The 72,089-nt window shown below is 36.6% G+C and overlaps 5 protein-coding genes across 7 annotated transcripts; 4 read left to right on the top strand and 1 right to left on the bottom strand.

The window, feature by feature from the left end:
• The first annotated feature begins 32,894 nt into the window (after positions 1–32,894).
• Positions 32,895–35,329, top strand: LOC306861683 (uncharacterized protein). Its single transcript, XM_079404086.1, has 2 exons — positions 32,895–32,977; positions 33,212–35,329. The coding sequence occupies exon 2, from the start codon at positions 33,217–33,219 to the stop codon at positions 35,068–35,070; it is 1,854 nt and encodes a 617-aa protein (XP_079260212.1). The 5' UTR covers positions 32,895–32,977; positions 33,212–33,216; the 3' UTR covers positions 35,071–35,329.
• Positions 35,330–36,382: 1,053 nt separating this feature from the next.
• Positions 36,383–39,396, top strand: LOC306868955 (uncharacterized protein). 2 transcript variants are annotated; one of them, XM_079415444.1, is made up of 6 exons: positions 36,383–36,624; positions 37,245–37,340; positions 37,740–37,928; positions 38,006–38,096; positions 38,184–38,319; positions 38,871–39,396. In XM_079415444.1, exons 1-6 carry the CDS (start codon positions 36,556–36,558, stop codon positions 39,103–39,105), a joined length of 816 nt encoding a protein of 271 aa, XP_079271570.1. In that variant the 5' UTR covers positions 36,383–36,555; the 3' UTR covers positions 39,106–39,396. The 2 variants fall into 2 exon arrangements, with proteins under 2 accessions (XP_079271570.1, XP_079271571.1); XM_079415445.1 differs by having other exon boundaries at positions 36,431–36,624; positions 37,791–37,928; positions 38,871–39,218.
• Positions 39,397–39,399: 3 nt separating this feature from the next.
• LOC306868954 (dynein axonemal assembly factor 8-like) lies at positions 39,400–40,795 on the top strand (the record flags this gene model as incomplete). The annotated part of the gene is made up of 5 exons (XM_079415443.1): positions 39,400–39,627; positions 39,701–39,824; positions 39,918–40,103; positions 40,205–40,357; positions 40,559–40,795. Exons 1-5 carry the CDS (start codon positions 39,407–39,409, stop codon positions 40,793–40,795), a joined length of 921 nt encoding a protein of 306 aa, XP_079271569.1. The 5' UTR covers positions 39,400–39,406.
• Positions 40,796–40,828: 33 nt separating this feature from the next.
• Positions 40,829–46,979, top strand: LOC306868952 (dynein axonemal assembly factor 8). Its single transcript, XM_079415440.1, has 18 exons — positions 40,829–40,947; positions 41,026–41,170; positions 41,245–41,515; positions 41,956–42,038; positions 42,138–42,292; positions 42,413–42,539; positions 42,643–42,768; positions 42,852–43,019; positions 43,282–43,575; positions 43,659–43,715; positions 43,797–43,835; positions 43,921–44,090; positions 44,786–44,978; positions 45,054–45,148; positions 45,226–45,328; positions 45,477–45,765; positions 45,851–45,920; positions 46,158–46,979. The coding sequence occupies exons 1-18, from the start codon at positions 40,855–40,857 to the stop codon at positions 46,227–46,229; spliced, it is 2,550 nt and encodes an 849-aa protein (XP_079271566.1). The 5' UTR covers positions 40,829–40,854; the 3' UTR covers positions 46,230–46,979.
• Positions 46,980–48,446: 1,467 nt separating this feature from the next.
• LOC306868953 (putative E3 ubiquitin-protein ligase UNKL) lies at positions 48,447–68,761 on the bottom strand. Of its 2 annotated transcripts, XM_079415441.1 has the most exons (16): positions 68,626–68,761; positions 67,549–67,758; positions 64,504–64,680; positions 62,755–62,888; positions 62,481–62,616; positions 61,924–62,041; positions 61,734–61,818; positions 60,433–60,599; positions 59,853–60,041; positions 59,254–59,316; positions 57,617–57,794; positions 56,778–56,870; positions 56,445–56,678; positions 56,167–56,363; positions 51,916–52,173; positions 48,447–51,709 (listed from the first exon to the last, which is right to left on the bottom strand). In XM_079415441.1, exons 1-16 carry the CDS (start codon positions 68,688–68,690, stop codon positions 51,554–51,556), a joined length of 2,460 nt encoding a protein of 819 aa, XP_079271567.1. In that variant the 5' UTR covers positions 68,691–68,761; the 3' UTR covers positions 48,447–51,553. The 2 variants fall into 2 exon arrangements, with proteins under 2 accessions (XP_079271567.1, XP_079271568.1); XM_079415442.1 differs by lacking the exon at positions 59,853–60,041.
• Positions 68,762–72,089: the final 3,328 nt, after the last annotated feature.

Below are 72,089 nucleotides of genomic sequence, written 5' to 3'. Positions count from 1 at the left end.
AGGCCACACAGATACAACAGAGTTTGGCTTCTTTTAGCTGTGTTTTTGGTTTCACTCTGTCTTTTCCATCATTTAAGGGAATGTACCTTCTCCCCAGGTGGCTCTTCATCTCCAGACTGATGAAATGCTTGACCACATGATAAATATTTAATCCACGTTCGAGATCAGCGGCCACACTTTTGAAACAATCCTGGCAGAGGTCCTCAGTGGCTAATTGTCACAACTATGGCATGCCAATGAGGTTACAGCGGGCAAAAATCAATGTCGTCCCATCAGCCCCAAGGCACAGCTGAGACCCAGTCTGATGCTGATGAAAAATGACAAATGTAAGTAATGTAATAACCCGCAATGGGGAGTGATCTATATTATTCTAAATCATTACAGCTGTGTTCATCACATGAAACTATTAATCTAGAGTAATCGGATAATCTGTTATATATTTAAAAAAGAGACATAAAACTGGGCAAACTGAGAGTTTATTTTTATTTATTTATTTGGTCAATGTAACAATGGGAATATATAACTAAATACAGCTCCCTTTAAACCACATTTTAGCTGAGGTCTTTCAAGGACATTCTTCAGGTACTTTGTAGTTCAGATATTTGCATGTCAGTCACCCTGACATTTATCTGGTTACAATGCATTTCATTTTGTCTTTAATTCTAGAAAATGTAAGGCAACAGGGTGTTTTTTTTTTAAGTTTCATCATAATTAACCTACTTAATTATAGTAAGTCTTGAATAACCTTAAAATGTCAAGTTGTCAATCTACCATCTTAATAACAATGAACTGAATTGTATCATTAAAAAAAAAAAAACTATAGAAACTTTAATATCTATTCTGAAAGTTACAGTATGAGAACTTTGGAAATAATACAGTCTAAACAGATACTGTACAGTATGTCATACTATTCTATTCTATTCTATTCTATTCTATTCTATTATATTATATTCCGCTGCCGATGCGCAGTGTAACTTAGTGAGACTCTGAGAAAAACCCTTCCAAAAAATCCAATGTCTGCCACACGGCTATTTATAATATCTTTTGTTGGCTGGCTGAAACACACAGAAGAGACCCAAATTTCAACTCTGAGAAACGGATGCTTGTTAATAAAACCAGACGCAATTCTGTCAAAGAAACAATAGGAAATACAGTGCACAGTGCAAAGACAGTTATTAAAAGTGTGACATAAATGTAGAGCAAGGAAGTTGCTGACAGCATCTGTAAAAATATAGGTGCCAAATATGCATGAAGCTGTGAAAATAAATCGTAAAGCTCCAAGAGAGTCTGTTGTCCTGTCCGAGAAGATTCATCTATGTTTACAAGTAGAAAGATCGCACTAATACAACTGTATTCAAACTGACTTTGGGGGGCAATTTATTCATCAAACACTTCCAGCCACGTTTTAAGCTTTAGAAAAGTGTTCCAAAGGCCCCTTTCATCACAGATGAAAATATAAGGGTGCACTATGTAATCTTAAATCAGGCAAAAGTAGATTTAGTCTTAGTACTGCTAATCTACCAAAGCAAAATGTTTTGTTTTAATTTCTCTCTTTTCAAAAATGTATGAGTACAACCGAGAGTTCAGCTGAATGACCAGCAGCTGTGCGCTGGAGTGCACTGACGTCAATCAAACACAAGCTACCTGCCTTTAGCAATCAATGAACCAGGACACCTGTGTGGTGGGACAGAAATACTGAGTGGCCTATTCATACTAAAGTTACAACATACAGTAAGAGTGTCCACAATAATAAAATGGGAAAATCTTTTAAAAAGGTATAGTTTAAACATGCCAAGTTCCTAGAAATGCACTATTTGTGCAGTATTCATGTTGGTTTCATATGATCAAGGAATACATTTTATGATTTCTACAAAATTTCATGCGGTGTGAACAAGTAAAAATTGATAGAATATTTTCCTCACGCTGTAACACAAGCAATTGTACACATCTTAAGCCATTATTTGAAAAAAAATTTTGATAAAATAATAAAATAGTTTTGATAAAATATATATAAAATAAATAATTATGTATATAATTTTTTTTCCCCAAAGTAAAAGAAACATACCAAAACAATCATGGTTCTTAATATATTTTTTGTGTAAATCACGTTTCACTTTTTCAGAACACTGATGAATAGAAAGTTCAAAAAGATTATAAGTTAACAGAAATCTTTTGCAACATTATAAAAGTATTTTCTTTTTTTCTTTACTTTGATCAATTTATTGCATCTTTGCTACGGGTGTTCATTTCTTGGAAAAAAAAAATTAAACCCCAAAATTTTGAACAGTGGTCTATGTAAATTCATAAATTATTAATTCATAAATATAATTTACTCTTTGGGGGTCACACCATGTGACAATTTACAACTTGAAGTAACCTGCGTTGTCATAAAAAGATTGAAATGTCTTATATTTTAAGAGTTCTGAGGGTCTGCTGTGTCCTCAGTATGATATTATTACCATTTTTTCTTCATTAATACTTATGCTGAACTTAACTAACTTATGTAAAGGTTTTCTTTTCAAGAATGTCTTTTTAATGCCTCTCAATATTATTTAACTATAGCTGTTTCATCATACTTTTGTCGGTATGTCCCCCACACAAAAAATATCTAAATTTTCATTTCGAAATTAAAAACATACTAATAATAGAAGAGGACCTATTCAAGCATTCATATCTATGAAATGCATTTGTAATATATATTTATTAAATAAATTAACAGCAAACAAATAAGCACCTGCAGAAAATGCTGTCCAACTCCAAACCATGAGGCCACACACAACAGAACAAAATGCCAGAAGCAGCACATCATTTGTCAAATATTCCACTAGTTTCCTGAATAAGTCAGTCAGTTTCCTGAGCTGCATATATCTAATGAAACTAGCTGACACTTCCTATCTAGGATAGCAGGGGGGGGGGCACGGACCAGGAGCTCTGAGAATGAAGAAGTTAATTCCTGAGTAAAGACGGCATGGAGTTGCTTTTAAGAATGCACTTTTAAGTGAGAGGGAGGACATCTCGCATCGCATTTATTTCACATAGCCAAAGGTGCAGCAAAAAAACTACAATGTCTCATAATTTTCCACTTTCCACTTTCTGAAAGTCAGAAACAAACAAGTTTCAGGGTAGAAACGCAGAAGAGGCTGACTGGGTTCTGATCAAAGCTACAGATGAAAAGGGTAGAGGGGGTGGACGTGGGGTCCCTGGAGAGCGGTAACCATCTGAGAGCAGATTAAAGTCCTATTCATTGATAATGAGGAGGGAACTATGAAAAATCCCCATAGTGAAAACGTGAAATAGGTCTGACCTGTGATCCATCTCTGTTGGGAACACGTGTTCGTGGTGTAGTTCGATAAATGCAGGTGATACAAGGAAGAGAGAGCTCTTCTTTTCATGTTCATTTTAAATTCACCAATTCACCATTGTACAGTTTTCCTGAAACAGGTCTGAAACTATGCAAGACTGAGTTTGGTAGGTATTTAAATGGTAGATCTTCTGAGACAGTCCTAGCTGCAGCTAAAAGAGGTGTCTGAAAGGTCATTGTGTGGCATTCATCCCTCTAGCCAATAGCATTTGCCATTCTCAGTTATCTGGAATGATGTGGACCTGTAAATGGTGCTTGTTACTCAAATGGGTCACAAATTTGAAGTACTGACTGCTCATTAAATTAGCATTACTTTTCCTATAAACAAAAGACTTCCTGCAATTGTACAGCTATTTATTCCTGTAGCATTGAATGTTTCAGCCTCCAGGCCATCGGCAATGTCAAATCACCCCCGTGGTCATTAAAAATCTCAAAACAACTAAATTTCAAGCCTTGCTCTCCCTATTCCGGCTACCTAATGATACTCAAATGTCAGACTGATATATTTGTAATCTCACTGTAGTACGACGGATGAGTTGGTCAGAGCAGTGGCACATTCTAGCTGCTGTCCCATTATCTGGCAGCTGCTATATGCGACTGTATTTGTGGCTGATAACTTGACTTGTATTGGCTTCTTTTTCATGAAGCCCACTGGAAGGCAGGTGCTATACACGTGAAGCACTGCAGTTATCAGGGAACATTATCGTATCGTGAAAATGGGGCATTTTGTTAATATTCGCTGTGTGAGATCTGATAGGAAACATCATATAAACTGATTGCAATGCTGTTTCAGTATCTTTAGTTTAGATAAAACTAATGCGAAATTATTCTCATAAATCGTTTGAATGCTAGTAATAAATCACTGTGGATATTAGGCTTATACCACAACAAATCGTTTTAACAAGTATGTTGTCCTTGTACTTGAAATAGTATAAATAGATAGTATAAATTATCCTATACCCCATTTATTTTTACATGTGTACCTCATTATAGACTCCTTGGAAAAACGTGCCTTTATATCTAATAAAAAAAAAATGCAAAATTCCATACAGGTATATGCAATTCATTACAGTATCCAGCTGAAATGAACATGGCAGTAAAACACCAACAACTTTTGTTCCTTTTTCACACAATGATTACAGGGGCAGAATATCAATAAACAATTATATAAATTACTCATAGCTCCAAATGTATGGCTTTTGAGATATTGTAAACTTGCTCAGAAGCTCACCTGGTAATGCAATGCTTTTGCAGGTCTGGTATGAGTCCCTTGAAACAGGTCGCATGATAAATACATACATACATACATACATACATATATACATATATATTAAGGATTTGTAGAAACAAGTTAAAATGGCATGGTTGCTTTTGTTAACACTATTGGTTAGATTTAGGCAGGCTATAGTATTGGGGGTATGAACATTTTTAAGTGCGATAGAGCATTTTAATTCACTGGAACCATTCACTGGACATTTCTGAACTACCGTGACCAAGTACAACAACTAACACAATAAAACATCCAAGATTCATCTGTTTCAGACAAAACTGCACATCCTTTTAGCTCCACTTACTGGACATTTTACTGTGAAAGTGTTGAGCAACGTGCAGGAAGAAACGAAATATCATTTGCCGAAATGTTGCAACATTTTTAATGATTCTTGTTTGCAATTTAAGCACAAAATGTTGTGCTATGTAGGCCTATGCTTTAAAACATGAAAACTTTTATCAGTGGTGGTTAGAAAAATAAACTTAATTCAAAACATTCTGTGGAAACAAGTTCAAATAAATGCATTTGAAGAATTTTTACTCAAAATGTTTAAATGTTAAAATGTTTTACTAAACATTTTGTCAGAAGGGAACCAACTCTTAGTGACGATGATCTGCCAGATGATCTGCCAGAGAAATACATTTAAGCACAGCTGTATTTACAGATGTGAGGTTAAAAAAAATCCTACTGCCATATATATATATATATAAATTACATCCATCTGATGGAGCCAAAAGCAATGGTACACCCTTCTGAGTAATGGATTTATTAAAGCACATACTGTATACATTGCCCAGAGGAAGAACAAATGTGAAAGGTCTGAAAACATTACATGGAAAAACAAACAAACACATTCCTAAGAAAAAAAAAAAATTAGGAGAATCCTTAGAATTAGACACTGAAAGAGGAGAGCCTAAGTGAACACAAACATACAGAACCCTAAAACATTATGGAAAGAGCGTTGGAGTTAAAATAAAATGTTCAGTGTTTCTGTCTATTTCCCACTCAGACCTCAGAGTGAGCATTGTGACCCATTTAGTCATCTGTGTTTTTAGCCCGGTTTCTCTGCGCTCATCCCCAAACAGATGGGTACTGAAGAAAGCAGGCGGAGTTTTGGCTCCAGTATTAAATCATGACACCTGCCGCCATGCTGGCACATACACCTCACACCACAGGCTGCCATGGCCTCCTACCACCCAAAAAGCAGGCTGGTCTGTTCCTCTGTTCCTCTGTATGACATGCACATACATTCCTCTGTATCATATTATTGGCAAAACAAGAGTATGAGCAAATCACATCATTTGGTTACAGGCAAACCTTTTAAGGTAGCACAAACAATAAGATCACCTCTATTGTGACGTCTATCTAATAAAATGGCATTTAACCATTTATTTTTTAAATGAAAAGTGTATGTAACCTAATCCTTGGTATGTCTGGGTAAAGCTAGAAATACTTCAACAAGTACAGTGAAAAAAATAAATATATAGGCAGAATTAAGATTCTAGCAAGTGTACACTTTAAGATCTATTACGCAAAAGGTGAACTGACCTTCTGGATGATTTAAGGTGCTATGCAAGCTTTAAGTGCAAATGTCTGACCCTAAGCAGCATATTCACTGATTCATGCTTGTTTTGGACTATGGATATCTTTAATGTATAAGCTTCATGAATGGTAGGATATATTGTCCCCTGATTAACCACAGCCATGGACATTGGTGCTATTCATAGACACTGTTACTCCACAGATGTCTGTGCTCCTGCTTCCAGCGGGGATGTGACAGTTTCAAGCCTCAAATGTAGATTGATTAATGACTCACAGCTCCCCCAGAAACTTCTCTCTATTTCCATTATCAAGCATGGATCGTTTAACCCTGTTCTGTCAAGATGGACTTAATTTTTTATCTTTAGGGTCACACAAATGATGTCTTTGTAAAAATAACTACAGACATTTTGAAATCATCCTGTTCTTTTCCTTGTTAGCTGATAACCCCATTAATAATACAGTGCTGTATTAAAATGTATATTCATGCTTTTCTTTCAAAAAATCAAATGTCCCTTCTAGTGACACTCTTTCTGTTTGGATTTAATTTGACCCCAGCAAATAACACATTGCAGAAAAACACATTAAAACAAAACAAAATAGACTGTCAGGGGAAACTCTACGATATGTATAGGCCTACCAGTCAGAATATTTAAGCATGTGAAAATGCAATGCATTTATTCATGTTTTATATGTGGGGCCTCTGAGGCTCCAAACGAAAGACAATTTGTTGAAGGACGCTTCTTGTGTATACAGTCAGTTCTTATAAGATTAGCAAAAGTAATAAAACAAAAATGTAATCATTCAATGTTAAAGTTATAATTCACCCAAAATCAGCATTTACTCACCCTTGTGTTGCTCCAAACCTGTGTGACTTTCTATATAAAATAGAAAAGAAAGAGCACACAGCCTCAAACAGCCCCAAACATAAGTTGCATGTAAAGTACTTAGGTAATAATAATTTTAGTTAAAGTTAAAGTATTTTAAAATACTAAATGCATTGTTACAAACAAGCAACTGGAAATATATTTAAATGCATCACATACAATTTTCAATTAAAAAATGCACTGAACTATATTTTAGTTTACTATAAAAGCTTATACTTTCAGCAATAATAAAAAAATGCAAATTAAATATAAAAAAATATTATGTTTCCACTTAAGTATATTATTTTAAAGCATATGTTATTTCAGTAATATCTTTTTTAAATAATCCTAAAATGTGCTAAAGAGATAGTTTACCCAAAAATTTCACTCACTCTCATACTGTTTCAAACTCATTTGACTCTCTTTCTGCCACAGAAAACAAAAGGAGATATTTAACAGAATGTCCAAGCTGCTCTTGTCCATACAATGACAGTAAATAGGGACCAAGGACAGCCGTGATCATCATTCACTTTTATTGAAACAGAATTTACATTTTTAGGTGACGGAGCAGTTTAATTATGTGACACCTAATCCCAGAATTCCACAGCACACATTTGCGGTTCTTCCTCTAGCAGATCTGTTTTCTCCCTAATCTGCCCTAACGTGACAACTGCAGGGAAACTGATTAGCAGAGAGTATACAACAGCAGAACAAATGCTGCAAATGTTTACTCCCTGCAAATATTTACTCGCTCTGTTAATTACAACTCTGTTAAATCATTTCCCCACCTGTTCTTTTAATCTGTCTCTTTAACAAAGAAGCTAAATTAAATCAAACCATGAGTCACAATAATTATAGACTTTATCTCTAGTTGCTGCTGTACACCAATGTCACGGTTGACTCAAGACAGATTTTTATAGATTTGCAATAGCGTCGCCTCAGGCAGGCTTTGCAGTGATTCATGCTCACTGTAAAATATATGTATCAGGCTGATTCTGTACAGCTTGGAATTCTTGGACTTCGGTTGCTGCATTTGAATGCATTGTGGACATCTGCAGTAGACATCTGCTCAGCGGATGACATACGAAATCTCTGCCATGTTCAATGTATTGTAGAGCTCACAATGGCTGACACATATGCTAAAGCAATGGAGCCGTTCTGTCAATAGGCAAAATACAGCCAGCACGTCCCAAAGGGACCCTAACGTGTAATTCCTTGTGAACAAAGCCAACGTGGCAGACAGTTTAAACAAAAGTCTATTTGACCAGACTTGGTTTCATATTTTGTGTTAAAAATTCAATACTTTCTGACGGCTGAGGCATAGTAATCACGTTTTGGTCTCTAATATGCAGTGAGTCATGATTACACTGGTAGAACAAGTCCATGTCAAAATCTTGTCAAAAGAGCAGCTAGTTAAATGAGGTTTCTGTCAGAAAACTGCCTGTCATGCTTTAAACAATCTATTTAATTTGTCACTCAAACAGCTTCGGTTTCACTGGATAATATAGGTGAGAGAGAAATATTTAGAGCAGCTAATAGAATATGAAAGACTGAATAACCTCATTTATTTCTGAAAATAAAGCTGTAGGGGAAAAGAACAAAACTAACCGTTTTGAACAGCTGGCTTCTGAGATCAAAGAGAACGGATCATTTTTATAGCACTGCCAATGAAAATGGAGACTATTACATGTGTTTCTGCAGCCCGAGGACTTAATATCTACACATTAGCAATATGGAAATGAGAAGGGGAAACTGCCTGGGATCCACCGAGGGCAGTGCAGACCCATCACTACAGCTAAATGTTCACTTTTGACCTGGAACTGGAGTCACGTTATCCCAATGACGAAGAGTCCTACATTAAGGCAGGTGCTTATGAATATTCATAAGCAGTCAAACGCTACCTGTTCACATCAAATTCCAACACCCATTTGCGAATGCCAAACAGGAATATTCATGCCAACATACTCATTTTCTGTTCTCGGCAGGTATCTTTGATGATGTAAGGGAAAATAAGAGCGAATCCATATACTCAAGAACTTCTGAGAACAGTTTCCAAGATTGGCTTTCATGTGCTGGAGAACAAAAAGAGCTCAAATTGTTCCAGACAGACACCCTGAATGACAATACAAAGTAAACCACAACATCTTCACCAAATCTCTTGCACCCATACATTTCCCCCATAAAACTAATACAACTGGTTCAACCCTCCCCAATCTCCAAGAACTGTACTTATCCAGAGTGAGAAAAAGGAATGGTAAAATCACTCTGGACCCCTCACATCCAGCACACTCCCCGAACACAGAAACAGTTTCTTCCCTCAGGCAATCCATCTCATGAACACTTGACATTAAACGTGGAACACACAACTCTATTATAAACATTATTTATTCACCACACATACTTATTTTTTCATTTCAAATTTGCACATATCAGACCTGTACACACATAATTGTCTATATTGTTTATTGTATTTTTGCTGTTTTGTACATTGCCTATTTGTATATTATTCTTTTATTATCTGTGTCCTGTCCTGTTGCTGTCTTTCTGTTGCACTGTAGAGCTTCTGTCACTATAACATATTCCTCGTATGTGTAAACATACCTGGCCAATAACGCTCATTCTAATTCTGATTCTAATACCTAGGAATTATAGAGGCAAATTGTGTCATTTTAACTTTAAACTAGATTGTAAAGCTTGTAGACAAACTTTAAGTTGGCTTGAAAAAGCCTAGCCAGAAAGTTTGTTAAAGTTTTAAAAGCGTTCAGTTTGAAGTAGTTTGAAGAAGAGACTTAGAAAAACAGATCGCTAGGGTACCTGGGGTGGCATCTTGAATGGTTGCTAGGCTACTCAAGGTGGTTACTAGGGTGTGTCTAGGTTACCTGGGGTAGTTGCTAAGGTATTGCTATGTGGTTTCTAGGGTACTTGGGGTGGATGCTAGGCTGTTGCTCAGCAGTTGCTAATGTACCTGGGGTGGTTGCTAGGGTGCTGCTATGCAGTTGCTAGGGTATTTTGGATGGTTGCTAAGGCATTGATGTGCGGTTGCTAGGGTACCCAAAGTGGTGGCTAGGGTGTTGCTAGGCTACCTGGGGAGGTTGCAAGGGTGTTGCCATGTGGTTGCTAGGGTACCAAGAGTGGCTGCTAGGGTGTTGTTATGCAGTTGCTATGGTAGTTGTTAAGGTGTTGCTAGGTGGTTGCTAGGCTAGCTGGGGTGGTTGCTAGGGTGCTGCTATGCGGTTGCTAGGGTACCTGGGTTGGTTGCTAAGGTGTTGCTATTTGAGTCCTTATTACGGTTACGTTCACACACAGTTCAGTTATTTACGGGCGTGACAACCACATTCTGTAACTGAACTCACACCTGTAAATTTTCAGAACTCACAACCGTATTCCCAGAGCACACTCGCTGTGTGAACAGAGCAAGACTGGACAACTAGTCGTCTGTCACATCATACAGCACGGAAGGAAGCTCCAGGAAGAGAGCCGCTCTGCTGCACAAACGCGCGTCTACCATGTGTTTCGTGTTTTTATGTATTTTCGGTAACTTACAGTGACAGAGAAATGAGCTGCGTGTCATCTGAAAGTTTTAGATTCAGTCAGTTTTCCACCGGAGCCGCTCCCGTCTGTTTTGTTTCAAATGCTCCGCTCTCCATCCAAATTTTAAAGCTGCTGTCAGTTAATGAAGATTTGACAAAGGGTTCGACTGTACTCTTGTCGTGTCAGAAAGTGATAAGACTTTCAGTTTTATGGACGTCGCCATCTTTGATTTTACTATGGTCACTGTTGCTATGGTTACTGGTGAGGAATACGGGCTTGACTCCCGTTGCACGTTCATACAGACAGTATTCTAAACACAACTGTAAGCTGCTGTGTGAACGAGACATTTCGAGACTCACACCTGTAAAGTAAATGCGGTTGTCAACCCCAAAAACTGACAGTGTGAACGTAGCCTATAATAAAAAATATTTCAACTGAAATTTAAATGTTAAATGTAAACAATATTGACAGAACCTGGAAATCAGTGATGGCCCTATAGACGCATCATTGACCAGAAGCAAAATTCTGAATGGAATGATATCTGGAATGACAAAAGGTCACACTAAATAAGATAGATAAACTAAATTTTGTATTAATAACTGATCTAGAATATGTGCAATTATTATATTCTATTCTATTCATCTAATTTCATTATAATAATAAAAAAACCTTGCTATGTGCACTGTGCTAGACTAATTTGAGACTTGTCAGAGCACTTGTATATTGTTGCTTTCTCGTTGGTCTGTTTGCTTCTACTTTGTAAGTCGCTTTGGATAAAAGCATCTGCCAAATGACTAAATGCAAATGTAAATTATAATATTATTCAAAATAAATGGATAAGTAAAAAAAAAAAAGTTTGTGGAATATGTTTTCATGGAAATTTACATGGGTAGTCTTAATTAGTCTAAAAAAATGGTTGATTGAGGAGAACTGTGAAAGAATGATTTTCTCAAAATTGTCATTAAAATACTAAATAGGTGCACCAGTCAACTGTAGCTACCAGTATTGTCAAAAGACAAAACATTCAAACACACACGTACATTGAGATGACAAATGAGAGATGCACTATGGGTGGATTTAATCTAAAATTAGCCCAGGAAGAAAGAAGCTGATAATTATTGTCAACCTCACACGTCTTATCCCACGCAATGATGGTGAAACACCCGCCCAACGTAATGGAATTCAGATACGTCTACCACCAATAGTGATTTCCCTCCACGTCTTTCACAAATCTCAGCATGCAGCAAAGTGTCTGTGGTTCAGTTCCACAGAATTCCCCTGCAAACCTTCATCGTTTATTAAAAATCTCAGTTATAGAAGACACAGCTCAGGAGCAGAGAGGGTTTTATAAATCCCAAAGTCTCAAAAAAACAGTTTTGTAAATGTTGACATAAACATTGTTCTGTATTATCTTCTTTTATTCTGCAAAAGCGCGTGCTTGTATACACTTGCCAGCCCGAGCATCTTCTAAATACTGTAGTGAGATGTGAGAATCAGGGCAGAAAAATGCTTGGTGGACATAAGCCGATATGGGATTTGCTCTTGTTATGATCAATTTAAACGAGTGTGAGAAATGCCTGAAATTAAATTAGGGGAGGCAGGGCTGACTGAGCACGGCTGGATTAGCGAGGCCTGACATGGACGGGTCTGAGCGAGACCCTCCTGGTCTCAAAGTGGAGCTCTTAATTGAAAGCCGGAATACCAAACAGCAGGCACTGATGGAGCAAACGAAACAAGATGGTACTGAGGGGAGTCCTGTGTGCTCACTCCTAATTGGGTCTCTGATGGGTCAACAGAATCATTATCACTCCAAAACATGCTGATTACCGACATCTTGTTTATCCGTGCGTCTTGCCGAAATCCCTGGCAAGGTAATAACATTAGCATAATTAGCACACCACTTCTCCTATCCATTCAGAACGAAGTACGGTGAGAGTGAGAATCAACTTTTTTTTCCAAGAATTTTTTAAAATATCAAACAGATATTTTTTATCGGCCTAAGAGATACTCAGCAACCACTTCAACAGCTCTCTAAAACTGCAGTGTTTCCTGCTGGAAGATTACCAGCTTCTGATGGCAGTTTATCTGTTATGACCTGGTTTTTATAGCAGGATTACAATGTGTTCTGATTTTTTCCGTCCATCATTATTTGAAAGTAGATGATGGTTCCATGCATTGAAACATGTTTACCTGATAGAACAGTTTTTTTTTCAGTTATTCTTTATTATTTTTAAGATCACTGACTATAATTTTTTTCTGCAATAACAAATGGGGCTTTTTCACTACACATCTAGCATGTAGGTGTCAATAATGTCAAGTCTGACCTTGTCGAAAAGTTTCTATTGAGCCGTTGAGTTGCTGCGAGTTTACTTTCATAATGAACATTTGGACCTGAATGGAGTAAATGGAGCATTTTGAGTGAAAATGTAGCATTTAGTTTCTGAAATTGAAGTGAATTTTAAATGTGCTATTATATATAGACACAATTAACCTACAGTACATGATGGAGCCATTTAAAACATGTCATTTTTCTGGCATCCAGGCTTGGGCTACACACACAAACCAGCACTAAATGCCAGCATTGCTCATCATTAAATATGAACATAATCTTGAAATAATGAACTCAAAATTTCTAAAACATGACACAAAGCTATAAACACCCTGTATGCAATACTAAAATACACATTCCTACTTTATTTGTCCAGGCCATAATTGTAGTGGAGTAGGCCTATATGATGCATGGTTGTGATAATTGTTAACTAACAATATTGGAAAGTTAAAGATTATATATATATATATATATATATATATATATAAATTAAATGAATTTTTTTTTTAATGAAAACTGCTTTGTCAATGTTGATTTGGCAGCAAACTGAAATAATTGTAAGCATTAACAAATATAAAACTGAAATAAAATTAAATTAAATTAAAGCTAAAAATCTTAAACTATAAGAAAATACATACTAAAAAATTAAACTAAAATTAAAAGGATAGTCCATCCAAAAATGAAAATTCTGTAATAATTTACCCTCGTGTCGGTTTGGTTTTGGGTTAGGTCATTTTGGAACATTCGTCAAAATATGGGATGTTGAAAAACGTTCACAACTAGCTACAAAATGGCATAGGCATTCACCTATTTTCCACAATAATAACCTTTTGTCAGGCAGTACTCAATTTCATTGTCCGCAATGGACTAAAGTAAACACTCTGGGAGATATCTATGATGATAGTGGTTTAAAATCCTTCCAGAATCTTAAAACTCAATATAATCTGCCAGGCACCTCCTTTTTTATGTATTTGTGTATTAGATCGGTATGGGTGCCTTGGAACTTCCTTCTGAGGAATCTCTCTCCTCTGCTTCAGTCATCTATCTCTTTCTTCTTGAGCATTCATACAAACCTTTATCTATTACTACTGTTTGGGCTAAGGATCTTAATGAGGATGTGCATGTTTTATTTTCCGATCAGGTATGGGGTATGTTTAAATTGTCTTCTAAAAACCCTAATCACCAAATGATTCATTGGAAATTGCTGCATAGGGTTTACTTGACTCCAATGAAACACTTTTATATGAATCTGTTCTTATCCTAAGTGTAATCTCCGTTCCCAAGGAGTTTTAGGCACATTTTTTTTGGGGAGTGCCCCTCTCTCTCACCTTTTTGGACTCAGCTCTCACTGGACCTATCATATTTGTTGGGTACTGAGATATGTTTGACCCCGCGCCATTTTTTCATGAATGACTTTTGGGACTTCACCTTGTCCGTCCAACAAAGATCTTTACTGTTAGCTGCTCTCACAGCAGCAAAAAAAAATTGCTGGTCAACCATTGGAATCATCCTCACAATGGACAGACGAACCTGGACTGTGTATTTGTTGGGCATTATCTCCATGGAACTCTCTACTTCTCGTATACATGGATCTAACGTGAAAACTGTTCATTCATGGCATCCAGCTTTTCTAAAATCTTTGTAAAAATTATTTTATTGTTATTTGTTTATCTATTAATATTATTTAATATATTTGTATTATTATTATTTATTTTATTTAATTAATTAATTTATTTAATTTATTTTTATTTTTTAAGTCTATTAAGGGGTGGGATGGGTTCTAAATTTGTACAGCTGGTTTTTGTTTTGTACTACTGTTCCACAGAATAAAATTGAATACACAGTTGTTAACAACAAAAAAGAATGAATAAATACTACAATAGTTTATAAATAGTACTAAAATAGCACTGCTATCAAGCTGAGGCAAACCAAAAATCTTCTATAAGACAAACAAAAATGGACAATAAATACTGTGAATTCATTACAGTGGGCTACGAGGATTTGAATGAAAGAGAGAATGGAAATTGATAAACAAGCAAATAATCAAATAATTCCCAGGCTTTTATGACAGTAATTATAGCCCATCTTATTCATGTGAAAGCCCATCCATGCAAAGCATTCAAGGCCTAAATATTCAGTCTAAAGTGTGAGTGTCTGCCAACAACAGCGGGCATCATCAGGCCTGATGGCGTCATGGTGGCAGAACGACTCTCTCTAGGGGGCCGAAGGGGCAGCTGCCAGGATTCCTTCCGCCCCATTACTCCCACATAATTAGATCACCCCTAACAATCACAACTGCTGCCATTGCGCTGGTGCAGGAGCCATCTGTGAAAATATCTTACCTGCACTCATTCCTGTCTTAATTCCTCTACTTCACACACTTTGACACCTCCTGCAGGATTAGTTCAGCAAAATCTGGTCCCTGATTGAGGAAATTTGGAGAGTCTTGGAACTCGGATTCACCTAAACACAAGGTAGAAAGAATAACGATGACAAAAAAATTAATAAAAGACCAAATTGGTCCCTATTCACTGTCAATGCAAAGAGCAGTTTGGACATTCTGCTAAATATCTCCTTTTTTGATCTACAGAAGAAGTCATGTGTTGTTTAGAATAAATGATGATAGATCTGTCATTGTTTGGGTTTCTTTAAGTTACGATAGGAAAAAAAGCATGGTATTCTCTGTTTCATGACTGGTGTTACCATCATTTTGATAGCCTTTTGGTTTCTAAACCCTTCTGTGTGAAACACCTCTACAAATGGCACTATCACTTAAAGGTCCGTGGGTAGGGATTTCAAAAAACAGAGGCTATTTGGATTGCTGCCATTGTTATGACTATGAGTCATTTGAACATGTTTGTGAATGCATGTTTTAATCAAATATGAGTGTCTCAATAGCCAAACTTTAATGAAGCCCACTGAAAACACTGGCACTGCAGGAGTATTCATAGTTGGGCTTGCGGTGCAAAAGGATGCTAATAAGGAAAGAGATCAAAGCAAGGATGTTATGCGAGTTCCCACAAGACTTCATGGCCCATATTGCTGTTCAGCTCCAGGCTTCTACCTGCTTCTCTTCTTCTCTTTAAAATCACCCAGCAGACTATACAGCCTCTTCTTTGCCAAGGACACAGTTCTGTTTCTATTATTCCATTAATGACCAAAGCGTATAGCAACCAAAAACAGGATGGAAAGACCTGTACTGACAAATCTGTGGTGCTTATTGTGATATTACTGCTAAATATAACTTGACTGATCTTCACATTTAATTCTGTTTGGCTTCTCTGATGCTATTTTTAAAGGAATAGTTCTTTTAAAAAAACGAATATGCTGTCATTATTTTCTTACACCACTATCCTGTTGACACCAGAAAAAAAAAAATCAGGCAGTTTTCCTTACCCTAAGAGAAAAAGTGGAAAAAAGGAACAAAGAAACACTTCATAAAAATGTCATACGATTTCTATGCTAAAGTCCAAGTACTTTGAAGTACAATTGAACAGCCAGTCACACTCCATGAAATACACATAGGTCAGGATTCATACTATAGGTATGATATCCACAGAATGCAAAAAGGTATGCCTTCAATGAAATGTATGTTGTTTTAAATAAAAGTGACTGCCAAAAGCAGAAATGTAAATAAGACTGCAAAATGCATTCATGAATCAGGAGTGAAACTGTACCTAATAATGAATAAGCAAAACATATACAAATATTAATATTTCTAATCTACATGATAAATTAACCTAAAATGTATACATTTGTCAAAGCAAAACACAAATGATTTTTTCAAGACGTTAAATTCTACATCCACTAATATGTAGGCACTGATTGCATAGTAGCAAAACTGGAATTACTAAATTTACTCAAACAGAATGTGCCTGCATACTAACATGCTAATGGAAACAGTGTGTAACTAAATTAAATCATCATCAGTGCTCCAAAACATATGTAAGCTTTACATAAAAGAACAAGACCTTACAAAGAATACAGGTAAGATAAAACCAGCAGCAGATGAGAATGAGACCATAAAGATTAAGATTGAATTCACTTCCTTTTTTTTTTTTACCTGGGTCTGAATTAAATTACTTCCTGTCAGTGCAATTGCAAACTTGCTAAAACACATGCAATACCTACATTGAAGCAGAACAACACACAAGAAACATTGATGTCATGAATATCTTAAATCTGATGAGACACTTCAAAAAGTTACATATTTTACTGTATTTATGTGTTTACTGTGCATTTACTCTCTCTCTCTGTGTGTGTTCTAGTTCATACTACATTGTGAGGAACAAATGTCCCCACAAGGATAGTAAAACCTGAAATTTTTTACATTGTGGGGAACGGCCTGCGGTCCCCACGAGGAGGGGGGGGGATATAAAAAAATAGTAAATTATGTTTATCTGTAAGTGTAACAGTGCAAACAGGTTTTCCGTAAGGGGTAGGTTTAGGGTTAGGGGATAGAAAATATTGTTTGGTCAGTATAAAAGTAATAGAAGTCTATGGAAAGTTCCCACAATTCACAGAAACCTAACGCGTGTGCGTGTGTGTGTGTGTGCGCACGTGTAATTTTTTAAACTTGACATATGAACTATCCTTGGCTGTGTGAATATTCTTGTATTTCATGGGGAGAAAGCAAACTGGTCTTTTATTTTTTTGACACGAGGTGAGTGAATAATGCCAGAAAGTTTTTTTTGAGTGAACTATTCACCCTTACTAATCTAAAAACACAACATAAGTTTTTTTTTTTTTTTTTTTTTTTTTTGTAGAATTAAAGCCGTCTTCCAAAAACAACATCAGAGGCTTGTTTCCTTCTTTGACAACTGTGATTTAAAATGTGTGATTACAAAGTATTTGGACCTTTTTCCCTTTAAGAAACAAAAGACAAATGGTCTTATTTACAAGACAACAGCTTGCACTTAAGTTAAATGGTCAGCACTTTTCTTCAGTCAGCAAAACACATAAAAAAAATTCACATCTAATATGGAGCGCAGATAAAAGTCAACTCCTATAATTGGAAACATGAGGACAAATTGTTCTAACAAGTACAAGGCGATAATAGCGATAATGAACCACTCTAAACTTTCCTCATTTGTGAGCAATATAACTGATCGTACTTGAAGCAGTTTTCCTTTGGATTAAGTGTTATTTTAGGACTGTTTCTATTTTCATCCACATGAAAGCTCCTTAAAAAGTTCTCTATAGACAGCACCTTCCAAAAGCATCTGAGAAGTATCCAGAGGGAAGAAGATGATGGGGTTTATTAATAGGACTTGGGCTGTGCTATAGGACTGTCAGAAGGACTGAGCTGATCATCAACATATCATCTTTCTAAACCTCCCTGTGGAATGGAGCAGGCAGCTACAGAACTCCCCAAGTAAAGTTTTACTGCCGGAAACGGACAATATTGGCAATGTTTTCCACAGAATTGTGTTTCTCTTTGCATTTGTAGAAAGGATTACCTTGAGAACTGAGCATACAGTACAATGAAAATGAGACTTGGGCCTTATGAACAAAGCTCTTTTCCAATGCACATACACTTCTAAAAATGTAAGAATTGTCCAAAGATGAAATGCAAAATGTGGAAACCAGAAGAGGCTTCAGCTGCTGCTACTTCATAGACATCAAATTTGAAAGGACCTTAGGACAACCCCCAAGTCTCAGAGTTTATCAAAAAGTTTTACTGAGGGGATTGCTTTCCCAGATCTGCCAAAGCTGGTTTAACTTCAGCATCTATTTAAGTTCATTTTGCTGGTTTTGCTGAAACATTTCAATTCAATTTGCTGAAACATTTCCTTGAGGATAGATTAGGATAGCCAGTGGCTGAATAGTCCATGCTATATGCTATTCAATGATTTTCTTTCAGTGACACTTGTCTAGCTGTTTCTTCAGCTCCCCCAACACCAGTGTACTGTTTATCTTTGCATGTAAAACAGGTTATGAAATAGATTCGGTAATAAGATATGGTCTTACATTAGAGAATATAGCCTTATTAGCAGTCAAGAGAAACAATGCATGTCATTGCCATCATTGCTGACAACATGATTGAGCTTGAGAACAGACACTGTCTGGACACATGGAATATCATTATGTTTACAGCAGGAGAACACTCCATTATATGACATTTAGTGGACAGTTTTTATCCAAAGCAGTTTACGACACAGGAAGTCGCCCTGCAGCAAACTGACATGTAGTGGTGACTGTGCATCTCACTAATTGTCCTATTTGTGGATAACACCATCAATTCCAACTGATTTCCGTAGGCTTCTGAGGCAGCATAATGGTCTAATGATGTACATACATGATGTGCAACAAAATAGACAGAGATTTGGTCAAATAAAACCAAGCAAATATCTAAACACAAAAATACCAATGTGAGTTATGTGCAGCAAACTTCCACAAACCTCAGGTTGCAGCACTTCTATGTCTTTTGTATGCTTTGTTAAATATAGCTACAGCATTTTTACAGTGCCTTCAAAGGAGCTACCAAACAAAAGCATATATGTCCATCTTAATGTTGTTGTTTTTTTCTTCTGACTAACATACGTATATTAAAGTTGAGTAAAGTGGCAACAATAAAAAAAACTAGTTGGGTTAGCTAATTACCTTAAAAGTTCATAGATATCGCTGTCAGTTCATACTGCTGTTAACATTTTCTCAGGCGTTGTATTCATGCGACGTTCGGCATGAAGCCTATTTTGGCTGCAACTGCAATGTTTTTCCCCCTTTCAGCTCAAATGTCACGCAAACACATGCACAGGATAGTGGGAAATCACAGGTAGCAAAGGATACATCTGTGCTGCCTTCAAAAACGGATCAAATGAAGGTATCTCAGCAGACAGGATGACACAGTCTGTCATCGGATTCAGACATGCCTTGTTTTCCTTCTCCCTCTGTATATATTGCCTGTGCAACTGAAAATAGAAGAATTAAAATGAACCAAAATTTAAATAACTTTTTGTCATTTTTAATTACAAAAGCCCTTGTTAAGAATGTTGTCTTGACAAGCCCTGTTTGAAAGTTCTGAAGCTTTTTAAAGGTTTATAAACCATATGCATAGACAGACAGAAAGACAGACAGACAGATAGATAGATAGATAGATAGATAGATAGATAGATAGATAGATAGATAGATAGATAGATAGATAGATAGATAGATAGATAGATAGATAGATAGATAGATAGATAGATAGATAGATAGATTTAGTAGATAAAAGTTTAAATTGAATTGACATTCAAAAGGCATGTCATTATTTCAAAATGTTTAGGTATTCAGCACATATTCTTGGATTTTAGAATAAAAAACTTGAAGCCAATATGCAGTGGTTTGACTTTCTCCAAGAACAACAGTCCTTGTCTGCTTAATTAAAATGTATCACAGTTATTATTAGTGTGCAAAAGAGGGACAGCACAGGGCAATTTTGCCTCCTGACTTGGAAGTCTAGAAAGACCCAGCCATGAGACTTACAGATCCGATCTGCTTCACTCCCTGCACACTAATGAACATTTTAATCAGTGCATGCTTATTAAAATGCATTTCACCTCCAAACTCTCAAGTTTCACACAGACATCTACTATCAGCAAGTAGGTAAACAGGGAAGATAGATAGATTTCTCGCCAAGGTATACAGTCAGACTGAATCCTCACACACAGGCTTGATATGCTGTGTAACTTAAAACAGGATGGGAAAAGGCTAAACCATGGCAATTGAGATACAAAGAAAGACCAGCTCATTTGTGCCTAAAAATAAGATGTGATATTACAAATCATCACCCGTGCATTGTTCAGTCTAAACCTCCTGACTATTAGGCCTGCATGTGCTGTGGTGTGAGGGCAAAATTGTTCGCTATTCACACTGCAGAATAAATCACACTGCTTTTATTAGCAGCTCCGTCACACTGGTTTCAAATAGGCACAGTTTTATGAACGTTATAACTGGGAGATCATGTGAGGCTTCACAGCATAAAGAAAGCACTGCCTGAAATTCAACACATTTAAACCAGAATACAGGTCCATCGGTTCACTGGGCATGTAATTTATCCAAAGTGAAAACAATCAGAGGAAATGTTCTTGTAAGGTTGACTGACTGCAAAATGACCACCAATTCTTGTTGGCCATACAGAGACGTAATGTTTAAAGGCAGCAAGAAAGCTGAAATTGTCAGGGGTGTGTGATAATTGCAGGTGAGGTCATTTGTTCAGTAGTTATAGAGCCGAATAACGGTGATAATGGGTTTTCTCATCCCATTCTTGAGGTTTGTCTGGCTCACGAGGCTGTTAAAGGTCTGAAAATAATGTTGAAATCATGTGGAAACAGCTTACCATCCTTACCTGTCATCAACAGACTGTGTTACACTCCCGAAGGGACACTAGACTTGCAGAGAAAACTTCTATTCATGTAAATAGCACTGACTGAAGTGATTACTTTGTCCCCTTGTGAAGGTTTAAGAGGTGTTAACAGGTCAGAACAGATACAATGGTTATTTCTATACACTATTCATAGAGATAATGAAGGGAACAATTTGAATGTATCATTAGGTAGATGCATAACTGTTGTGCCTGGCAACAAAGCGTCTGCTGTTGTGTGCTGAGAACACACAACATGTTGGTTCATGTTGCATACACAGCCAATGAGCTTGCTACTTTAGATTTACATGGCTGGTTAGCATTCACTTGAGCATTTGCAGTGCACTCTCAGAGTTCCTCTGAAACCCTGCACCTTCCCCAGCTCCACTTGTATAGATCTGCTACGGGTTATTTTATATGATATTAGTGCAGCAGCAGTATGTCTTACATACTCACAGAACTTTATCGCAGTTGCAAGTTCCCATATACTTGCTTGCAGCAGCAGCAATAATCTACAACTACAGCAATAACCAACAGCAACAGCAGTTTAGCAGATCTAGTCCGCCAAGACCAAATACATTAACATTGTCATAACCATTACCATGCTAAAATCTTCTGAGAGTTGTCATGATTGAAATATCTTTATTGCTACTATTGATCAATTTATATAGAATTGTAATTGAGTACAAAATTGGAGCCTTTACTATTCACATTGTACATTAAATCATGGTCTGAGTACATGATCTTTAGTTGGTGACCTCTAAAAGTTAAGGACTCTTTTAAACTGTCTTCCATCTTCCTCTGCAACTTTTCATCAAGCAATTAGAAAATTCTTAAACATTGTGTAATCCTGTTACAGCCTTGTACATTTTCTAAAGTATAATTTCAATGTCTGTGAAGAGGATTTTGCTCTTGCACAAAGCTGGCGTCCTTGCATTTCAATATTTATGCAACAATTTCTCAATTCTGTTTCGAAAGGCAATGAAAAGAAGCTTCAAGAGGAGAGAGTCTCGGCAGATCCGTGAATTCCCTGACAGCAGATGGAGGGAAGACCAAAGAGAGTTTATTAATGTCATAAATGTCAGCATTACACACATTTCCCTACAAACTCAATCTGACATCATAGCCTTTAGGCCCATTCATCTCCTCACCTCTGCAGTGCAAAAGCGCTACAATGTCCAGCACTAGTTAGCTCAGCTGGTTGACATTACAGGCCATTTGTGAAGTGTGCCGTTAGCGCTGATCGGCACCTTTACTGAGCAGGCAGAGTGTGTTTGAGCAGCTGGCACTGTCATTCATCCTGACACCTCTTGTGCTCATGGTGAGCCACAGCCAAATGACAAAGCTCCAAACCTTTGTATATCATTGACTGTAGGAGACTGATACAATTAGAGCTGTTTGTCAGGGTAGAAGCAATCATTAAAAGCCACAGTGTGGCAGATTATCCTCTAGTACTGGCTGCTTTCCATACTTGAGCTGTTCTCTTACATATTCTTCATGAATATGTAAGCACTTTCTGTTTTCAAGTCAAGTCAAGTCTGCTTTATTGTCAATTCTTCCACATGTACGGCGCATACATACAGAGAATTGAAATTGTGTTACTCTCAGACCCTTGGTGCATACAGTTAACATTAAACATGCTCAAATACAGATAATACAGTTTAAACATATGTACATACAACTATACAGCTATACAAATGAGGACATTGTAGAAAAATAAAGAAATAGATAAAGTGGCATACGGCGCATGGCAGAATAGATAGAGTGCAAACCAGTTAAATAAAAACAAAACTGTGCAGATATATTTGTAGTGCAAAAAGAGCTTGTCAGTAGGGAGAACAGTCCTTATATCAGACTATCCGAAGGAAGTCTGATATAAGGAAGTCGAGAAGGAAGAAACTTTTCTTTTTTTTTTTTGGACTGTCGGGTACCTTAGTTTGTCCTCAGCCGATGCACATTTATAGAGAAAGAACATTAGAAACAGCCAGTGGAAAGTGGTGGAAAACAGACCTGAGGCAAAGTAAACTTCATCAATCATCAGTTGCCCTGCTTTCAACATTGTTAATAGTCAAAGTAGTAATTGCTATTTTTACTTTAAACATGAAAAAGAAATGTCTTGTTTTAAAATGGCTTTTTCAGTGGCATTCAAGATTGACACATTTTATGATAATAGATAATACAACAGAAAATTTGTGGACCGTCTTGGAGGTAACTTAACTTGATGAAATCTTGTGATCAAAAGACTGTACTTCCATCTACTGGTGATTTTATGGTAATGTTTCTAAGCCCGATTCGGACAGTATAATTGTTTCTCATATGGACGACTGTAATATGGCAAGCCGTTCAGGAAATAATTCATGTGTATTGTGTTAATATGGATTGGTTCTCTGGTTGAATGTATGGTTTAATGACAAACGTGTTCGTTTATAATACATTGGTATAACCAGACATATATTGGTTTAGATACATCGGTCTGATCACATGCACGTGAGTTTGCTCCTGCATACGTTGGTTTGTTCAAGTAAACATTGGGCTCCTCAAATATGCAATGGTTTCCTCAACTATATATTGGTTGAGATAAATCGGTTTCCTCAAGTATACACTGGTTTCTTCAAGTATACATTGGTTTGTATATATATCGTTTTCTTCAAGTATGTTATGGTTTAGATACATTGGTTGGCTCCGGTATACACTGGTTTGTTCAACTGTATATCGGCTTAGATACATCGGTTTACTTAAGCTTATATAGGTTTTTTCAATTATATATTGGTTTAGATACATCGGTTTCCTCAACTATGTATTGGTTATTATATATTGGTTTATTCAAGTATATATTGGTCTGTATATATTGGTTTCTTCAAGAATATATTGGTTTGTATATATATTGGTTTTTTCAAGTACATATTGGTTTGGATACATCGGTTTTCTCAGCGATGTATTGGTTTGTATACGTTGGTTTCATCAAGTATATATTGGTTTGGATACATCGGTTTTCTCAACGATGTATTGGTTTGTATACGTTGGTTTCGTCAAGTATATATTGGTTTGGATACATCGGTTTTCTCAGCGATGTATTGGTTTGTATACGTTGGTTTTGTCAAGTATATATTGGTTTTGATACATCGGTTTTCTCAGCGATGTATTGGTTGTATACGTTGGTTTCTTCAAGTATATATTGGTTTGGATACATCGGTTTTCTCAGCGATGTATTGGTTTGTATACGTTGGTTTCGTCAAGTATATATTGGTTTGGATACATCGGTTTTCTCAACGATGTATTGGTTTGTATACGTTGGTTTCGTCAAGTATATATTGGTTTGGATACATCGGTTTTCTCAGCGATGTATTGGTTGTATACGTTGGTTTCTTCAAGTATATATTGGTTTGGATACATCGGTTTTCTCAGCGATGTATTGGTTTGTATACGTTGGTTTCGTCAAGTACATATTGGTTTGGATACATCGGTTTTCTCAACGATGTATTGGTTTGTATACGTTGGTTTCGTCAAGTATATATTGGTTTGGATACATCGGTTTTCTCAGCGATGTATTGGTTTGTATACGTTGGTTTCGTCAAGTACATATTGGTTTGGATACATCGGTTTTCTCAACGATGTATTGGTTTGTATACGTTGGTTTCGTCAAGTATATATTGGTTTGGATACATCGGTTTTCTCAGCGATGTATTGGTTTGTATACGTTGGTTTCTTCAAGTACATATTGGTTTGGATACATCGGTTTTCTCAGCGATGTATTGGTTTGTATACGTTGGTTTTGTCAAGTATATATTGGTTTTGATACATCGGTTTTCTTAGCGATGTATTGGTTTGTATACGTTGTTTTGTCAAGTATATATTGGTTTTGATACATCGGTTTTCTTAGCGATGTATTGGTTTGTATACGTTGGTTTTGTCAAGTATATATTGGTTTGGATACATCGGTTTTCTCAGCGATGTATTGGTTTGTATACGTTGGTTTCGTCAAGTACATATTGGTTTGGATACATCGGTTTTCTCAACGATGTATTGGTTTGTATACGTTGGTTTCGTCAAGTATATATTGGTTTGGATACATCGGTTTTCTCAGCGATGTATTGGTTTGTATACGTTGGTTTCTTCAAGTACATATTGGTTTGGATACATCGGTTTTCTCAGCGATGTATTGGTTTGTATACGTTGGTTTTGTCAAGTATATATTGGTTTTGATACATCGGTTTTCTTAGCGATGTATTGGTTTGTATACGTTGTTTTGTCAAGTATATATTGGTTTTGATACATCGGTTTTCTTAGCGATGTATTGGTTTGTATACGTTGGAGAAACATGTCTGTGTCTAAGGAGAGAGTCAACCTCTCTTTCGACATTATTTTGTCGACTTATTGCATGAGCCAGTGTATTAATTAGCTCTTCATTGCACAAAATAGCCTCTGTAATTGATATCGCCCTGTCTACCATTCTTGCATTTCTGAGGAATGACCACGTGTTCGAACCTCGCGGGGCTTGAGGCAGCTGATTAATTTGTTTATCGTGGATTATCGCCACCAACTGGACTGGAGTGTGGATATTATGATTAGATTATAATCACAAAATTATCATTTACATTTACTCTTTCCCCGCCATTGACAAGATTTTACCGACATTTATGACATGTCGCTTCCCCATCCGAGGCTCTGTACTTTATTTTGATATATTGCATGTTCAGATATTGAACCAAAAAAAATAATACTCTGGGGGCCTAAGAGTTTTGTGAAAATTATCAAAAATGCTGATGCTGGCTGGCAACTTTTGAAAAATTAAGCCTCAGCAGAGTAAACAAAAATAATATTACGCATTTTCTTGATGTGATTCTCCACTAAAGATGCTTATAAATGCTGAAAATAAGTCAGTTGTATAGGTAACATTTTGCCACTTTTGCCACTCTAAGGCTATTAGAATTGCTATTAACTCCACTAAATACAACAAAATAAATCAACTGTAAATACAGTGACACTGTACGTTATTACCTTTTAACCCTTGTGCACTGTTTGATTTCAGGTTACACTTATTATGGTCTGGGTCAAACTGACCCTAATTGGATTCAATACAATTCCCCAAAAATCACACTATGGAAAAAACAACAACAACATACAATCAGGTACAAAACAATTAACTTTTAATATCAATACTTTTCACACATTACAAAGAATAAATATCTGTATTTATGATTTATAAAAATATTTTTAACCACTATTTTTAAGACTGCCCCTCTCCGACACTTGTGGGACACTTGCCATTATATATTTAAAACTATGTCTTAGTCTAAACCTAAAGTAATCTTGACAAACTATATAGCATTTCAAAGCTTTCAGTCTGTAATTGTCATATTTAGTGACTGATTTTCAAAAGAAATGACAGAGCAATAGATAAATAGCGATAGATTCTTCATTTGTGATGCGGTCTGACTCTTTCTGTGTTTTTTATATGCATTTTAGAGATTGAATTCAAACCAAATATTAACATTACTGCCCAAAATACTTCTAAATAGGATGTCTACTTCATAAATATTTTGAAAAGTATATGGAAATATATGGTTCAGATCACTCAAACCATATATGGAATTCGAAGAGTCACCGGTGGAGTCTGGATGTCATCTAGTGAAAAAGTTTGGTACTGCGCACAAAAAACCTTACTGAAAGTTTTTTTTAAGATATCAACCAAAAATTTGTCACAGAACTTGTTCAGATATTTAGCTTTGATTTTCTTAAGAGAGAAAGTAAGTGATATGTTTCAAAGTTTAACATGTTTTGCAAAATATATATTTTCATATAAAATATAAAAATATATTTTTATATATATTTTAAATTTTCATAAACTTCTACTACTACAATAATCTGTGAAGTGTTCCCTTTAAAAAAGATACCAAACTTAAGGCTGTGCTCTGAAGTATTCAAGATTTTTTAACAATTAAGTTGGAAAAGTCCTTTTCAAGTCTATGCTCAAAACGTAGGACAGACAGGTAAACAACTTTTTATTTTCACAAACTTTGAAAATAAAAAGTTTTTAAACTAAGCAAGACACTGTCACTTCAGGACTACAGTTGAAGAGCTCTGACATACAGCACAGAAGTGTTTTGTATTTTGGGTCTGTACAGTTGCTTTTGAATAGCTCAAATTGACCCACAAACAGTAAGAACGTATAAAATTTATGTATGCACATTTCACAACAAATCAGCATGTTGAAACTTTGCATGCATATTCATGACCCTAAATAAGAAAAAGTCACAAACTGATATTTACGAAAACTCAAAAATCAATACGGGTCAAATGTGTCATTCTTAAGTTTATCATGCACTTGAAAATCAACTAAACACACAGTACATGGGGTATTTGGTAAAGTAACACAGGGACTAAATTTACTATCTGTACCTAATTCTAAGGATCTTTCTTTGCAGTCCAAACAGGGTTTCTAACCCTAATATCTTAAGGCTTTACTGCTCCAAAGATATGAACTAAAGAAAAAAAATTAAACAGCACGGAACTGACATAGTTATTGTATTACATATTTGTTTAAAAGACAATTCACTGGCACCCAACTCAACATCTGCCAAACATCTTAAAACATTTATCCATTTTTTTTTTTTTTTAAATGTAATTGCTCTTGAACATGCATCCCAAACGTTAACCTTGAGTTTATCCACAATTCCAAGGTATCTAAATACAGTACCTGGCCATACAATTTTACATTTATCTTTGGCATAATGCTGCTTTTTATAAAACTGATATGCAACATCTCCACTTAAACCATTTAGCTTCTTGTTGCCTGCAGGCATGGTATGACATAAGGGCCCTGTTTCACAGACAAGGCTTAGATTAAGCCAGGATTGGTTCTTAGTTCAGTTAGGACATTTAAGTAGCTTTTATAAATGTGTCTTAGAAAAAAAAAGAAACATTACTGGTGTGAATCTTGAGACAAAACAATGGCAGTGAGATATTGTAAGATATGTCAGTGCAAGTTGCTTTCAGTTAAAACAGCTCGAACATGCACTTTAGTCTAGGACTAGCTTAAGCTTTGTCTGTGATCACCCTATTTGCTTGTATTTGCACAAAAATATAAATTATCATAACTTCCTCAATTGCTTAAAAATATAATTTATTTTATTTCCTTGAATTGTCAATTCTATTACTTAAATTTTGAATATATAGTTTTTTAAGACTATCCCACCATATGTCACGGTTTGGTTCAGATGAAGATGATGAAAAATGTTCAAACAGGTTTCTCCAAAAAAAAAAAAAAAAAGTTATTTAATAAAAAAAAGCTGAGGTAATCCAAATGCAAGAAGGCAACGTAACAGAGTGACTAAACACATATACCAGATAGCAACTGAATGAAAAAGAGGAACTTAAATTCAAAGCAAATGAGGGCAATAATGATAAACACATGTGATGATAAAATGAATTTCCATAATAGTAATAAATTGTGGGAAACTGAACAAAGGAACACAGGTGACTGAAAATAACAGTCTAAAAGTCCATGATAATGAAACAGCCAGAACATTAACGTGACACCATAACTGTTTGCTCAAATTATTCCAGTAGGCATATCCAGTTGTGCCATCTTCCCCCTCCTCGCCACCTACAATGCTCATATGAAGAAACTCATCTCAAATAGTCAGAAAAGATCCTCCAAAAATATTTTTTTAACAGATATAATTTAATTGTCATAATTTCATTATCATTTGTTTTTTGGTCATGAATGCACAAAACCATCACTAGTATGTGCATTTTTTTTTTTTTAAAGAAACTGTCAAAATATGCTGATGCTTTAATTATAATCAAAATCAAAAGGTCTGATCAAAAATGTTTTTATTAAACATCTACTTCTCGTGTCTATGTGTTGTTAATTTATTACTGTGTATGACTAAATCAGTCTATAAACTACTCCCACAATTTCACATGAGTAATAAAGAAATCAATATAGGAAATGCAATTTCCATGAATAAATATTTAAAGGAGTGTATATTAATTTAATTGCTTCAACAAATTATATGCACTTTATACACTCTTTTAGTTATACGGTACTCCTTTACACTAATAAAATAATATTATTTATATAATATAATATAATAATAATATATTATATAAACCAATGTGGCTTTACCAATACATATTTGAACCAACAACATGTATTTCGACAAACCAATGTATAAATGAACAACATTGAAGAAACCGATGTATCTAAACCAATACTTGAAGAAACCAACATATACAAACCAATACATCGTTGAGAAAACCGATGTATCCAAACCAATATATACTTGAATAAGCCAATATATACTTGAAGAAACCAACGTATACAAACCAATACATCGTTGAGAAAACCGATGTATCCAAACCAATATATACTTGACGAAACCAACGTATACAAACCAATACATCGCTGAGAAAACCGATGTATCCAAACCAATATATACTTGACGAAACCAACGTATACAAACCAATACATCGCTGAGAAAACCGATGTATCCAAACCAATATATACTTGACGAAAACAACGTATACAAACCAATACATCGCTGAGAAAACCGATGTATCCAAACCAATATATACTTGACAAAACCAACGTATACAAACCAATACATCGCTGAGAAAACCGATGTATCCAAACCAATATATACTTGACGAAACCAACGTATACAAACCAATACATCGCTGAGAAAACCGATGTATCCAAACCAATATGTACTTGACGAAACCAATGTATACAAACCAATACATCGCTGAGAAAACCGATGTATCCAAACCAATATATACTTGACAAAACCAACGTATACAAACCAATACATCGCTGAGAAAACCGATGTATCCAAACCAATATATACTTGACAAAACCAACGTATACAAACCAATACATCGCTGAGAAAACCGATGTATCCAAACCAATACGTACTTGAAAAAAACAATATATATACAAACCAATATATTCTTGAAGAAACCAATATATACAGACCAATATATACTTGAATAAACCAATATATAATAACCAATACATAGTTGAGGAAACCGATGTATCTAAACCAATATATAATTGAAAAAACCTATATAAGCTTAAGTAAACCGATGTATCTAAGCCGATATACAGTTGAACAAACCAGTGTATACCGGAGCCAACCAATGTATCTAAACCATAACATACTTGAAGAAAACGATATATATACAAACCAATGTATACTTGAAGAAACCAGTGTATACTTGAGGAAACCGATTTATCTCAACCAATATATAGTTGAGGAAACCATTGCATATTTGAGGAGCCCAATGTTTACTTGAACAAACCAACGTATGCAGGAGCAAACCCACGTGCATGTGATCAGACCAATGTATCTAAACCAATATATGTCTGGTTATACCAATGTATTATAAACGAACGCGTTTGTCATTAAACCATACATTCAACCAGAGAACCAATCCATATTAACACAATACACATGAATTATTTCCTGAACGGCTTGCCATACTACATTCATAATCCTATGAAACTTTTTTGGATGTTGAGGTATAACGTGTTTTAAGGTCGGTAATGATTTCACCACCACCAAGGCATATTCTCTCCGAGGCTCCATGTTCCCTAATGAAAGCTTGCCATGGTTTAAAAAAAACAACAACAAAAAAAAGGTTCTTGTAGCCATGGTAACCGCAAATTAACCATGGTTTTGTTAAATTAAACCATTAATTTTTTGATCATTTTAATCATTAAAACCATTAAAAAAATGGTTTTCTGTACTATGTTTTGGGACATATTCCATTAGGATTTATTGGTTTTAACAAGTCACCAATAGAAGGCGACCAATTAGAGACCAACAGAGTCCATTATGTTTCCATTAAGACCAATTCAAGTCTCATTATAACCATTACCATTACAAATTTTGTGATGGTGTCTATTGTTTTTTTCAACATTACATGTTATAAATGCCTGTAAAGGGCGCCAAAGGCCTGGTCATTGCTCCTGTTATACTTACAGGACGATCATATCCTTGTTTAATAGGCTATTGACCAAACATTTAATTCAAATATCCACTTAATCTTTAATTGCCACCTTTTTGCTATAGATGACACAGCCTCTACCATTTCTTCAACAAAAAAAAAACCATGTGGACATCACAACCCTTACAAAAATTAACTATATTTTTATAGTAGTAAAACTGTTTCATTTTCTTTTGTATGATTTCTGAATTCTTGAGACCATAAAATCAACCAGACAAGTGTATTAATAAAATAATAGCCATAGGTAACTGTCTAGAGCTACAATTGTAATTTGTAAATAATATAAATTAATTACAATTTATTTATTTATTTACTTTTATATTTGATTAAAGTTCTATTTTGACCCCTATAGTAGGTGTTTTTTTTTTTTTTTACTTCCATAATATTTGAGCGAGGGGGCACAACAATACAATCCTGCTTAGGGCACCCATTTGGCCAGCAGCGGCCCTGAATAGGGCTTTACACAACTTTGCTTCCACCTTGTTTATGCAGCTCAGAAAGTCATCTGCTGTAGACAAATGTTTTTTTTTTTTTTTTTCTCACCGCTGTAACATATATTTGGTCACATTTGTTGCTTCTGTGAATCTTTCTCAAGGTGAGTTTATTTTTTAAAGTCAATTTCTGACATATTCAAAATCTTGACTGCAGAAACTCTGTTGAACATTTCCACGGTTATTGCCCAGGAAAAAAAGAGATTGAACAATCATTCATCTCTTGTGAGCCCTTGTAACAGCTAGTCCTGCATGGTCACTGCTTGATTATATTTATTTGAGCATGTCTCTGGGTCAACAAGTTCTACTAGTGGTCATTAACCCTGTGACAGAAAATAACTTCTGCATTTAAAAATGAGTGTATATGAATGAGATGTCTGTATTGATTTCTGTATGAGAGTAGAGGACTGCAGTGTTTGCCAGAGCAGGGTCCTATCTCTGTTTGCCTTTACAATAGTTGCCACTTCCTAACATTCTTTGAATACCACTGCATAGTTATTGACACACGTGTTCTTAAAATAAATACATTTTATCAGTGTTATTAATATCCTTCTCTTGGTAACTTATGTTTCAGTGAAGTAAAAAAAAAAAACCCAGACCATATGACTTTGTCTCTCAGGCCTTGTTCTTTAGCTTGTTTAACTCTCAATAACTTTTTAGAGCTGGATGTCTTCCAACAGATAACCACAACTGGAGTAAGTACCATCTGTTAAATGTCACTGATGGCTGGGCAGATTTACATGAACTTTGGAACACTATTCAGAGAAAGTCAAAGGATTTTCGTCTAAAATGTGTGGGAGTATTAGATAGAAATTTCCATGAAAATGCATTGACAATCAGTAACACAACTTAGAGTTCTAATTTTCAAACAAAGTATGTCAAATAGAGTTCAGTTAGTGAATAAAAAGTTTTACATCTCCACTAAGATACTATTACTACAAATAAATAAATTTTCATACATATATCATGTCTCTCAATAAACATTTATTAAAGGTAAATGTCAATATATATATAATTTGATGTATTAATTTAACAAATTAATTTGATGTTCAAATGTTAAAACTGCAAACAGCATCAAACTGAAAATGAAAACAGCAGAAATGAAGAGGTTAATTCTGCACAGAACACTGTGTGTCTTTTCCTAGGTGATATATAGGGGCAGAGCTGGTCCAGATCTGTCACACGCATGCCACTCTTCTAGTGAACGCCTGCTGGACTGCTGCCACAATAAAACGGTAGAGTCAAATCCAAAATTTCTCATTTGAAAACAATCAAATCTATCGTCTTTAAAATCTGTATCTGTTTTTCCAGAGATGTTCAGAGAATACATATGGAATTCCGAATTGATAATTCCAACATGATAATCTGAATGTCACAAATTTCACAGCTGTTAAGAAAAGTATATGAATAGGTAGTGCTTTGTTGCTTTGCTAGTGTTTAATGTTGACATTTTGATCATTGTCTCTTAGTTGGAATGAACCACTTTGTACTGCTATTGTTGTACACACTGGGGACATCAGCAATGCTGGCAGACCCCAACAAAGAGGAATCCAGACCTTCAAAGCAGCCAAGGCTCTCGGTAGATCCAAAGCCCTCAGAGGAACCCAATGGCCAAAAAAGTGAGCCTTGCTCAAAGGGATGCTCCTGTATCCAAGATGACTACAGCTTAGAGCTCAACGTCTACTGCAGCACATGTAACTTCACCCAGGTTCCCTCCGACATCCCTCTATCCACACGCTCCCTGTGGCTGGATGGAAACCTCTTTACTAACTTACCAGCAGCTGCTTTCGAAAAGCTGTCCAATCTGGAGTTCCTGAACCTACAGAGTAGCTTGCTGGTATCCCTTGATGGCCATGTCTTTAGAGGTATGAATTCCCTTGCTCACTTGCACCTTGAGAGGAACAATATCCGTTCATTACCTGGCATAGTCTTTCAGGGTACACCCAACCTTGCGTCTCTCAGTCTCAACAATAACCAGCTGTCTCGAATAGATGACAAGTTGTTTGCAGGACTCAGCCACATGTGGTTGTTGAACCTCGGATGGAATTCACTGTCTGTCCTGCCTGAGACGGGGTTCCAGGACCTACATGGATTACGAGAGCTGGTTCTCGCTGGCAATCGCCTGGCGTATCTCCAACCACAGCTATTTCAGGGTCTCTCTGAGCTCAAAGAATTGGACCTAACTGGAAACTATCTGAAAGTTATCAAGGCAAATGTGTTTCTGAAACTACCAAAGCTGCAAAAGCTTTATCTGGCCCAAAACCAGATAGTGACCGTGGCACCTAGGGCATTTGTAGGCTTGAAATCTTTGAGATGGTTGGACCTCAGCAGAAATCGTCTATCTGTACTTCACGATGAAACTTTTCTCGGTCTGCACAGCCTACATGTGCTTCGCCTGTCAAATAACTCAATTGGAAGCCTAAGATCCGGGACTTTCCGTGACCTGCAGTATCTTGAGGAACTCTGCCTTCGCCACAACCAGATTCGAGCCTTGGGAGTGAAAGTTTTTGAAGGGCTGGGTCATCTAGAGGTTTTGAAATTGGAGAACAACCGGCTACAAGATGCACGCATGGGCACATTCATGGGCCTGAATCACCTTGCTGTGATAAAACTTACTGGCAGCTGTTTGAACAGCCTACCAGATCAAGTCTTCAAGGGTCTGTCAAAGCTCCACAGTATTCATCTTGATAGAAGCTGTCTGACAAAAGTCTCAGCCCAAAGTTTCAGCGGTCTAACAGGTCTTCGTCGACTCTTCTTACAACACAACAACATCTCTGTACTTGAGCGTCAGAGTTTTGTGGAACTGCAAGGGCTGCAACAGCTTGATCTAAGGTTCAACCGGTTAACATCCATCAGCTCCCAGACATTTTATGGCCTGAAGAACCTTGATTACCTGCTGCTGTCAGGCAACTTGCTTCGCAATCTTCCAGCTGAGGCTTTACTGCCTCTGCAACACCTGTCTTGGCTGGATCTTTCTGGAAACAGGATGGAGTTTATACTTAATGCGACCATATACATGCTGCCACGTTTGCGTTACTTAAACCTGAAAGACAATGTACTGGTCAACCTCCCATCTTTTACACCTGATACTTTGGATCAGCTCTGGCTCTCAGGTAACAACTGGAAATGTGACTGTAGTGCTAAACTTTTTCGAGATTTCATTCTGCAGAAACCACAGGTGGTTCCGCTGCAGGTTGAAATGCTTGGGGAAGGTGAGGAGCCCCATACACTCGTCACAATATACAATAACATCACATGTGCCAGCCCACTCAGCGTTTTGGGACTTGATCTGCGGAACATTGGCAGTGAACATTTTCGGGACTGTTAAATATAAAAATATTAATTCTGCTACTTTTTCTATTCTGCCATTATAATTCAAATCCATATGTCAGACCTTAAATTCATGACTTTTATTTATCTCAAGAAATATAATCTTTTGTGAAAAGATCTTAAAATGATGCATGATAGGCTGCCATTCTTAATCCAAGCCATGTAAAAATAACAATGTTATTTGATGATCAATTGTGCTGATATATTCAGGTAAATACATATTTTGGAAATAAATTTAAATAAAGGCTACAAAAATGTTAGGTGGTAAAAAAGTGATATTTAAATATATTTTGAAAAAATCTACTCTATGACATAAAGAACGTGTCGATGTTCTTTACATATTTGAAAAAAAAAAAAAAAAAAAAAAAAAACACTTGTACAAACAAGTATCAAAAGTGACTTTATAAAGTATTATGCCTTGATTTTTGTTTTTAGTACATCCAGCTTCCTTCAAAATCAAACAAAATTTGTTTGTGTATGGTCACTATATAAACATGAAGAAGGACATTGTGCAAATGCTCAGTCTGATAAACCAAACCCAAATATGGATATATGTGCACGATATTGATCCTTGCTCTAAGTCCAAAGACCTACTGACCAACATCTTCAGGTTACAATCAGTAGTAAATACCGTATTTGTAGACCACTTCTTCAGAACAGCAATGACCTAAAATGATCAATTACTATAAAAATTACAGTCATTTCAAATTGCAGTGTAACTTTACTTAAATTCCCCAAATTACCCCTATATAACCCAAATAACCTACTAGGCCTACAGTGTTTCCAGTTTAAATATTTTAAAATGTTGCAGTTCTGGAGAATTATTATTTTTTTCTCTCTCAAGGGTCACGAACATTCCACTCCTGTGTCTTTCATTAGCACATTAGGCCCTACTTTTGTCATAGCATGTTATGTATCCTAAATACATACCCGAAATAGCTAATATTTTCACACACATCCTCCCCTAAATTTCACAAAATCACAGCTTGATTGCACATATCACAAATGAAATGTATTTATTTTTGTCACACATCACCACATCTTATAGTTCGCTCTTCCCAGACAGCATTGTTCCCTTATTTGTGAACTTTATCAAAAGGGGCAGTATAGATCTCGTCACAACAATCATGAGGAACAGTTGTGTGTGTGTGTGTGTGTGTGATTTTCACGCAAACAATGTTTATTTCACTAAATCATATAATGGATTTTCATAAAAATAAAAGAAAAATCTTAAAAAATATTTTTTTTTTTTTTTTAAATAATAAGTCAATAGTAAGAACTCGATTAGCAAGTTTCGCGCCAAAACATCTACGTGACAGAAACCATACATTCAAGCAAGGCGTCAACAAAGAGGTTTATGCAGCGCGGGCGGTCGCCATGACAACTACAGTTTTGCTGGAACCGCATTTAGAGTCAACACGCAGCTGCTGTTTACTACAGTATTTTGAGAGGAAAAATTCGCACCTGCCAAATACATTCAGAAATGCAGAAGAATTTGCATCTAGACGACATTATTTCCAAGATACCGTCCCTCGACTCTGACTTATCACCAGTAAGTTCAAACTACTGTTCTCTGGTGATACTCCTTCACATATGTATTTTTATCGTTATAACAGTGTTTATAGTTATAATTATTATTTTTGAGCAAGTCAGTGAGGTCCAGGTGAGTTAGGATCTTAAAGGTGCTGTATGTAGAATTGACATTGACTTGTGGTTGAACTAGGTATTGCAGTCCAAATTCAACATTTTGGAGAGGGTTTTTTTCACCCTGCCCCTCCTCAGATTTGACACACGCAGGTTGCCAGATCAAACACACCAACAGGAACGAGCGCACATGAATTTAGTCTGATTTAATGTAATTTAATTTGGTTCAAAATAAGTCAGACTAACTGAAATAAACCTGGCTTATTTGGTAAACTTGTTTTATGAAACAGGTCCCGGAACTCACATTTTCAAAGGAGAATAACTGACTAGCATTGTTTTTCAGATAAACAAATATGTTAACTTAGCATGTTTCTTAAATATCTGCAAACATATTAAGGTATTTTTATGCTTTAGTAGAGTCAAAAACTTACATACAGCACCTTTAAATCTCACAAGCTTTGCAACAACTACTGGTGGACTAACGTTAACTGAAATAAACACAGCTGAAGTTCACATTTCACTCTACAGTCAGACAATGAAAGAGGGGTATCTGTCCTTCAGCGACCACCGGTGATTCACTTACCAAAAGGAAGCAGCATGATCCTGGAGCGTCCAAAATTTGAGGTGTGTGTGTGTGTGTGTGTGCATGTTTATGTGGTTTATGAGGACACAAATTTGTATAATGACATGGGTATGACAGAGGTATTACAATATGAAGGTGGTTTATAGGACACTGCCTATGTCCCCGTAATTCAAAAGGCTTAAAAAAACATACTAAATGGTGTTTTTTTGAAAATCTAAAAATGCAAAGTCTCCTGTGAGGGCTAAGTTTAGGTGTAGGGTTGGTGTAGGGCAATAGCACACACAGTTTGTTCAGTATAAAAACCATTACGCCTATGGAGAGTCCCCATAAACCACAAAAACCAACATGTGTGTGTGTGTGTGTGTGAGAGAGAGAGAGAGTTGCCATCTCTAATAATTTCTCAGATCACAATGTCTTAGCATCTCAAATCTGTATCACAGCCATTCACTTCCTGGGCTGATGATGACCAAAAAGGTGGCTTTAATCCTCAGCTTCCTGTGGGTCACGAAACAGAAGAATCACTGAATGAAAAAGTGCTGCATAAAACAGAATACAATGTACATTTGCAACAAAAAGCAAACAAGACTGATTGGATAGAGACCCAGTTCTGCCCTGTTTTATCACTGACAGTAAGTTAGGTTGTATTTAATCAGATTTTTTACACTAGAGCTATTCAGTAAAGCCATGTAACGAATTATCTCAACAGCCTCTTGATGCCTGGGATCTTGACCAAGTCCTTCAGACTCTATGGCAACAAAAACCTCTTGTCAAGCCAATTCAATGTGATACGTGCAAAGGTTGGATTGTAGACACTGTTTTACTCGTTCAGGCTACATATATTTCAGATGAACATAAGAGGAAAACATCATGTTTTTTTTTTACAGGCAATGACAGTGAAATGCATGAAAATGATTTAATGAAGCAGCTGGCTGCTTTTTGTGAAAAGAAAGTAAATGAGATGGAAATAAAGACAAATGTTTCATCTACGAAAACCCATAATATACAAGAATCATCCCTCAGGTACAGTCATGTACATTCAAAAGTTTTTGGGTTCAGTATTTTTCTTTCTTTCTTTCAAATGGAATTAATACTTTTGTTTAGCAAGGACCCATTAAACTGATCAAAAGTGACAGAAAATACATTTACAATGTTACAAAAGATTTCTATTTTAAATAAATACTGTTCTTTTGCACTTTTTATTTATCTACGAATCCTAAAAAATGTGTCACATGTTCCACAAAAGTATTAAGCAGTGTTTCTTGAGCAGCAAATCAGCATATTAGAATGATTTCTGAAGGGTTGTGACTCTTGTGACACTAAAGACTGAAGACTGGAGTAATTATGCTGAAAATTCAGATTCACATCACAGGAATAAATTGCATTTAAAAACATTCAAATATAAGTTCAAATTGTAATAGCATTTTACAATATTACTGTTTTTCCTGTATTTTTGATCAAATAAAAGCAGCCCTTTGGAGCATTATATCAAAAACATTAAAAACAATCATACAAAACCCAAACTTTTACAGATTCCTGTACTGCAGGTTAAATGTGTTTGTGATTTTCCCTAGATGTACTGTGAGACAGATGAATGAGACAGACTTTAAAGGGACCTCTGCACAATTACAACACAATCAAGACTCTCCTACCATATATATTGATTTGCGCAACAATGCATTTCAAACAAAACAATTGGTCATTAGCCAGAGTGACAGTGTCATAAGTCCTGAAAACCCAGACAAAAAAAAGAGCTCCACTAACAAGACGTCTAACACAAATGCAAGAGCAAATGGCCAGAAAAGGTAAGATATCACATAAATCTCTAATATCACATAAAACATCTATCCTAACATAAAAAATATGAATGAAAAATTCACAAGTTTTAAATATATGCTGAGAATAATAAATAATTATTAATACATTACACTCAATACTCTAGGAAAAAAATACATTTATATTCCAAATAATGAATGGCTGATAAAATGCACTCTCCTTTAAAAGCCATCACATCATTGTAACATCAGTTATAATGCGTTTATTTTTCATTTCTAAAAACCTTTCTGGGAAGAGTTTATTACTCCAAAACATAAGATGGTCAAAAAAAAGTATGTTAGAGATGAGCTGGAGAAATCCACAAGATTTTGCTGAGTATAAGCAGAAAAACTCTTCAGGGAAAAGTATAAAGGAAAACCAGCTTCATGATTCTGAAACTAGCTGCAGTGAACCTGGTATTCAGGAGGTTAATGCCTACTGTTCTACTGTGAAATATGACCAACATAAACAGAGTACTCCATCTTCTCATGTTCCAGCTGCTCAAAACAAGCAAAGGTACAAAGTATACTTACATTTTCTTCACTCACAGCAACATGCATAACCTAATGTAATAATTGTATGCATACAGAGAGCAACACAGTCATAAAATCAGATGGCAGAAGGATCTGAAGTTCTTGCAAGCATTCAGACCTCAATATTCTGCTAATAACTTGGAGGAAGCTGCTGAGAGGACTGATATTCTTTATGAGCCTGTGAGTTATTGACTGTTTATCTATAAAATAAGATTAATAAATTGAACACTGTTCTCATATTTAGAGTAACACTGCTCTACTCACTTCCCTTAGGAAGCATCCTACCTTCCTTCGGTGAACACTCTACCTCCAGATCTACAGATGAAGGAGTGTTTGCTGCTGACTGTGCCTTTATCTAGTCCTGGGGTGGTGGCTGGAAGAACGCAGAGAAAAATACAGACAGTGGATTCAGTCAAATCACATATTTACAATGCACTCATAGCATGGTTCATGTCTTTGGTGTGTTTGTTAGTTTGCACAGAAATACAATAATCTTTGGCAGTGGAAATATTTGACATTTTATACTACATTTAATATTTTTGTTACCTACTCTGTGATAGACTGATCCCAAAACCTGTGGGAGAAAAGACAACAAGCTAGATGCCCCTTTCTGGGTGGCTGGACTGCAGCAGTTTTATAAGGAAGATGGCTTGGCCTTGTACATCTGTGCTATGCCTCTAGAGGATGGTCAAACTGGCTGTAGAAATTCCAGGGTGGGTTCTACACATATTCATTGGCATTTATTAAATATTTAGCTAATTTAATGATGCTTCCAGCTACTACTGAACGTGGCTTTTGCAGATTTCCCACTAAAACGCACAGAAAATGTTGAAAAAAAAGAACAACTATTACTTAAATAAAATAGTCTTAATAGACTAATATTCAAGTTTATATTGGAATATTTTTGCTCATAGATGAGAAAGGTGGATAGCGACGAGAGCATGTTTTACAGACGAGTTTGCAAGTTCTTTGGACAGAAGCCATTGAAGACCATTGCATTCTGGGTACCTCAGCTTAATAATTTGCTGGAGGAACAGGCTTATCCTACCCATGTCCACTTGTCCTCATCCTGCCTGGACTGCTTCATCTCTGTCAACCCAAATCGAGAGGTTTTATATGACTTGTGCATCCATTATGTTTACTGTGATTGAGATGTTTTGATCCAAATCTTTAAAGCACTTTGTTTCAGTCTGTTCAAAAGGTCTTTAGTATGATCCCAGGATTTTACTGGCAAACTCTGGAAACAGAAGACCAAAAATGTCAAAGCGCAGAAGCCACAATTTCTCAAGTGTGTCATACTGAGGTAAAAGAGTGTTTTGTAAATGGCATTATATCTTTCAGTGAACAGTTTCTTATGTTTTTTGTTTGTTTGTTTTTTCAGACATCACTTGTTCTGATAGGCAGGGCACTGTTTCTTAACCCATTGGCAATGCATCACACACTTGAGCTTATGTGGAGATCAAGTCTAGATGTATGTGGTATCCGCTTCCTCTATCCGCCCCAAGAGCTGCTGACAAACTTTGCAGGTATATGTCATCTCCCACCATAATTACACAAATGTATACAAATTGCATGGGTTAATACATATCCTGTCTTCTAGTCAGCAAGTCAGTTATGCATGAAGGGGAACATTCTCATCAGCCAGTGCTTATCATGGCTTTCCGGGGTCCTCACGCTAACTCAGTGTGGCAGGAGATCACAGGGCCATCAGACCCCCAGCTGGCAAGGCGGACAGATCCAGCATCCATCAACGCCTTGCACTGTCACGGTCAAGACCAACCCCTGCTCTACTCACCCCGTCTTGCTAGTCTTGTGCATCTGGGGCTCTGCTTGTGGTTTGGTGGAAGAATAGCAAAAAACAGCCTGTCAACGTTAGTATTCAGATGTATTGTAATACTTCCCAAACTAGGTCATTGTTTACTCACCCTCATTGTACTTGTATGATTGTCTTCAAATACGAAATACAAAGAAGATATCCAAAGAACCTTTCAGCTGCTTTTGTTCACATTATGAAAGCCAATGAGAGCCAAACAGGCGTTAAATTAATCCATAAAATTCAAACAGGTGTGTTCTAAGTCTTCTACAGTGTTTGATGAACAGATTGAAATTTAAGCCTTTATTCACTCTCAAATCAAAAACAATCAATGGATTAAACCAATTGTAGTTTTAAATTTAAAATTAATGATCCATCTTATTTTGTGTTTCAAAGAATAAAAGTAATACAAGTTTGGAACAACATGAGTAAATGATGAATAATTTTCCATTTCTTGGTGAAATATTCCTTTGAGCTTCCTGCTGACTCTGTTAACAGGATCCAGGACTCTGGTGACAGAGGAGTCAGTTGTTCCCATCTTCTGAACTCTTCTCCAGCAAGTTTATGTGCCACAGTGAAAGGTGACTACTATGAAAAAAAAAAAAAAAAAAAAAAGCTATGTTATAAAAGTCTCTAACATCTTATAAGTCAAACTTTCTACGCCTTTTCCCCCCATACAGCGGATATATTTCTCCTCGTGTCTCCTGTGGTTGGACCACACTGTTACAGCTATATACTATCTGCATGTGCAAATACAGGCTTCAGTCTATTGGGACTTCAAAGAGTGCAGATCTCCAGGAAACAAGCTCAATCTCTGGGACTCACTGCAAAGCAGGTGAATAAACCCAACAGTGAGCCTGTACATGTACAGAGATATATTGAAACTGAAAGTGGGACACTACCATGACATTGACGCTGATTGCATTTGTCTGGAAATGCTGTCTGTCTCCGTTAGGTAGCAGCATTCTGTCATGCTCCTACAGTGCTTCTGGCTGGAGAACAGGTTGAGCTGTCCTCTCATTGCCTGGTGCTCCTCATGAGGAGAGAAAGTGCAGTTAAACACTGCTCCAGACTGCCGATAGGTAGAGCATCTGGATAGTATACGTCGTGCCAGCCACTTACTGTATGTGAAGCTGTACTGAGGTGCTCTAAGCATTAAGTGTCCTGTGTCTTTGTCTGATGAAGGTCTGATGAATGAGCTTGCTGCACAAGGCCTTATTGGATCGATCCGTTCAAGATTCACAGATGTTCTGGGCCCACATGTTTGCTTTCACACTGTTCCCTACTCTAAAAACCACCACAGTATTCTGGGTAAATACATTACTTTGCATTTTCATGATTTGTCCACTTATCATCTGAGCATTTTTGACATTTATATATGATATGTCCTACAGGTGGGCTCATGTGGACAGTGCCGAAGTGTAGCCACATGGTCTTGTCCAAACACACATATCCCTCTTGTCCAAATGCAGAGCAGGTGGTGGTTCTCACACTGACTGGTCAGAACATGGTCGAGAAAGAAATGGACTTTCTTCATAAGGTTCTCAAGGGAGATGCAGCAGGTACCTAAAACAGAGGTTTACAATCCGGAGTGCCACCTTCCAGCAGCACTTAGCTCTGAATTAACTAATCAAGGTCTTCAGGGATTACTAGAAACAACCAGGCAGGTGTATTGGAGTTGAACACTTCATGAAAGTGGCCCTCCAGGAACAGGACTGGAGCATTCCTGACCTAAAACTGTACCTTTACAAATGCACCTGTATTCTTGGTTGAGTAAACCACTGTAAGTTATACTACCAAATCTACCTTGTTTTGTAAAAACAGGACAAGAGGGATTTGAGCTGCTGGCACTAAAGTGGGTGCCCAAGCTGTCTCAGCAGCAGGCACAAGAGTTGAGTCCGTTTGAGATCGGAGAAAAAGAGTGGCAGAACAGTGTGCAGAGCTTGACATCCACTCCTGCCCTGGTCATGGCTCTGAGGAGGGTGAGGACATTCATCACCCTACGAAGACTTTTACCACAAAATTACCCAGGAAACCTGCATGTATTGATGTCCCCCACACCCGAGACAGCTTTCAGACAGACCTGCCTCTTCTTCTCTGAGGCAGAATTGGTCCCTGGTGAGGATTCAAGTAGATAATAATACCAGTTTTGTAAGGATGATCCTTAAGTGGTTTGCTTAATCTAAAATCTTCGTCTTCAGATCACACTAGTCGTCCATTATTGAAATTCTTACCGCCTCATCACATTGACACTCCTGGTATGTACAGATCCAAGCCAAAGTATATTTTTCCCCTCTATGCGCTCTGGGAACTGACTGTCAATCTCCAACAACCCTCAGGTCTCAGAAGTCAGTCACTTTATAGTTACATGACAGTGGGTAAGTGATGTCTTCTCAGAACATGTTCTTCTCTGAGCTCTTTCATGGCCTTTTTCTCTCAACTTCCTCCCTCTGTACTCTACAGGCCCAGAGCCACTTTTGACTCTAGCTCTGTTCAAACCTGGAGCCTGGAGACACCGCTTTGGTAAAATTCTCACCATAATCAAACAGAACGGATATACTCTAGTGGGCTTACGTGTGCTGCTGCTGGACTCGAGCGTGGCAAATGCACTGATACATCCACCAGAGCAACAGGTCACTCTGTCTTCCTCTTTTTAAGTATCCGAAAAAGAATAAACAATAATCACATTCTAGAGTCTTGTGTAAAAAAAGGACATTTTAGCATACTTTTAAAAAGAGTACTTATGGAAATAATACTTGAGTGCAAACTGAATGTAATGAATTAGAAGACACTTCTAATGATTGTAATGATTTAGAAGACACTAATGTAATGAAGACACTTAATTCCATGTTAATTGCTTTTAAATATAAAATGTGTTACAGTACAAACAAGACAAATTAGCTTAACGTTAGAGTGATTTTTGATCCACTTGAGTAGGACTTCATATATGGAATTATCATCATATATAAATATACTGGCAAACCATTATGGCAAGCTAAAATTCAATTCAATTCAATTCAAGTATATTTGGATAGCACTTTTCATGACGCAAATCATTGCAAAGCAGCTTTACAAAAAAAATATACTCTAATGTAATTTTTGTAAACTCTTGTACATTAGTTGACATGAAAATAAATGTATGTTTTAAAGCATGACAAAATATTTATTAAAGATGTATATTAAAGTAAAAAAAGGAAAAATAATATGGCAAGGTGGACAGACGTTACAGACATTGCACTTCTACACAATTAATTACACTTTTTTTTTTTTTTATACCTCAGCTTGAGTGTGTAAGAAACCATTTGTCTTATGCTTATTTAATATCCAGGATCCCATTGAGGAGCTGGAGTTGAAGTACTTGAGCTCGGGCCCCTCGCTGGCTTTGGGTTTACTGAGAGTGAATGCAGTAAAGAGGCTGTTGGAGCTGATGGGCCCTGAGGATCCGGTTGAAGCCCGTACTATAGATCAGACACTATGGAGGGCCCAGTATGGCTCTGACAGTCTGCATAATGGCATCTATGGTCAGCACTCTGACAAAAATAATAAAATCTTAAAAAAAAAAAACTTACTGAAATTATGTGTACGCTGTCGTGCAGGATCTCCATCTTATCGAAAGGCTGTAGAAGACATAAAGCTGGTATTTCCAGAGGGTGTGTGCTGCAGTGAAACTTCAGTTATGAGACATGAGAAGGTATTGTAACCCGTGTTCCTTCCCCTAAATGTATGTTGTAACATTGGTGTTATGGTTGAACATCGGTCTTATTTCAGGTATCCTGCTTGCATTCTGATCCTGAAGCTAGTTTGGACCGTGAACAGCTGCACATCCTTAGAACCGCTGATAAAGACATGTTTTCTCCAGGATTCGGTCAAGGCAAGGCATGATTCTCCCGCTTCCTCACCCAGAAAACTGAGCCAATGACACAAACATAAACCAAAACTTGTTGATGTTTTACTAGCTGCGAGCGACCTTTGTAATGAGGATGGGAACCGTTGTTATTTATTTGTTTTGGTGCCAGTAGGGCCTTTGGTCAGCAGTGTCCTTTGTCAGACCACCTGCCTGCTGATACCTTCCAAGCTCCTGCAGCAGAATCAGCCTCCTCTGTACTCAGAGCTACTGCAGCGGCTGCTTAGGACAGGCTGCCACCTGATGGCTGGAAGGCTCTGCACACCAGATGAGAAACAAAGGCAGCACATATCCGAGATACTGAGGCCCTCTGTTGGTGAAGCACTTCTAAGTGAGGGCCCCTGCCTTATCATTGCTTTGCAAGCAGACAATGCCGTCACGTGTTTCAATATCATTCTTGAGAGGTACAAGCAGAGCTGAAATGGAAGTAAAAGGTTACAGAAGTCTGTAGCACAAAGCATATGTAACTGTGTTGGTCTTCTTCTGCAGCATTTGCAGGGAGAGACCGGACCTAAAGGGAGTTACAATGAAACTTCTTTACCCAAACTCTATAAGTAAGGTGAGTCTACAATAGCATTTATCTTACATTCTTAAAAAAATAATGGATTGCAAAATAGCATTTTGCTGTGATGCCCTAGAACCATTTTTGGTTCCCTAAAGAACCCAAAGAAACAGTTCTTAGAGTGAAGAGCATTTTATTAATCTAAAGAACCTTTCACTTTTGTGTAATTAAGTTTCAATGAACCATCAATGCCAATAAAGAACCTTTATGTACTTTACTTTTCTGTATCTGCAGGCAGTGAAATTGCTGTGTTACCTTTTTGATGATCTCTGTCTTGACAGTCATCACCGTGTAACACCACCGTAACCAGGAGTTATTCCATTATAGGTACCTAGTGCTAAATATTTCGCTTTTTATATTTTCACATGAATGTGATTACAGACATTACTGGCATGTTTTTACACTGAAATGAAGACTGTCTTAATACTACTAGTACCCATAGACACTTTAAGTAGAATATGAACTCAAGAACAGTCATACTGTATTCCTTAAATTGATTCTAACTTACACAAAAAGACAAACTGTTCTTTGTCTACTCTGTAACTGATGGTTCTTATAAGTAGGGAAGGGAGGGAAAGAAGAAGACAAAACACTCGAGGCAGGTTAAAGATCAAAAATTATTTAATTCCCAAGATGACAAAAATAATTCCATGAATTCTGTAAACCATTGCATAACTGCTGTAGTGTAGACAAGTGTTAACAATTTTAAATGATACACTACAAGAGAACGATTATGCATTATAAATAATACCATTTTAAGTAATTCTAGTGATGAAAAACCTCTCTGGCTATCAAAACTATTCCATAAAGAAGCCTCCATAACTTAAACACAGAACTCCCAGTAAAATGGTTTAAGGTCTTGTGTTGACAACACATACACAAAGTATTATACTGACAGCAAATTGTATAGTATTTCAACACTAATTAGAATATAAGCTGTTCTATATATTGATGCATACTGTACCAAAATAAGGGATATGTTTCTTCCTTGCAATATAAATGATTTCCTCATTTTGACTCTTGAGCTAATAAATCTGTGAGTTGCAGTTTCCTTTGAAAATTGGACATCTCTCTCTATTCTACAGTTCTCCTGTAAAACCCTGAGAAAAATACATCTCATATTTCCATCAAATTGTTACATTTATAAATACACAAACTTGAAAACTGCAATTGTGTTTAACTTATAAATTTATTTGTAAATGTATCGCAATTCACAAAACTAGTGCTACATCATTATAGATTAATTCAGGGCTGTCCAAACTCGGTCCTGGAGGGCCGGTGTCCTGCAGAGAGGCCCTCCAGGACCGAGTTTGGACAGCCCTGAATTAATTGTTCTCTATGTTATTCCAGTGACCCAATTTATATCTAATTTGAATGGTACATTCAATAATCAGCGATTTAATGTTCGATTAACCGTAACATTAATTATAGGGAACAGTGGTTCCAAAAATTCTGTTTTTTGTTTTTTTTTGTCTGTTTTTGTTTTGGTTTATTACTATTTTAGCCTCTTACAAAAGTGTACAACCGTAATAGGTATTTTCCCCCTGGCTAGCTTGCTAAATTTAACCAGTTGTATATGTTATATGTATATACAAGATTGCATAAATCCTTAGGTTCAATAAATCACACTACTGATAGAGAACAAAATTAGAAAAACAAACAAATGAATAAAAGAAAAGTCCACAAGAATGCAAAAAGAAAGAAATGATTATTTCCACTGCAGAGCATTATGGTAAAATTTCCAATACATTAATTTACACATTGCTAAACAAAATAGTCCTTGGTGCTTCTTTAATTACAGATGCCTGGTCTTACATCAACATTAAATGGTCCTTTTTTTTAAGATTACAGTTGGTATTAAAATGGCTGATGCAGACAGGGGGGCTTTTTGTGTGTAATATTACTACCTGCCATTTTGTACAGAAAATAACTGTTAAGCAAACCATTAACAAAGAAATTCAGTTGGATGCCCAAACTCAAAATGTTTTCTAACAAGTCCACTTTAATTCTGTCAAACTTCATGAACGGTTCAGATGAGCTGCTACTTTTAACACACCCTTGGGTAAAAAATACAATTGCAAAACACCTTAACTGTTACTCTGACAGCAGACACTGTGTACATGCATCATCATGCTTTTAAACACCAATAAATGGTTCTTTAACAGAATAATAATCACTTATTACTCAAACTGAAATGGTCAAAGACATGGCAGAGTAGTTTGTTTTAATTATTTTAATACACTGGTCTGTAAAAAGTGTGTGACGGGCCTCTCGTGCATTGAGAAATACATATTAAAATATCTCAAGGCACTAAAATTCGGCTCATTTCCTAAACTGGAATTATCCATTTGTTCAATCAGAAATACTTTCAATGTGTTGTTATCAAAGGCACAAATTTATTCCAAAGAGACTTGATCCTTACAAGACAACAATATTATCAAGCAGAATGACTGATTGTAAATCAGATATTTAAGTGCAGGCCCATGTTTTTTATTCTTTTGTAATTTTTTTTTCTTATTTATTACTATTACAGGCAATTGTAACTAGGCCAAAAAGTGCGGTTTAAGGCTAGGAAATGTAGATACTTGAACAGTTTTCATAAATGTAACCCACTGTCTGTCTCAGCCATTTCAACTAGCATGAACAAGGGACCCATTTTACATCACAATCAAATATGCTCTACACAGCCATGGTAGACAACATTTGACAATACAATAATAGACTTCAAGGTTCAGAGAAAAAAAAAAAAAAAAAAAAAAAAAAAAAAACTATTTGAAGATTTCTTATTTCATATCTAAATTCTACAGATTCCAACTAAACAGACAGAAAAACAAACACCAGTCAAATGGAAACTAAAGAAAGCACCTTACGGGCCAAGTACTCTTTTAAATTCCTGACAGCATACAAGTAGTGCACAACAACTAATGTTTCAAAACTGATTTCAGAATTTTACGAATAAGTACTAGTAGTATAAAAAGAAATAATATATACTTCAAATAAGCACTAATCCATATGGCCACTTAGGAATATTAACACAAATATTCATTCATTACCATGACATTCCTTCACTGTAGATTACAGCCAATTCAATACTATGTTATCGTTTCCACTGAGAAATTGAAGAAAAAAATTAAATAAAAAACCCACAATCTTTATATTCAGTTCATAAAGAATTGTGATTCCTTAGGATTTTTTTTGAATGCACATATTATGTAAATAAGGTACTAGATTTGGTCATATTCCTAACTATTTCCTCAGAATGTTAAAATGAAAATGCAGATATAAAATCGAAGAGAGAACAACGAATAGTATAGGTCTTTGGTAGAAACTACAAAAATGGGCATTCAGTCCATTAATATTGTCAGCAAAAGCAGTTGGCATAGTTGTCCTGTCAAATTAAACATTGAAAAACTGACATAGTAATTGTACACCACTTCAGGTGAACTTTGAAACAAGTATAAACTACAATACCACTTTGATTCATTTGAGTTAAGTCCACATTTGATTTGACCGCACTCTTCATTTGAGAAATAAATGTTGTGTGAAATCTCAAACATTTCAACCACATTTCATAGTTCAACAAAACCCTACGTTATGGTCCAATAACCAAACAATGGAACCAATCCCTCAACAAAGTCTTGAACACTTGAGTGCTGGAAACGTCACAATATCCTGAGCTGCTTTGATCCATTTCAACCTGTCACCCATCATACAGAAAAGATCACGTCTTTGCTAATCGGAAAAGATAAGCACAAAGTCAATGCGTTTGAAGCATTGCGTAAAAATATTTGCGAATACTCAACTGTGATGCCTGACCAACAACTGGATACGTCTGCTCAACACAAACACATTTGGCAGTGTGATTTAGAGCTTCAGCTGGTTAACAAAAAAGTTACACACTGACACATGCAGTGACGAATCAGTCAAGAACATCAGCTACATACAGACCTTGTGGATTAAGATACGAACGCAAGAAAGAAAGCAGAGAGAAATCATATATATACACACACACACACACACAGTCTTCGCCTCGTGAAGCTGAAAGAAAAAAACAAGGGTCTGGACAGATCCTCATTAACCATCCCTTTTGAAGTAAACTGTTTATCCCAATTTCGTATCCCTTTGTGTACCTGACAATTTACCACACAAACTCATTGCTGTAAATATGAAAGGAACAAGAAGAAAAAAAAAAAGTTTCAGATAACACAGTAGCAGGTCATTTCAATTAGATTACCTAAGCACATTACACTGTCAAATTTGGATACGAAAAACACCAATGATTTCTGTCTGTAAACACTACAGAGCACTACAATTCTACACATTTCAATAAACAGAAATGTACTAAGCCAGTTTAGTTTTTGCAATCAAAGAAACACACATTTCCTGATTTGAATATCCCTACACATTTAAATTAAGGATGATTCAACATTTCTAAGGATAATGAAGCTGCACCCAAAAAGCACCATCGTTAATGAAGGAAAAGGATCGATTCTTCAGCTGAACCTCAGAGCTCTGGCACCGACCAGGGTGAAGTCTCTCGGAAATACTTTAGTACTGAATTGGGCCGCTAAATGCTCCGATAATACGGTACTACTGAAAAAATACATACTTTGTAGAAGCTGTGGGTTTTCTACTACAATCCTAAACTCTTCACAGATGCTTCAAATGTTTTTAAGGCAAGGCACTTAAGAGGGAGTGGCCAGGAATCAGATATATGTTCTAACATATCTGAAAGGCTAAAGTCCAAAAAACAGAACAAAACAAACAAAAAATACTGTGTCGCTGAAGAATTCAGAACACATGTGCTCATCTAACAACTACATAATGTACATCTAAATAGTCACTATAAGACGGAGAAATCCATTTACTAAATGCCTTAGCATACAGTATGTGCCTTACTGATATTACAGCTGCTGGTTATGCCTAAAATGCATTCAAAGTTTGCACTTATTTGATTGAAAAATTTAAGTAACAATGAAAGTAATAACTACTATTTAGTACTATTTTACATGAAAACTAACAGGATATATATACACTATACCATGATTTAACAGTAAGAAAAATGAAATATTCTATTATGTTTTTCACAGTACACACAAAAGCTTCATACTTTAGCATATTTGGGAAAAAATATAAATCTAAGAAAATAACAACAACAACAACAAAAAGCTACAAAGCAGCTTAAAGCAAATTTTCTAAAAGAAAAAAACTAAAACCCTCAGACAAATTTCCAAGTCAACAAAGTGCTTTTAACAAGAAACAAATCCTCTTCTTCACACAGCTAGTAGCAATAATGGCATCGGGCCGATGATTTTGTTGCTAACAGTCAAATCAGGGCCAACCGACTGTAAATGCCAAAAGCAATAACCAAGGGAAAAGTTTTTAATGCTTTATGAAAATGGATAATCTAGCTTGTACAAAACAGGTATTGCATTTAAGTACTTGATTTGTATCGGTCAAACACCACTTAGTAGATTCTAATAAAACTAATTAATTGAATCACTATATGAAATACTGAAACACAAAAAAATGCTATTTAGAAACTGTAAGCATAATAATAATTATAATAATGTGTATTAGTAGTTCTTCAAAGGGCTAAATCATTAAATAGTACCTTGGATAGCTGTACATCACCACTTCAATATTTTCGTCTTACAGTAAGGACATTCCGTTTTACTAGACGCACAGTTCTGACAAAGTACATAATGTTGGCAAGGCTGCAGGACAATGGAACGATCATGCTTTTGGCAAACTATACATTTCTTTGACTGAAGCTGATATATTACCTGTGTTGAGAAAAAGAAGAGTTAACATCAGTCACACTTTGACAGATTCAATGCAGTGCGTCATGCATGACTGACTGACTTGTGTGGATGTTAAACCTCGTTGCCTACTCTTCCCCTTACTTGACGAGAAGAGTGCGACGGTCTACTTAGAGTGTGTGTAAATTGGACATGGTGACATATGTGTGTTGGGACCTGGTCCTTCTTACCCCGTCAATGAGGTCTAGGTCAGAGCGCAGCTGGCTCTGGATGGAGCGGAGCTTTGGCAGGGGGAGCTGGTCCAGCTCGCCGTAGCTGCGCAGGAGGGGCGTGTTGGGTGAGCGACACAAAACGTCAAAGTCTCCCTGCATTTCCTTCAGCTTGCGCTCAGTGTCCTCCCGCTTCTGCTCTGCCAGCTGCCGCTCCGCCTCTGCCGATTTAGCTTGCTCCTTCGCTTCGTGAGCGTCTTTCTGCCATGCTTCGCAGGCCTGTGAGAGATGCGTTTTAATAAGATGTTCCAACTGATAATAATAACTAAACTGACACCTTCTGGCCATTTTTTTCAGGTTTCAAAACTAAAGAACAATAGAGTGCTGCAGGGATGACGTATCTTAGTTTGTAGGCCAAAACCTGGAAATGAGTTAGCATTTTTCATCGTCCTAAAGTCGATTTTTTTATTTTTTTTAATTAAATGCCTAAAATAAGGTGTGTGGTTAAATGCGCAATATTTTCATGTTTTGTTGCACAAAATAAAATGCATCACTAATACCCCTTTATGATTTTTTAAGCTTTTGCTTGTCTTTAAAGGATTAGTTCACTCCTGAATTAAAATTTCCTGATTATTTACTCACCTCCATGTCATCCAAGATGTACATATCTTTCTTTCTTCAGTCAGAAAGAAATTAAGGTTTTTGAGGAAAACACAGGATTTTTCTCCATATATTGGACTTCAATGGGAGCAAATGGGTTGAAGGTCCAAATTGCATTTTCAATGCAGCTTAAAAGGGCTTTACACTATCCCAGCCGAGAAATAAAGCCCTAAACACACCCCACGATTTTAGCAATCCTATAAGATCATTGCATGTCACACTGTGCGACATGGATCTAACTTGACTATGACGTGTGTAGATTGTACCAGGACTCGTACAATACGACGCACGTTACTATAGAGGAATAAAACGTCATCAGTATGCGCTAGTGCTAAACACAAAGAGCATGATAAAAATCACACAGCAGTTGTATTTATGTGCTGAAAAAAGTGGAAGCAGCGAAAGAGGAAGGGATAAGAGCTTGAGGTAAGCAGTTTTATATTTTAGTGCCACGTCGCGTTGATTTCATGACGCATATTTATTGGTTGGTCAGTAAACGTGAATCGTACCAGCAAACACATTGTGCAATGATCATGCTGTATCGTAGGCTATCTTTGGTCTCAAGACCGTGACATGGCCGTCTTTGAACCTCTCTCACTGTACGACACAGGACCACCGATTAGGAGCCACGAACACAGAAATCGCCACAATGCCAATCTTTCGTCTGGGACAGCCGAAAATTGTGCAGTGTGTTTAAGGCTTAATCGGGTCATATGATGCGATTTCATGTTTTCCTTTGTCTTTGGAGTGATAATCTCAGATGATTTTGTGCTTTATTCAAAGTTAAACGTGTCTAATCTGAGTTTATATATCATATTGTGTGACCTTATAGCCATACTGAAACCAACAACAGATGGTGTGGACAGCCAAACTGCATTTAGCTGGAATCCTCTCGCGCCGCGTGTAGTTAGGACACGGTGTGACTGTGTGGGAAGATTTGCATAACACCGCCCAAACGTATACGCAATGAAAGAAGGCGTAACTTTTATTCTCGCTGTAGTATTGTTGTTGCCGCCGGTGCCATGTCGTGGAGACGCTGTTTCTCGTTGTGAAAGCGAAAGTTTCAAATGCAGACATGGTGTTATGTATGAACGCACAAAAAGACCATATGAGTCATTATAATCAGTAATTATGTCCTCAGTGAATGCAACAAATGCCTCGTTTATAGTGAGTTTAATTGTTTTAGTCTTGTTGCGCCGGGACACGGCATCATAACATGGTAAGGGGCATAACATTTCAGTCACACACTTGAGGTATTCGGCCAATTACAATGTACTGGATAGCTGGCCAATCAGAGCAGGCCTTGCTGCTCAGAACAATGAGCTTTGTAAAAATCGACACGTTTCAGAAAGGCGGGGCATAGAGGAGCAACAATACAGCATGTGGAAAATGTGTTTTTGAACCTTAAACAACATAAACACAATTGCATTACACCAAATACACAAAATAATGTTCATATGTAATCATATGACCCCTTTAAGGGTCTTATCTAGCGAAACCATCTTGTCATTTTCTAAAAAAGAAAATAAACATGTATATACTTTTTAACCACAAATGTTCATCTTAGGTATGTGCAACAGCGATCGAGTACTCGAGTACTCAGCCGTGACAGCGATGATCGATCATGAAAACGATGATCGTGGAAATTAATTTTTTTTTTGATCGGTTATAGCAGCACTTTGGGCGGCACCCTGAGCTCTGGTTGTTTAGCTTGCAACAGCATGCGATTCAAAGTATAGACGTGAGAAGAGAGAGAAGCTTGACTTTGAAGTCACAGTGATGTCTGGGTTAGCTACATACATATCTGATTAATCTAATATAGGATGTGTTGGGATATTAACATTTATTAACATGCTGAATGCGCTGCATATGACCAGTGTTTAGTTTCATGCTCAAATGCAGTGGCCGAAATTAACAGTTATTTGAGACGGTCGTATTGCTTTTAGATGTGCCTTTTTAAAAAATACTGATCCTATAATAACGCAGCAGTGATTTTTTTTTTGTCATATTTGTTCAGCAGTAGGCATACTTACATTAAAATTGTTTTCGTACTTCGTATGGGTTCGAAAACACGCAGGCGATTTTAGGAATCACTTGATAATGTAGATGAAAATATAGCACAAATCTGCCATAAGCATTATGAGAACTTAATGAAATCTATAGTAAATTCCGTCCTTACCCGTGTTTCAGCGCCGCTGTTGAAAGCGCATCACGGCGGGAGCTCTCTCTGTCTCGCGCGTAACTTAAAGTTCACTGGCACATGCATCCATTTGTGCAGATACAAGTTGCAATGTTACATCTATGTTATGTATCCAGGTTATCTGATTAATATCATATGAAGTGTCATAGAACGGGTTTCAGTTTATTGGCATAAAGTCAGCTTCACCTAATGCGGCTATTCGTTTTTAAATTATTATTTTTTAATAACATTGCTGCATCATAATCAATCTAACAATGTTCTAATGATGTTGTTCATGTTTTCATAGATAGATTTTCAAGTCATATTTTTTATATTTAACATTCATTTTCATAACAGTCTTCAGATATTTTCATAATCTCCATTATGGCCATGCCCCGCCTCCCGCGTACTCGATTAATCGTTTTTGAAACCTATCGATGATTGAAATAAGAAATTGCCAAAAATGCCCATCCCTAGTTCATCTTGCACTAGCTCTGCTTCCACAGCTTCACGCATTACATAATCACGTTGGAAAGGTCACACGCGGTTAAGTTCTTCGTCTGTGAGAAGAGCTAGTGCAAGACGAGCATTGTGGTTAAAAAGTATATAATTGTTGATCCCAAGTCCACTATATGGAGAAAAATCCTGAAATGTTTTTCGCAAAAACCTTAAATTTCTTTTAAATTAAGAAATTTCTCTAATAAAGAAAGAAAGACACAAACATCTTGGATGACATAGGGGTGAGTACATTTTCAGCAATTTTTTATTCTGGGGTAATCCTTTAAAAATGAAGTTGCTAACAGGTGGCTAAATGGGACAACAGAGGTTATCTGGGACATTAAATGTCATCACACCAAATAAGTAAACTCATCTACTCACTAGTGCACTTTCACAGCCTCATTGCGTTTATAATCACACACTTGCAACCTAGTCTAACTCAAACTTTCAGAGAAAACGACTCAGAAACTTGGCAAAGTGGTAGTAATGTTGAAGTCATGCAACTGTAGTGTAGTTCATTCAAAGTCAACGTTTAGCCTTTTACTTCTGGCGATTGTATTTAGGCTCCAAAATTTGTAGAAGTTGTGTTCATTTGTGAAGATTATCATGATGAAGAATGTGTTAGAATCATAAACTTCGGCTGGCCACAAATCTTAATTTCCACGATAATCCAACAGTCAATGGAAAAATCCTATTCGGCTTTTTGTTGAGGGAACTAGGGTGATTCCTACAAAAATACATCACCACAGCGCTCTATAGCTTGAAGTGTCACTGCAAGATAACAGTTTCAATAAGCAAAGTAAAGCAGTGTCAGCCTGTCTTCTACAAGAAAACTCAGCATGAATCTCCCAGAGATGACCTACAGGACAAACTAAATGGCTTCTAAGCATCACTCATCTCGTAAGGCCCATAAAAAGCAAGCGAGCACATCTGACCTGCTTGACTTGGTGCCAGGCCTCCTCCCATTGCTTTATCTTGCGCTTGGCTTCATCCAGTTCTCGGAGGAGCCGGCCGATGTCTGCACTGCTGGAGCCGACCGTGCTGGAAGTAAGGCTACTGAACACTGGAGATGGGCTTGGAGAGAAGCTGCCACTCATAAAGTCCCATATTCCCCCTGCTCCGCCATTCAGACCTAAGAAAAAATATCATTACATCATCTGAAATATTCACAAGACTGCGGTCGGGATATGAAGTTTGGGAAAATAATTCCCACCTAAGGAGTTCTGCGTAGACGTGGGTGTTCCTAGAAGGCCGTGCTCTGTTTTAACAGGTGGTGCCTGTGGCTGGCTCTGCTGGGAGGCCATTCCCGTGAGGAGAGACTGGGACAGAGATTGAGACAGAGAGCTGAGAGGGGAGGCAGAGAGAGACGATGAGGAATGCAGAGAGGAAGACCGAGCCAGAGAGCCAGGAATATTGACAGGAGCAGAGCCTCCTAATAACCTCTGACCTACGGGAAGAAACAGTTTGAACATTAACTGCAGTGCATTGTATACCTTGTACAAGACAACACACTCCGAAATCAACAGCTACAACAATTAAGTCTTACTTGTTAAACCAAGGCCATTGTTGTCTTGGTCCTCTAGCTCTTTGTCAAGGGAGGCAACATTGATGTCACTAAAATTCAGGTCAAGTGCAGATCCTAAGAGCGAGAAAAGTCACGCGCAATTAAGTATCTTTGCAAAGTGGATATAAAACACAAGCTACTTAAAGAGACAATATTACAAAAAGCTCTTAATTCATTCATTCAAACAATACAGTTTTTTTCTATACTTCTACTTCTGTATTCAGTGCATTTTTAAATTTTCTGTTTTTCTTATATTAGTGTTATAGTCCATCTCTACTGTGTTATTCCTTTGTATGTCTGCACTATGTCTGTACTTTCTTCTGCACTGGAAGCTCCTGTCGTCAATTCAGTTTCCTAGTGTGTGTGTAAACATACTTAGTAATAAAGCTCTTTCTGACTTGATGTTTTGTTAAACATCAATAGAAAAACTTGCAGTGATTAAAAGGCTTGATAATTCAGTTATTCATACTGCAGCATGCAATTCATATCCACTCACAGTCTATAATAACCATACATCACAAGCTGCTTTTGGGCAATAGTCATATATTTAAGTTAAATTAGCGTAAAGGCAGTCGTGAAGGCAAAAGCACTTACCATCCATTTAGCTGGGTGCTGCTGAGTCACTGCTGCTGCTGCTGGTGAGTTTTAGTGGACTCACTGACTTATGGCTAATGCATTGCCACAAATACAGCTTCCACTTCACTAAACGCTCTGCATTTAACTGCACTGCCTTATCTGGGCTGAGTCTGGCTCATGTGCTTTTACCCTTGGATGTAGCGTTCGGCTGGACGGCTCTAAGATGAAAGTACTGCAGGACTTACCTATTACTGACTCCACAGTATTGCTGCCTGGATAGAAAGGCGTGGCTTTTGCATTCATGTTTGATAAAGTTGTGGGTGAAGAACTGTCAGATCCAATACTGGAGGCCAAGCTGGACGTGATGCTTGATGTTATGCTGGATGCGAGTGGGTTCACTACTGAGAACACATTGCCATGAGCCTGTGAAAGGAAGCAATGGGACATGAGTCAATGTCAAATAATAAGGTCCACAATAAAGAAGAGGAAACTTTTAAAAATCTAGTTTAAAACTCAAGTCACTACATATTAGAAATTAACTGTTCATATTTATGTTGCTTTTGAAAAACTTTAGGTATAAATGAAAAACGTTTTTCAATTATTAACAAGTGAGCATTGTGCAGCAGTTTTGTTATTTATTTATTTTTTACTGCTGAAGTAATTAATAACATAAGACTGTTTTCTTGATTATGATTTCAGGACAGTTGTATTAACAACTGTCGACACTTCTGCCTCTACACCGCCCAAAAATATCAAAGAATTTAAAATCAGAAATAAAAATAATAATAATTTAATGAATTTGAATGTGTTTTTAAGACCAGTTATTTTAGTATCATTTAAATAAACTATTATAGTACTTTTTAATATTTTTAGTTAGCTTTTAATTTTCATTTTAATATTAAAGTTTTAGTAATTTTGTTATGTGCTTTTGTCATTTTATTTTCATTTCAGTTTTAGTAATGTTAGTACCCTATTTTCCAGAATAGAAGTTATATTCCAAAGAGGCTAATATAATGCAATTAATGTCAAGAACACAAAATATGCAAAAAGTGCACACATTTGGATTTGTGCCAAACGAGAGAGGTACTTGAGCCCAACTTTGTTAGCATAGCGCATTTCCCACACGCCAGTAGTTAAAATTTAGCTTCAAATATTTTTTTTTCAGGCTTGATGTGTATAAAACATGTTGTTTATAATGCATTTATGCATAATGAATGCCACTATACTGCATTGTTGCTTTATACTTATATTTTTCATTCCTGTTCTGTTCTGTTCTGTTCTGAATACAGTCCCATTGGAAGGATGTGTTGTAGACTGAGGGTAAATAAAATGCATGTTTATAGCATGTATAATATTTGTAAATGTTTAGTTTTATTTACTGGCATTTCACATTTCGGAATGTAATAAATTATAATTATAAAATAAAAACTTGTACAACTTATCTGTATTTTTTTTTATCTCAAGAATGCTGTTTTGACCCAGTGCGCCTTATTGTGACTTGTTTTCCAGAATACAGTACTTAGACTCATTTACTTTACTTATGTCAAGGCAATATTTCTTTAAAACGTTCTTTAAATCTTCTTTAAAAGTTTTTCATCTAATATTTCTATTTTATTTTAACATTTCAATGGATGAAAAAATGTTTTAGTTTACAATAACAATACTATTTTGAACAATGTTACTTCAAAAAAACCATCTGCAAAACATACATATTTTATGGCACTATGTTTAAAAAAAAAAAAAAAGTAACGTATGATTTCTTGGAAATGAGGATGAAAACATGGAATGTAACATGATGCAATGCCCCAATCACTTTATATCTTATACAATCCTTATTTGTAAGGTTGTAAAATGTGTGAATATGAGGATTAAGTTGCTTTACCTGTTTGTCTTGGTCCATTAACTTTTGATTATTTTCCCCAGACAGGCTCTTCTGGTTCTTTGCCTGAAATCAGATAATGCATCCTATCATGTGACCTGATGTAGTTAAGGCAACCAGGGCTGTTATTATACTGGGAATTTCTACCTGCTCAGAAAGGGGGAAAAAAAGTATGACGCTCTTTAAAGTTGTTTGTGACAATATAACATTATAGCGTGCTTCCTTTTGATATTTTATGATGACCACAACGTACGTGGTCATGTGGCCTCTGAGTGTTGTTCTCCGATCACTACAACATTAAAACTATTTCAGAACTTAGCACATGAATGATAAATAAAAAGTTCACGTGTAATGCATTTCAAAGCAGACAATGTTGCCACACCCTCAATCTCAAAGACTGAAGTGAAGCTTTTCAACAACAACTGAGTATTGTAGCTTTCATCTGGCAACAAACCACTAAAAAAACACAAGCGAAAAGTGGTGAGAACAAATGAAATGACCCAAAGGCAAAGAAATCAAAGTGAAAGCTTGCAGTGTGTGTCATGCCTGCAATCCTGCAGGAGGTCCCTTTAGTAAGGGCTACAGAAAACGACCATGTGTACCTGATCCTCCCGTTCAAAACCCGGAGCGTTGGGATAGTTAGACGTCGGAGAGAAAACACTGGACGTGGTGGACTCTGAACAAAAGCTACCATTAGTAAAGCATTTTGGCCTGCTGATGGGTCCAATTGGGGACAAAGAACTGTTGCTCCCTGAGCCTGGTGTTACAGTTGGACTATTAGTGCATGATACCTGAAGAAGAAAAGCACAAATCAGCTTAAAAAAAATTTGGTGTTGGAGCCAAATTGGTGATTTTTATTTGTTGATTAGGCAGATCCAAACGTGAGAGGATTTGATGCACAATAACAGAAAAAAAATTTGCTCCATTTTTGGTCTAATGTCAATCAAGAAGGATTTGAGTGTAAAGGCCTGATCTGAATGTCAGTTAATTTTCAACACAGACTGCAATAAGCAGAAAAGAATGCAAAGCCAACCAAAGTCAAAGTGAAACACAGCAGAAATGAAGAGAGAAACCGTAGCTCTTACAACAGAACAATCAACTGCTTCCTAAACTAAGGACATTTCTCTACCACAGATGTAAGACAGATGAAAGACAGGTGAGAGAAGGTGAATGCAAACATACGTTTCCCGCCTGGCCGTTGTTACTGCCGCTGCTGGTGATGGAATTCATGTTGCCGCTCCACTCGCTGACTGGACACTCTGGATATTGCAGAGAGCCCAGCTTGGACTGAGAACCCGACTGCATTACTGTGAGCAACGTGCTCATGGTCTCCTCTGTGGAAGGAATTCCTTCATACACACATACACACACACACACACACACAGTCATTAGAGTCATGAACTTTGGGCTGCACGATTTGATGAGGGCAATCAAACTGCGATTTGAGATTTAAGGAGACTTTTCCAGAAGCTCCAGGTTTGCTTTTGTAACTATCATTATTATTATTCTTATTATATATAATAAGGTTTAATTAAAATAATTTCATTATTATCCATGCAGAGGCTATGCTGTTGTATTTATTCATGGCACATGCATTTTGGTTCAAACATATGTCGTCTAATGACTTATTTGCATTATTTAACCAATTTGTATTATTATTATTATTAGTAAGTTTTTTTTTTTTGATAAAGAAAGTTGGTCATAGTAGTGTAAAATAAATTTTAAAACTTAGGTTTAGGGTATATGTTTGATTTATGGTTAAGGACATGGCTTTTAATGGTGAGACTTTTTGTGATAAGCCTCTCATAAATTATGTAAAACTTTGTATTTAGATTTATCGGCCAATATGTCGGTTATCGCTATCAAATATAAAGAATTATCTTTATTGGCCAAAATTTTCATATCGGTGCATCCCTAATTTATAATAATAATACATTTATTTTACAGTACAATTGTAAAAACTGCTAAATTTCATTACCATTAAAATATTTATGGTTATCTTCATTTTTTCATTTTCAAAAGTTAAACCACCAATGTTTTATTTTGCAGAAAACCACAAGGAGCTTCTCTTTTGAGAATCTCCTTTGTTGATAATATCCAGTTTATAAGAGCTTCTCATTACAAGTTTAAGATGTTTGGCTCATGTTGTGTTACCAAAAGCTTGTTACAAGCAAAGCAAACTAAGAGCAGATGCACTGATGAGTTTGTGTTGAGCAGCATTTATTGTGAATCAAGCCACCGCCAGACCCGGAACACACCAGATTATGAGCTGTTCGCGTCAAAAAGAACAAGTGCTGTTGTTCACTCTGAAACATGCAGTGCACACATTTATTTAATTAAATCACAGCCTTTGCGTTTTGATAAATTGCCATATCGTGATTAGGGTTTCATTTTGAGTTTTCTTATAGCCATACATGAACATGAACTGCACTGCAGGTATTTAACTTCAACACGTTGCAATCAATCATTATAAACATGCTTACTTTCCACATGTGCAAAAGCACAGAATGGACCCCTTGGACAGTATCCAGTTTGCCTCATGTCGTTGCATTTCGTTGATTTGTAAATCTTGAAACAAAGACAGAAGTTGGTGAGATGATGAAAATGATGTAAATCAAATAAATTACAAGTCAATCACTCAAGTTTAGTGTTGTAAAGGTGTGTCGGTCTCACCTCTGGGTGGAACTGTTGTTCGGTGCGAGAGTGGCAGTACTGACAGCTGTCCCCACTCTCACACTTGGAGGGTTCGCCCCATTCATCGCCATGCTTTACACTCGGGCAGGGCGTCGACCTGCCAAGACATCCAACAGGGATTGAGTTTTATATAAAAAAATAGTCATGCGGCTAAACAAAACCAAACGTTTTTTTATTTTATTTGTGGATGTGACCAACCTATATAACAAATAAGCACAAAAATATCTACAAATGAAGACTTCAGATGCAAAAAGTCTGTCTGGGAAATTTATTTTACAAGAGCACTAATCAGGCTCCTATTAAAATATCATTGGACCTTTTCTTTGCCATTTGTGAACCTAAACAAATGAGACTGATAAAATGCTCATTAAAAATAAAATCTCAGACAGACTTCGAGCTTATTGCATCTGAAGTCTTAAAATAATAAATATTCCCACATAAAATAACTTCCACTCCCAAATGTGTTTTAGGTGTCACAGTGTGTCAACTTCTGCTTTATTTGGGAATATTTGCAATCTGAAATGTTTCCATCTCACCTGTATTTGAACTTTCTGGGATTTCTTCTCCTATCTCTGCTGTTGTGATAGTGGGGACAGGCATAGCCCTGCCTGCATAGACGTGGAGGCTTGGTGCACTGCTCGGTTTTATAGTTGGCCAAAACAAAATTGGTATCTGAAGAAAAGGGGAACAGAAAATGAAGATAAATGACCTGACTGTCATTTTTGTAACCGTTACTACTGAAGTCTTGATCAACCTCTTTTTATTTCTCGTATACTGGTCTTGCATTAGTGTGGGAAGGGTTTGTGTAACCTTGCCAGCGTGGGTCCTCATTCAGAGTCTTCTCAATCATGGCCTGGCTGGCCAGCACACCTGGCTGCAGGTCAGGAATTCCCTCCCCAGATCCCAACTGGCCGTTCTGCAGAGCTTCCTGTGCCTGGATCTCTCTGTGAACATAATTATGCAAGTCAGCCCACCCATTCAACAGGACCAACACCAACTGCAAACGGTAGATGTAAAGAAAAAAAAAAGACTGCTCTTGATGCAACAGCTATTTCCACATACACGTTGCTAGGCAACTGCTGAGATGGCATATTTCTTGTTATTTAATCTCTGGTAAGCCACATTTCCAGGCCAGAATCAAAACGTTCGCTGCTGTGTTGTGCAGACTGCTCATCAATGCAGGTGTTATTGATGTCATTAGTAAAAAAAACAAATATGGTATATAACGGCAAAAGAGGTTAAGCACCCTCAAATAAGCACTCTGACTGCTCTCTTGTGAACTGAATACATATGTAAAATACCTATGTGCTAATCAACTGAAAACTTGTGCAGCCACAAAAGCATTTTGCAACTGACATAAAACAATGTCTAGCGCAAATGGCTGTTATTTTGGGATTCACAGTTTTTACGCTAGTTGGGGGTTGGGAATCCTGGCAGAATTTCCCCCGTCGTTGAAAAACAGGAATTTGAGTGCTACAAGCCAAAGAACTTCCTTTTCCGACTAATGCCCTTTAGTGCAAGTTTCCTTTGTACTCAAAGAAATGCAAATACTAATGTTTGCTCTCAACTATGTACATCAAATGATTAAAAACTGTAACTACACTCCCATTCAGTAACCCCTTGATAAGAATTTTATTTTATTTTTTATCAAGTCGTCTCTTAAGGTCACCTAGAATTTATTTGACCAAAAAAAAACAACAACAAAAAACCCCAGTAAAAAGTCATATTGTGACATATTATCACAATTTAAAATAGCTGTTTTCTATTGTAACCGATTTTAAAACGGAAATTTATGTGATGGCAAAGCTACATTTTCAGCATCATTCCTCCAGTCTTCAGTGTCACATGATCCTTCAGAAATCATTCTGATATACTGATCAAGAAACATTTCTGATTATTGTCAATGTTGAAATTGCTTAATATTTCAAGCAGTAACATTATAAATGTTCCTATAAATCTAAGCATTGTAACATTATAAATGTCTTTACTTCAACTTTTGATAAATTCAATGCATACGTGATAAATAAAAGCACTAATAATCTCTTAAAAATCATACTGACCCCAATCTTTTGAGTGGTAGTGTACTTTTTTTTTTTTTTAGGTTGCCTGCTCTCAGTAAATAAAATTTAGTGTGTTTCCTATAATAGCTGCACTGATAGAAGACTTGCTTTGACTGTATGGATATTCCTCATTAATGCATGGGTCAGGGGCATGATTGTTTGCATATATTTTTTAGGTAACACTTTAGTATAATTCTCACAATTAACTAGTTGCTTATTGGCATATCTATTATTAACATACTAGCTTTTTATTAGTGCTTATAAAGAACATATTCTGCATAGTATTCTATATCCTTAATCCTAGCCAATACCTAAACTTAACAACTACCTTACTAATTATTAATAAGCAGAAAATTACGAATTTATCGAGGCAAAATTCATAGTTAATAGTTTGTTAATGTGACTATTTTTTATTAATTACACTAATTCAACATGTATAGGGAGAGCTAGGTCCCTATGTCCCTTTGCTAAAGACACATAGAGGGGGAAAAAACACTACCTGATGTCATAAACTGGTGGCCGTAGGTCATGTGGTCCATGAGCGAAGGCGCAGTGGAGGCCATTCTTCACACAATGCCCACGAGCATCTGTCTCATGGATGCAGGTGCCAGTCTTGTAGTACCGTAAATGGTACTTGCGCTCTGTGTCACCAGTGGTCCGGTGTAAATAAGGGCAACTGCAAAGAGATAAGCACCAGTGTTGCTCATCAGTAAACATGCTCAATGAAAGGACTACATTTTGAGGTGTTAATAAAAAAAAAAAAAGACTAAATATTTCACGAACATGTAAAGGTCAGTGCATTTCTCTGTGAACAACAAAGTGAGAGTAACGCAAAGAACTAAAAATCAATGTAAAACAACAACAACAACAAAATCGTTCCCAGTAAGTGCTCTCTTTGGAACGCTTTATTTCGAAATACTGAGACATGAGGCTTGTGTCACTGACTGTTTACTGCACTGCCCGAAGCCACAGAAAATAGAAAAAAAGACGTTGGACACAAAATAGCAATCGTATTGGAAGTTAGAGCTGCACTTACTAATATTAACACAATATGACTCAGTGACAGTGTATACAAGCAGACAACAAACTTTTTGATTTCTTTATTCTAAAACAGATCATCAACATTTAACATATGTTAAAAATGCATCAACAAATATACTAGTACAGTTCTGGCCACTTAAATATACTGTTAAACATAGCATGTAAAATAAAATAAAGACATAAAAAAAAAACATCAAAGGCAACAAGCATCAATGTCATGGCAAATGCTGAGCTTTCACAAATTTAAAACATTCAAGCACTTGTGAAATACTTTGCGGCTGGAAGTTATTTTGCAAGATATATTAGCAGGCAGTATACATACATACGTAAAGGAGAGAAATGTCTCTATGAAATTATGAAATATTATTAGTGCATGCTTGGTCTTGTAAACAGCACAAGAGTCTAAATAATAACTGAGTGCAATACGGATTATGCATGCTGATACATGATAACACTGCAAATACGAGATTAAGAGAAACAGGCATTTATAAGAAGAAATATATGTTTGTTTTTTAAGAAAGAATTTAAGGCACACAGAAAACGGGGCTGTGACAATCTGAACAGCTCCTTGGAAGAGAGCAGGTTTATACTGAAAATGCTACATACCCAATAATCTTCTCAAATATAGCAACTGCATCTTGTTCAGGTAGCAACAGTAACTATGGCAACAGCAATGATGTCATCGCAGGACGGCTGCTACTGGATGAATGAACGTGTGATCTGTGCCTATACTGAGACTATGTGACATACATCCTCGAGGACACTCGGCAAAGACGCAGGGCAAACTATTTAGAGTTACATTATAATAAAACAATAATAATAATAATAATCCAGTATCCTTCAGTTTAGGTGTAGGTGAAGAAAATAACTAAATAAATACATTTTGTCTAACTAAAATATACTGTTTTTTAAATGTCATAAATGTTATAATGCAAAAGTTGTAGACATCATTACATTGTTATGTAAGGTATGAAATATATGGATATATGATTGAGATGAGAAAAATCATATAATATCTGTGGGTCCTCTATTTATATATAGGTGTAAAATGATATAAAATTTAATACGCTGAAACAAGCATTCACAATTAAATATTGAACAATGCCATTATTTATTTGTTTTTAATTCCTCATATTGGCAGATAATCTACATTATCTAGCCTACCCATATATTGTGAATCAACAATAAAAACAAATGACTAGTGTTGTACAATCATTAGTGAAAACAATGTTTAAAAATAAATTGCAGATATAATCTATATACAATCAAAATGTTGACAAGATGTGTAACAAGATAATATGTTAATCTCTCTGTGAGATCCGAAATATCATCTGACATCATACTACAGCATTCTCAAATTCAAAACAAAGTTGCCATGCCACTATTTATAGGCTAGTTGGAGCGTCAAAACAATCTTATGGGAAAAACTTGGAATGAATCCACAGATGACACCTGACTAACAGTTATGTCACGTGGACAATACAGTAATAATTACGATCCATTTATAGAGCCTCTGAACTGTACTGTTGCACAATTCCAGCAAAGCTAGCTGTTTAAATACGATTTAATGAATAAGAAACTAACACGTGCTTAAACATAAACAAACAGCACATATTTAAACAACCTTTGTTAATATTCATACAAGTATTGGGATCAATAAAGCATTAAAACGTCTATCTTGAGCACAGTGTGTTGACTGATTGTCAAACTAATCAGCAGAGAACCAAATATACAACTGGACTAAACTGGGACATGATTAGACATGACTGAGTAAAGTCTGAATATCCTCTGAATATAACGTGCTTTGTAAACACACGAGTTTTTATGAAGCGAGGGCTCGTAAACATTGTAAGAGCAGTGAGCCAATCAGAAAAGTGTACGTGCAAGGGAGAGCCAATCAGAAGGCAGAGAACAAGGGGGCGTGTCTTTAGGCTCACTAAGCGCAACACACAAGGAAGGCAACAAACACGACTCTCCACCATGAGCCTTCTGACCTTCATTTCCACACAGAAGATACACATTTCTGCTACACACACAGGGCTAAACTGGGAACTGAGAGACGAGTCATCAGGCAAAAGTGGAAGTGAAACTCGAGAAATATACACACACACATTCACATCGAGCGAAACACAACACCGTGAATGGCAAAAGATTACAGGAGAAAGCGATATATCTCACGGGGGAGTAAAACATTAACATAACGTAAACACTATGGTGAATTCACAAGGCATCAGTCTGCTAAACTGCATACTTTATGAAGAGTGCGTGTGCTCCACAGAACAATAAAATCAGTCAAAAACACAACAGCATGCTCATGATTACTAAAAAATGGCTGATTCCCAAAACGCACGCATTTCCAAAATAATTCAGTGTTGCGATATACATTATAATAATTAAGACAAGCTTCGTATCAAGCAACACAAACATTGCCTCTGCAAAATAAACATGACACGTGCACTGGCGCGAAAACATGACAAATGACTATGAAAAAAAAGTTACTTACTCGTCTCCATCGGGACATATTCCTGTTGTCTCGTCATACTTCGTGCAATATACATCTGGGCTGTAATTAAAAGTCCCGTCTCTTCTTCGTATGGGTCTCCGTCTTCGCTGATTTAGGAAATGCCAGTGGAAACACGTAAAGGGTCTATGCTGTGTGCATTTGTGCTGCAAAAACAGCGGGCACTGCTCGGTCCTGAACTCCTTCAAATATCTAGAATTAAAAGGGGAAAAAGCTTTACAACCAACCACCTCCGCAACAACAACAACTACATTTGAGAGATGCATGAACAAATAAGTATTGCCATAACGTTAATCAGATGCAGTAATATCAAACTGCCTTCAAAGTTTGGAGCTGCTGTTCACTGCGTAGTTTCTTACACGCTACCATCCCACAACAAAACTAGCCCTAGATAAATAGTTTACGTGATAAACACCCTTTTCAGCAACTGTAAACATATAACGCTCACTTTATGCGTTAATAAACATCTAAATGGGAACGGAATGTGTTTAATTGTTTAAGAAATCCACTGCGAGCTCTTTATCAAGGCTCTCCACTACAACAGTAGAAGCTTACGCCAAGTCCTCCGCGATCAGCGTACACAGTTACGTACAATCTTCGACGTACGTCCCATTCAAACCAACGGTGCGTACGGCGGGAAAAGAGCGTAGAGTAAGAAACACGGGCCGAGGAAGGAGGCGGATGCAGCTAACAAATCAGCCTGCTAGCTACATCTAGCGAGCGTCTCGACACGCTCGTCTTGCTGCTGTGTACATGTCTTCAGGCTTTTACACGAGCAGCCTTTGAGCAAATTAGCGAAGAGCACTTTCTTAAGTTTTAAAAGGCACGCAGAGCAACTAAAGCTTTTGTGCGCAAACGATGCAGTGTTTAGAACAGACGAGATTATTGATTTCACTGATATGTGAGAGCCGCGTGCATTCAGAAGAATTTACAAAAGGAAAAGCACCATTTTAAAACGCACAGAGGGAGAGGAAGCAGCACGCGTAACAAATACACATCCGACAGTCGAGTATCCAGTAGTCCTCGTATTTTCCTCCGTTTAATGTTTACTTTACTTACGTATAGTGGGTTGGTTTCTCGGTTTGAGCAGAAGCGCTCGCCGCCGTTTTCGAAACCGACGGCATTTTCAGTCAAAACAACACCAGCGCGTGCGCGGGACCCTCTCGTCTACTCGTGCTCTCGCGCGCCGCTGCACGGCCTATGGCAAGCCGTTTTAGCATTTAATCTATAAGCCGTACTAGTATCTATTTTCATGCTACTAGTACTTATTTTTTAGATACTAGTATCTTTTCCATTAAGTACTAGTACTTATTCATTAGGTACTAGTACTTATTCTTTAGCTACTAGTGTCTTTTGTAAAGTTACTAGTACTTATTCATTAGATACTAGTACATTTTCATTAGATACTAGTACTTGTTGATTAAATACTAGTACTTATTTATTAGATACTAGTACTTATTTATTAGATACTAGTATTTATTCATTAGATACTAGTACTTATTCATTGGATACTAGTACTTATTTCAATAGTGACTAGTAACTATTATATTATTACTAGTAACAAATTTTACATTTTTGCCATTGACTTCTATGGGGATCCGTCATTGAGATATCAACTATTCAGTTTTGACTAGTAAGTATTCCACTAGTGACTAGTACTTAATTTTTATGTACTAGTAGTTATTCATTAGGTACTAGTACTTATTCATTAGGAACTAGTACTTATTCATTAGATACTAGTACCATTTAAATAGACACTAGTACTTATTCATTAGGTACTAGTACTTATTCATTAGATACTAGTACTTATTCATTAGGAACTAGTACTTATTCATTAGATACTAGTACTTATTCATTAGGTACTAGTACTTATTCATTAAATACTAGTACTTATTCATTAGGAACTAGTACTTATTCATTAGATACTAGTACCAATTAAATAGACACTAGTACTTATTCATTAGGTACTAGTACTTATTCAAAATGTTACTAGTAAGAATTTTTATTTTACTAGTAAATTTTTAAATTGAACTCTACTGTAGCCATTTGGACTAGTCATAACATAAGACGAGTAAAAAAGCAGATCTGACTAGTAAGATACGAATTGTTACTAGTAGTAATTACAAAAGATACTAGTGTCTAATAAATAAGTACTAGTACCTAATGAATAACTACTAGTATCTATTAAATAGGTACGAGTATCTAATGAATAAGTACCAGTATCTAAAACATAAGTACTAGTATCTAATGAATGCTTACTAGTAATATTTAAATAGATACTAGTCACTATTGCAATACTTACTAGTCAGAAATTAAAAGATGATATCTAAAACAGAATAACTACTAGTACCTGTTAATTTGGAGATATCTTCAACCTCATAAAGAACTAGTAAGAATGTATTTGGAGATATCTTAATTCAAACAAGCCATTAAATAAACATGAGTACCTCTCAACCGTCCAATCAGAGTCCACATGGTAATACAATACATTAATATGCTGAATTAATTTGATTGTTAAGTAGGGCTAACTGGCTTTGTATGTTAGCCTACCTTGCTAATTGGTTACCATAAAATCACAAAGAAAAGATTACAAACCTGTTGTCCAACAAAAGTATATTGACATGTTTTTACTCCAAATTCACATCATAACATCATCGAGCGTTTGAAATAAGTTCCTTTTGTGATCTGACATGGTTTCATTAAACAGAATGAAGCAGAAATCATGCCACTTTATATTATTCTATACAGTGATAAAGGCTGTCGTATGTTTAAACATACTTTATTCTTATAAAAATACCCGAGATGGCTTGAAGAACACAGATACAACCATATATTGTCGCAATCATTGTTTATTTTCTTTATGCTTCATCATTATCTATCTGCATGCTAGCTACTAGGCTACATAAACAGCGAATGCTGAATGTCTTCTTTGTCCATATTTCCTGGAAGTGAGTCTCACTAGTGGAGTTTCTGCGTGAGGGCGCCCTCTGGCGAAGAGGATGAATGAGAAGAAATTACATGAATTGAGTATTCGTTATTGCTCACAAAATAACGAGTAAAAATAGCTAAAATAATTAAGAACTTTGAGGTAAACATATCCTTACGTTTTTCTTCAGTGTAGAGAAGTGTAATTGTTTTTCCCTTTTCTTGCAGCTATATTTATTATTATATTTATACTTAAATACTCAGTTTTGTATATTATAGTGAAATAGTGTTATTACAAAAGTAATATTCCTTATTTTGTTTAATGTTTTTATTTATTGGTATATAAAAACAAATTTGTTGACCAAATCGTGCAGCCCTACACATACAGAAAACCAGTTTTTTTATTTTTTATTAATAATGTTTGGCCTTTTTTCCAAATAAAGAAAATGTTTGTCTGAAAACCATAAGGTTCGGATTTTGTGTGCCCTGTACAGAACATTAATGTTAAAAACATTCAGTGTCTGTAGCACCAGTGTTACCACTGTAACTGGAACCTGGACTTTCTCACCAACAGACCACAGTCTGTTAGGATCAATAACCACACCTCCTCCGTCCTCACCCTAAACACTGGGGTACCACAGGGCTGTGTGCTGAGCCCAATCGTCTTCTCCCTTTTCAGCCACGACTGCATGCCTGTATATGGCTCTAACTCCATAATCAAGTTTGCAGATGACACCACAGTGGTAGGCCTGATCAGCGACAACGATGATGGCCTACAGGGATGAGGTCCAGCATCTAGCAATGCGGTGTGCCAACAACAACCTTGCACTCAACACCCAGAAGACCAAAGAGCTGATTGTAGACCACCGGCGGACTAAGAAGGACCACACACACACTCCCATCTACATTGATGGGGCCGAAGTGGAGCGCGTGGCGAGCTTCAAGTTCCTTGGTGTCCATCTCTCTGAGGATCTCTCCTGGACCCTCAATACCTCCACCCTGATCAAAAAGGCACGACAGCGCCTTTACTTCCTTAGGAAATTAAGGGAAGCTCACCTGTCCCCCCACATCCTGCTGAACTTTTACCGTTGCACTGTTGAAAGCATACTCACAAACTGCATCGCAGTGTGGTATGGCAACTGCACTGTTTCGGACCAGAAAGCCCTCCAGCGGGTGGTGAAAACTGCCCAATACACCACTGGTGTCGTGCTACCCTCCATCAAAGACATTTACCACAAACACTGCACTGTTCAACAACCTGTCTGCACTCCTCACTCGCAATGTTCTTTTATTTCCTGCTTTTTTGCACATTTCTGATATTTGCACATTCCCTTGCACATTTCTACCTCCGGATGCCGTGAAGGTCATTGGCCATATACAAACATATGCTACTTAAATACCTCTCTTTATAATGCACCTTCTGTTTATATTTCCTTGCAACCTAAGTTGTATGTACAGTCATTTGCACTGAGCTAGTCTCTTCCCATCTACCTCATAACTTGCACTATATGTCATAAAACAATGTATATACACATTTTTATATCTATTTATAAACCTTGTTATTTGCACTTTTGGTTAGATGCTAACTGCATTTCATT

Source organism: Barbus barbus (genome assembly GCF_936440315.1).
Source record: "Barbus barbus genome assembly, chromosome: 4".
NCBI classification, from domain to species: Eukaryota; Metazoa; Chordata; class Actinopteri; order Cypriniformes; family Cyprinidae; genus Barbus; species Barbus barbus.
The sequence above is the reverse complement of the archived record's forward strand: the minus strand, read 5'-3'. Positions and strand labels throughout refer to the sequence as shown.

What these genes read in the sequence shown, in the direction of transcription:
- LOC306868953 (XM_079415441.1), bottom strand. Translation starts at nt 68,690, where the DNA reads ATGCCGTCGGTTTCGAAAACGGCGGCGAGCGCTTCTGCTCAAACCGAG. An exon ending in CAATGGCCTTGGTTTAACAA is followed by an intron (nt 56,679 to 56,777) that starts GTAAGACTTAAT and finishes TTCTTCCCGTAG; the next exon opens with GTCAGAGGTTATTAGGAGGC. An exon ending in ACCTAGACCTCATTGACGGG is followed by an intron (nt 51,710 to 51,915) that starts GTAAGAAGGACC and finishes TTCTCAACACAG; the next exon opens with GTAATATATCAGCTTCAGTC.
- LOC306868952 (XM_079415440.1), top strand. Translation starts at nt 40,855, where the DNA reads ATGATCCCAGGATTTTACTGGCAAACTCTGGAAACAGAAGACCAAAAA. An exon ending in CTGCTCCAGACTGCCGATAG is followed by an intron (nt 42,540 to 42,642) that starts GTAGAGCATCTG and finishes TGTCTGATGAAG; the next exon opens with GTCTGATGAATGAGCTTGCT. An exon ending in CAGTTATGAGACATGAGAAG is followed by an intron (nt 45,149 to 45,225) that starts GTATTGTAACCC and finishes GTCTTATTTCAG; the next exon opens with GTATCCTGCTTGCATTCTGA.
- LOC306861683 (XM_079404086.1), top strand. Translation starts at nt 33,217, where the DNA reads ATGAACCACTTTGTACTGCTATTGTTGTACACACTGGGGACATCAGCA.
- LOC306868955 (XM_079415444.1), top strand. Translation starts at nt 36,556, where the DNA reads ATGCAGAAGAATTTGCATCTAGACGACATTATTTCCAAGATACCGTCC. An exon ending in TCGACTCTGACTTATCACCA is followed by an intron (nt 36,625 to 37,244) that starts GTAAGTTCAAAC and finishes TTCACTCTACAG; the next exon opens with TCAGACAATGAAAGAGGGGT. An exon ending in ATACAAGAATCATCCCTCAG is followed by an intron (nt 38,320 to 38,870) that starts GTACAGTCATGT and finishes GATTTTCCCTAG; the next exon opens with ATGTACTGTGAGACAGATGA.